At 45.9% G+C, this 62,816-nt stretch overlaps 3 protein-coding genes and 2 pseudogenes across 5 annotated transcripts; 3 read left to right on the top strand and 2 right to left on the bottom strand.

Moving 5' to 3' along the window:
- Positions 1-13,089: 13,089 nt before the first annotated feature.
- LOC308437229 (small ribosomal subunit protein eS7-like) lies at positions 13,090-13,848 on the top strand (annotated as a pseudogene). Its single transcript has 2 exons — positions 13,090-13,247; positions 13,360-13,848. The product of its transcript is annotated as a small ribosomal subunit protein eS7-like (transcript).
- Positions 13,849-17,179: 3,331 nt separating this feature from the next.
- On the bottom strand, positions 17,180-17,991 carry LOC308437243 (tropomyosin-like; annotated as a pseudogene). The gene has a single exon. The product of its transcript is annotated as a tropomyosin-like (transcript).
- A 6,534-nt stretch (positions 17,992-24,525) lies between these two features.
- LOC308437193 (NHP2-like protein 1) lies at positions 24,526-24,912 on the bottom strand (the record flags this gene model as incomplete). The annotated part of the gene is made up of 1 exon (XM_080938251.1): positions 24,526-24,912. One exon carries the CDS (start codon positions 24,910-24,912, stop codon positions 24,526-24,528), a length of 387 nt encoding a protein of 128 aa, XP_080794377.1.
- A 3,001-nt stretch (positions 24,913-27,913) lies between these two features.
- Positions 27,914-43,434, top strand: DNAJC12 (DnaJ heat shock protein family (Hsp40) member C12). The gene is made up of 5 exons (XM_080938171.1): positions 27,914-28,100; positions 32,280-32,358; positions 33,741-33,880; positions 40,410-40,614; positions 41,515-43,434. The coding sequence occupies exons 1-5, from the start codon at positions 28,023-28,025 to the stop codon at positions 41,607-41,609; spliced, it is 597 nt and encodes a 198-aa protein (XP_080794297.1). The 5' UTR covers positions 27,914-28,022; the 3' UTR covers positions 41,610-43,434.
- A 134-nt stretch (positions 43,435-43,568) lies between these two features.
- Positions 43,569-47,895, top strand: LOC308437102 (uncharacterized protein). The gene is made up of 2 exons (XM_080938170.1): positions 43,569-44,932; positions 46,029-47,895. Exons 1-2 carry the CDS (start codon positions 43,951-43,953, stop codon positions 47,744-47,746), a joined length of 2,700 nt encoding a protein of 899 aa, XP_080794296.1. The 5' UTR covers positions 43,569-43,950; the 3' UTR covers positions 47,747-47,895.
- Positions 47,896-62,816: the final 14,921 nt, after the last annotated feature.

Genomic DNA, 62,816 nt, shown 5'->3' with positions numbered 1-62,816 from the left:
GAATTCAGGTCAGGGCCAGACAAAAGGGAGCACATCTGCCTAGATGGTAGGACTGAAACTCCAGCTCAGACACAGTTCCTTCTGGTGAACAGCTTTAGAACTAGCATTCAATGATGGAAGTGGGCTTCCATCTATGCTCCAATCTCAGCCCCTCTCCTAAGTGATTTTCACCTTATCTCTTAGAGGCGAGGAGATGTTACAGCAGCCTCCCCGTTAAGGGATAGGTTAAGGTTTGGTCTGTTGCTATGTATTGTAATGCTTAATTCTGTGTCCAGAGGTTGAGTTGCCTATGAGTGAATTCTCAAGGTTAACTGCTTCTGTTGCGCAAACTTGTTCCTTAATTTAAAACTATTGGGTGAATAAAAATGGCTATAGCCAATTACTGGAGGGATTAGAGGTGGGCAAGTTTTGAGTTAGCAAGGGGGGTTGCAGAGGCGGGGGAGGGGAGGAGAAGGGGGAAGAAAGGAGAGGAAAGGGGGAGGGGGAAGAGGGGAGGGGAGGAGAGGAGAGGGGAGGGGAGAGGAAGGAGAAAGCCTTTTCAGGAGGAGATGACCCATGAGCAGATGACCAGGAGAAAAATTAAGTATTTGGGGTACCCCATTGCCATTGGAAAGTAGCCAAGCCAGCTATTAGGAAAGTAGGTCAGTAGATTACTGCCCTCCAGTAATCATCAAAGTCAAATAAAATGACAATAGTCAGAGTTGCACTCCTTTGTAAGCTAGCCAGGGATAAGTTGAAATTGGATAAACTACAGGGAAAGAACCACCTCTGGCATCAGTTAGAAAGACGTAACACTCTAGGCAACCCAAAACAAAGGCGTTCATCCAGTAGGCCTATCAACTGACTTTGGGAATATCAAGACTGAGTCACCTTTCCTTTCTTTCTATTTATTTGTACATACATGCATCTGTACTGCATGTGTGTGGACACCCATGGTCTGTCTGTGTGTGCGTCTTTGCCTCATGTGTGCGGATGCTCATGGAGACCAGAGCAGATCCGAATGTGAAATTGCAAGCTTTTGTGAGCTGCTTGAGGACAGGATCCTGGGAACTGGATTCTCCTCTAAGGAGCACCTAGCACTTTTAGCTGCTGAGCCTCTTCTTCCAGTAGCTCCTCTTTCTTCGGCTCTGCCCCTTTCAGACCCTGCCCAGAGGATGAGCATGCTTTCCCTAGTAATTTGAGATTTTGGCTTTTTCATCCTCTCTTAGGGTTACCTCCCATTTGCTATGCCGTAACCCAGAAAGGGACAACGTGGTGGATTGAATATGCTTGGCCCATGGGAAGTGGCACTATTAGGAGGCGTGGCCTTGTTGGAGGAAGTGCGTCACTGTGGGGGTGGGCTCTGAGGTCCTATGTTCATGCTCAGACCAGGACAGAAGAGACCCTCTTCCTGGATGCTTGGGAAAGAGATTCGTGGTTGCCTTAGGGTCAAAAGGTAGAAATCTCAGCTTCTTCTCTAGCACCATGTCTGCCTGTATGCTGCCATGCTTTTCGCCAAGACGATAATAGACTGAACCTCTGAAACTGTAAGCCAGCCCCAGCTAAATGTTTGCCTTTATAAGAGTTGCCTTGGTCGTGGTGTCTATCATGGTTTAAATAGGCTTGACTCAGGGAGCAGCGCTACTGGGAGGTGTAGTCTCATTGGAGAAAGTGTGGGTGAGGGCTTTAATACCCTTGTCCTAGATGCCTGGAAGCAGTATTCTGCTAGCAGCCTTCATAACAAGAACTCTCAGCTCCTCCTGCACCATTCCTGTCTGGATGCCGCCATGCTCCCACCTTGACTATCATGGACTGAACCTCCGATTCTGTAAGCTAGCCCCAATTAAATGTTGTTGTTATAAGAGTTGTCTTGGTCATGGCGTCTGCCAATCTAAGACAGATGGCTTTCTCTCACCTTTACCTTATCCCACCTCCAGGCAGCCGAGATGTGCAGTTTTCCTTCCTTGTGCTTTTTCTTTCATCTGTTTATCTTGTTTTTCTTCCCAGACAGGGTTTCTCTGTGCCCTGGAGTTTAGTTTGTAGTCCAGACTGGCCTTGAACTCCAGAGATCCACTCACCACAGGAGTGCCCGGATTAAAGACCTGCACCACTACTGCCCAGCTTTTTTCTTTTAAACCCTTTAAATTGTTCTTAAGCTTCCCTCCAAACCTGTCCTTAAATTCTTTTAATAGTGAGACAAAGAGCTGGGTGGGCGGGGATGACAAGCATTCAGAAGCAGAGGCAGGCAGATTTCTGAGTTCTAGGCCAGCCTGGTCTACAGATTGAGTTTCAGGTCAGCCAGAGCTATACAGAGAAACCTTGTCTCAGAAAACAGAAAGCGGGGGTGGAGTAGGGACTAAGAATCTCAGTTTCCCCAGGAACAGAATTTTGAAGCTTGTCCTGGCCTTGCTTCCAGTCTCATTTGCTGCTCCCTGACCTCACCAGTGTGTAAGAAGCAACAGACAGATATCCCTCTGCTCCGGAGCCACTCCTGATCTGTGAGGTACTGAAATTCCCAGAAACTGTAAATCAGAACACATCCTTGCTCCTCAAGTTGCTTCTGTCAGATATTCTGTCTGTGACCCCCTCCCCCCCCAAAAGTAACTAAACAAAGCCCCTGCTCCTAAATGGCTTGTGACTACCAGGAGACAGCCTTCCTTGATAGGCTACACTGGCAAGCCACTTGTACTTTTACATCCTGCATCTACGGTTCATCCAACTGCAAACCAAAAGCAAGAGGGTGAGGTGGAAAGATGGCCTAGCAGGTAAGAGCATTTACCACGCAATCATGAAGATCAGAGTTAAGATCCCAGTACCCACGGAATAAGCCAGCTATCCTGGGCATGCTGGGTAGGCAAGGAGGGTGTGGGGGGTAAGAGGATGGCTAGGACTTGCTGACTGCCAGCCAACCTGGAAAAAAATGTGAGGTTCAGGGAAAGACCTTATATGAAGGAATAGGCAGAAAGTAGTAGGCAGCCGCGTATACATGGATACACAAATAAATAAATGCTATTCTATTTTAGACAAGAGACTTGAGCTTCAGAAAATTGGTGTCTCCCGTCTTGGAACCCCTTCCCTGTGGACATCAAGGGCTGATTGAATCTTGTAGGACTGTGTCAGTAAAACTGGAAAGGTGCCCTGAAGAACTTCCGATTTGCTTTTCCTTGTTTAGCGACCAGGTCTTTCCCCCCACTCCACCCCCCAGGTTAGCCTCAAACTCTACACAATCAAGGATGACTTTGAATTCCTCCTGTTTTTACCTTCCTGCCTGGGGTTATACGAATGAGTCACCATCCTGAGCTAGAAGCATTGCTGGGGACTGAACCCAGGTCATGGTGCATTGCATGCACCATGCCAACTGAGCCACATCCTTAGCCAGCTAGGCTGACTCTGAAGCCACGTTACATTGCTTCAGAGAGGCCCACACTGCAGAGAACCACAGGGGGACTCAGTAGTAGCTCAGAGCAGGTGCCTGGGGTCTCAGCCCTCCAGTCACAGCAGGTGGATCCGGGCAAGAATATGTAAACTAAGGACAAGACCTGAGCCCCAAGCTGGGTAAGATCTCAGGTGATTAAAATAACTTCACTACCACCACGGTGAATAATGCTTGCCCCCCCCCCCCCCCCGCCCAGAAATTCCTTGTCCCAAGAGGGCATTTGGACAAAAGCCACTATTCTCTTTGGGACTTAAAGTTCCTCTTTGCTTAAAAAAAAAGGGGGGGGTGGGTATTTTCCTGACCGGAAACACCCATGGCCTCCAGGCTCTTCATTAGCATATGACTGGTGCCTATTAACTGTCAATGGTAGCCTGCAGGCTTTCAGCCCTCGAGCCCCAGCCCAGCCCACAAGTCCCCGGTACCGGCTGGTTTTGTGTCAGCCTGACATTGCTAGAGTTATCAGAGAGGAAGGAGCCTTTGTTGAGGAAATGCCTCTGTTAGATCCAGTTGTAAAGCATTTTCCCAATTAGCAGACCATAGGGAAGTGGGTGGTGCTATCCCTGCCCATTAGTCCTGAATTCTATAGGAAGGCAGGCTGAGCAAGCCCGTAGGCAGCATCCTTCCTGGTTTATGGATCACCAGCTCCTGCTTCCAGGATCCTGCCCTGTTTACCTTCCCGTCCCGACTTCCTTCAAGGAGGAAGAGTGATGTAGAAGTGTAAGCCAAAATTAACCCTTTCCTCTCCAGCTTGGTTTTTGGTCGTGGTATTTCATTACATCCATAGGAACCCCAACTAAGGCGCCCCCTTTCTCCGGTTCCCATTTGATCCTGGAAATCTTTCTCCTGTCGCTTCTCCTTGCTTTCCCTAGAGACAGCCTTAGCAGTTTGGAACAAACTTTTCCCTCTTCACCCACAGAGCGGCTATTTTGTTCTCAGTGCCCATTTTCATTCAGATCTGTTTAAGCCTTGCCAAAATTCCTCACTCATATAAATCGAGATAATGAATCTCCCCTCCCCCCCCTTTTTTTTTCCTGAGCCACTATGTTTCTGGTAATTTGCTAAGCAAAATAGAAACCTAATAGAGATGGTTTGTAGTAAGGAAATAAATGTTTTTCATATGACTTAATAATACACGTTCCAGCTACTATATTGAATAAACCACACACCCTTTAAAAGGAATTAGGTTCAATGTTTACCTACATTTTCTTTTTAAATCTAGTTTCAATCTGTTTGCTTTTTGAGACAAGGTCTCATTTTGTAGCTCTGCCTGTCTTGGAGCTCACGATATAGACCAGGCTGTTCTCCAGCTTCCAGAGATCCACTGGTTTCTGCCTCCAAAGTGCTGGGGCCAAAGGCTTCTACCACCACACCTGATTAAACTGTCTTTTTTTTTTTTTAATTTTGGTTTCCAAGGCAATTTTTCAGTTATATATTTCTAGTTAAAGTTTAAAAAAAAAATTCTGCAAGTGTATATGCCCATTTGTGCAGATTACAAGGAACCCAGAAAGTAAGTGCCCTCGAGTTACAGGTAGTCATGAGCTGCCTGATCCTGAGCAAAGGCAGCAAGCACACTTAACCACTGAGCCATCTTGCCAGCCTCTCTAGTTATATTGACGGATATGAGATTTATATATGTACTTCAGATACGATACTAGGTTCTCTCCCTGAATGACCTTTTGTTAGTAACTGTCACTTAAGAGAACTTGTTTGTATATTCGGAATTTATGTTGTGCGTAATACATATGTGTGTATGCAGACACCAACTAGTACACGGGAACGACCGAGACTGATGTCTTATCATCCTCAATTTTCAATCCAGAGCGAACCAATGCTTGGCCCACGGGTAGTGGCGCTGATAGGAGGTGTGGCCTTGTTGGAGGAAGTGTGTCACTGTGTAGGCAGGCTTTGAAGGTTCCTGGTGCTCAAGCTTGACCAACCCACCCTCCTGCTGGCTGCCGGCAGAAGAGAGAGTCTCCTTTTGACTGCACTCAAAAGGATTCAAGAGGTAGAATCCTCAGTTCCTTCTCCAGCACCATGTCTGCCTGCACACTGCCATGCTTCCTGCCATGATGATGGACTAAACCTCTCAACTGTAAGCCACCTCCAATGAAATGTTTTCCTTTGTAGGACTTGCTATGGTCATGGTGCCTCTTCATGGCAATGGAAACCCTAAGACTAAGTTGGTATTAGGGATTGGGGTATTGCTGCGATAGACCTACCATGTTTTTGTTCGGAGGAATGTAAATTTGGGAACCTTGGATTTATAAACCAATGGAATACTTTAAGAAGGGCTCAGTGGACCACCTTAGTAGGCATATGGAAGACATTGGTGCTGTGGTGATTTGAATGGTGTGGGCTTGGCTCAAAAAGTTTCGAAAGAAAATCTTAGAGATTTATTTATTTATTTTTAGGTGAACACACTGTCGCTCTCTTTAGACACACCAGAAGAAGACATCAGATCCCATTACAGATGGTTGTGAGCCACCATGTGGTTGCTGAAAATTGAACTCAGGACCTCTGAAAGATCAGTTAGTGCTCTTAACCCTCTGAGCCAATTCTTCATCCCCAGAAGGGAATTCTAATATGTGACCTAGAGATTGTTCTTGTGATAATTTGGTGAAGAGTGTGGCTGCTTTTTGCCCTTTCCTGGGGCGACCGCCTGAGGCTAAGGTGAAGAAATTCTCATTGGTTGTATTGAGAAAGGAAGTCCCCAAAAAGCCCAGCATAGACTTTGCCCTCTGGTTTATTCTCAGGAAGAGCATTTTGATTAAGTGTAGTATACAAGTTTGGATTTTTTTAAAACCCTATATATTTTTAAAAGATTTATTTATCCATTTTATGTATGTAAGCACACTGTCACTGTCTTCAGACACACCAGAAGAGGGCATCAGATCCCATCACAGATGGTTGTGAGCCACCATGCAGTTGCTGGGAATTGAACTCAGGACCTCTGGAAGAACAGTCGGTGCTCTTAATCGCTGAGCCATCTCTCCAGCCCTCAAACCATTTTTAATAATGCTTTATAAATGTTTTAACATCTTTTCTAGGTCACTGCCCACCAGAGGTAGTGGGGAAAAAAGTTACTAAAATATGGGGGGAGGGCTAGAGAGATGGCTCAAAAGTTATGAGCACTGACTGCCCTTCCAGAGGTCCTGAGTTCAATTCCCAGCAACCACATGGTGGCTCACAACCATCTGTGGTGAGATCTGATGCCCTCTTCTAACAGCTACAGTGTACTCATATAAATAAAATAAATCTTTTTAAAAAAGGGGGGGGGGACTGGAGAGATGGTTCAGAGGTTAAGAACCCCGACTGACTGCTCTTCCAGAGGTCCTGAGTTCAAATCCCAGCAACCACATGGTGGCACACAACCATTTTTAATGAGATCCGATGCCCTCTTCTGTCATGTCTGAAGACAGCTACAATGTATAATAAATAAATAAATCTTTAAAAAAAAATGATTCGGGATAAGTGAACCTGTTCAGAAATTGTTCTTTGGAGCAGATCTCATCTGCATTGTCAGAACATCATCGATTTAGCTCAAAGGATTCAGCAGCAGCAGCAGCTCGTTTCTACTTGAAAATACTTCACCAGTACACTAGCAGTTCTGTTCAGTAGTGCCGAAATAGCAAACACGAATCACCAGAGGTTTTTCAGTGCGTCTCTTTCTGTGAAGTCACGACAAATAGAACTTAACAACACGATGTAAGGCGAACCAATACATGGGCGTCGTTAGCAAAGCCTTCATCACTCGTCCTTTCACACGTTTGCTTCAGCAAGACATCTTTTCACCTGTGTCTGCTTCAGGAAAACACTCCTTCCCGTGTTTGCTCCGGAAAAAACACCATCTGACACAAAGCCTCACTTCCCAAAGAAACCAGAAGTTTCTCCTCCAGTAGTAAGCTTAGAAAGGAAAAATATAAAATGTGTGGCTCAGGTATTAAGAGGGCACCAGAAAGTGGAATGGAACTAAATCCTGTGTCCCTGGATAGTAAATATAACTAAGGGAGTGGTGACCTTGGGGCAAAATCCCACCCAGCTAAGCTTATTGTTTATGCTTTTGCAATTTGCACAAGGGATAGTTGTATCACGTTAGACGTCATTGTGGCCTGGCTATTGTTTTCATTTGGACTTTTAATCTGGAATGAACTACAATCCAGAAATCTAGTGCACACCTGGGATCCAGATCCTGAGGCTGGAAGACACAGGCTCTTGATCTGCATCTTGAGGCATAGTGACCAATAAACAGCTTAGGCCCACGCATGGTGGTACACACCTTTGATCCCAGAACGCAGGAGACAGAGACACACAGATCTCGGAGTTCAAGGTCAGTTTACAGAGTAAATTCCAGGACAGCCATGCTTAGGCAGTGAAGGATGTAATACAATAAGGGGCCCATGTTCCAGGCCAAGCAAGCAGCACCTTTGGCCATATGGCTTTGGCTTTAGAGTCAGAAGTAGAAGGGTTTACTGAACAATTGATGTTGGTTAGCTGGAGCTAAGAAGTTAGTGGTAGCTAAGAAGAGACCAGCATAACTATGGTGAAATCTTCTGCCAAAAGAAGCTGTGTTCCAGAGATAGCCAAGGTTGTACCTCATGCTGCAGCTGGACCTGGTAATGTGTAAGAGTCATCCATGTGGTACTGATGTTGAAGCATGAAGGGGTCATGAAGAACAGCTGAGGCTTGGCACTGTGAAAGGCCAGGGAAAGCCACTGGTGAAGGTGTAGCCTCAGTTGTAGTTGATGGCCCAGGACTGCAGGGGTCACACAAAGAAGTTGAGGATGAGCATTATGAAGAAGCCCATGAGAGGCTGTGTAAAAAAGTATTCTGTAGAAGTCTAGCATGCTGGGGTCTCCCATTACCAAGCTAGAAAGACAACCAAGTGAGCTCATAGGCTCATTTTAAAGCACACTGGAACTCCGAGTGGATGAGCTTTATCTTATTCTATCTCTGGGTATTCTGGAACCAAGATCCAGGCATGAAGGCTAGAGCATGGGTTTTTCTATTAGCATTTGACTTGCCTGGACTACTTGCCTAGTTCTTAGGCCTAGTCTCCTTAACTGCCAATTTAAAGTCTGTCATGCAATCAGCTTAGCCTTCTCAGCTGTTGGTAAAGCCAAGTTGCAGTGGAAGACCCCAGCATATTGGAGATGCCAGTACCGTGGGACGACCAGCAAGAAACAGCAGCAGTGGAGTGGACCGGCCTAAGCTTAGACTGCTACAGAGAGCAGAGCTGGAGAAGTAACGCCAGCCCATTAGAGGAGCCCAGAAGATCATGTGTGGATCCCAGACATTGAAACTGTAACATTGAAGTTGCCTTGGAGATCCCAGGATGAGAGACGCCACATCTGTGGGCTACCTGCGTAGGAAAGCTACTGACAGGGAGTGGAATCAGCTCAAGAGAAATTTTGTTAAAGTCAACAAAGCTGGAAGGAGATGGACATCAGACATGGAGGTGCTGAGCTTGGAGTTTTCTCAGCTGCATTTCTGGCTTACTTTGGTCCAGTACTTCCTCACTATGATGTTTTGAAATGGTAATGTATATCCTGTGATGTTGGAAGTATGTGATATGCTTTTCAATTTTGATTTTATAGGGGATTACAGGTAAGAGATTGCATGAACCTCAAAAGAGACTTTTAAACATTATTGAGACTGTGATGGATAGACTATGGGGACTTGTGACATTAGATTGAATGTATTTTGCATTAAGCTATGTTTAGGTATGATCCCCATAGAATCTTGTTTGAACACGTCCTATGGGGGACCAGGAAGTGGAATGCTGTGGTCTGAACATGCTTGACCCAAGGGAAGTGGCACTATTTGGAGGTATGGCCTAGTGGAAGGAAGTGTGTCACTGTGGTGGTCACTCTAAGGTCTCCTCCTATGCTCAGGCTCCACCCAGTGCAAAAGAGAGCCTCCACCTGTGGATGCCTTAGGATCAAGATGACTCTTGACTCCTCCAACACCATTTCTGTCTGGATGCTGTCACACTTCCCACCATGATGACAATGGACTGAACTTCTGAAACTGTAAGACAGTACCAATGTTTTCCTTTATATAAAAGCTACCTTGGTCATGGTGTCTCTTCACAGCAATAAAATCCAAACTAAGACAGAATTTGGTACCAGGAGTTCCACCGTGAGGTTGAGACATTGAAGTAATGGTAGTATCACGAGCGTCCACACTCGTTCCAGAATGTTCCACCACCATCAATAGTGCTAGGGATTAAAGCTAGGCACCACCACCGCTCAGCCTTAAGAAATATTTGTGTGGTGGTTTGACTAGGTTTGGCCCCCAGTGATTCATGTGTCTGAATGCTTGGCCATAGGGAGTGTTACTATTAGGAGGTGTAACCTTGTTGGAAGAAGTGTGTCACTGTGTAGCTGGGCTTTAATGTCTCCTATGCTTAGGCTCCACCCAGTGCAGAAGATAGTGTCCTTCTGACTGATCAAGATGTAGAACTCTGGGCTCCTCCAGCACCATGTTTGCCTCCATGTTGCCATGTTCTACCTTGATGATAATAGACTGGACCTCTGAAACTGTAAGCCAGCCCTAATTAAATGTTTGCCTTTATAGGAGTTGCCTTGGTCATGGTGTCTCTTCACAGCAATGAACTAAGACAGTCTTTTTTTTTTTTTTTTCTTAAGGATTTTTCAAAATATTTAATTTATGAGTATCTGCATGTACACCTGCATGTCAGAAGAGGGTATCAGATCCCATTACAGATGGTTGTGAGCCACCATGTGGTTGCTGGGAATTGAACTCAGGACCTCTGGAAGAACAGCCAGTGCTCTTAACCACTGAGCCATCGCTCCAGCTAAGACAGTCTTAAAGTTTTGAATTATTTCAAAATTGATATTTAATGAACACATAGTAATATTCTTATGAAACATGATCTCACTGATGTATGACTCTCACGGTGTCTATGTCACCCAAGAGGAAAAAAAAGCAATGATGTTTAGTTAAATGTTTTGAGTTCTTCATATCTTGGATATTAAATATCTGCAGAGTCTGCCTAGTGGCACATGATGGTAATCGTAGGACAGGGAGTTAGAGACCAGCCTAGGTACCCTAGCAAATTCAAGGCCATCTGGACTATTGAGATACCACATACCTCCTGGGCTTGACTTATCTGGTATCCCTAATCCTTAGCAGAGAGCCTGGCCCTTCGGTAGATGGACAACAAACCCTCTGATGATGGTCTACCTGCGTACTCCTTACACATGGCCTATGTAGAGGCAGCAATATTTTTAATAAACCCTGGCACGGGGCCATTTATATTCTCTGATGAAAGACACATGCACAGCCTTTATGTTTTAATATGCCTTAGCACAATAGCCGGGCAACTGCCTAACTCTTGAGTTATTACTTCTAATTTCTACGTTCCATCTTGGCTGCTCTTAATTCCAATTAGGCAGCCCTCTGGGCCACGTTTTCTTGGCCGGGAGCCCAGGGCGCTCCTTCCTACCCTAGCTCCCCTACCCCATGGCGGTTTTTGTCTCTGTCCTCTACACTCCCAAGGCATGGGTACCTTTCTCCTTCCCTCCTGCTTCCTCAAGGTCCCAAGGCCAGGAACCCTAAATCCTACTCCCACTCTCCTCCCTCTCTCCTTCTCCCTCCCTTCTCTCCCCCTTCCTCTTCCCTCCCCCTCCCTCCCCCTTCCTCTCTTCTTCCCAGCTATTGGCTGTGGGCATCTTTATTTCCCAATCAGAATTAACTGGGGGCAGGTTTCCAGCAGTTGTGCCCCCCTCCCCCCCCACACACACACTGACTCAGGGAATAGCATTAGAATACAAGCAGCTACAGTGGTACTCATCAGTCACAGAAAGATCCTGAACAAGGGCGACTGATAGAGAAGTGTGTGTGTCAAAACTTAAAACAACTTGAGCAAACAAAACATCGGAAGGCTCAGCTGCTGGCTTGGCTTTGCCTGGGATGGGTATACAGATCCAGCACACCTTTATCAAAATTTGGACTTTCAGTTTTTCTACTCACCAGTGTAGCCTTAGGACAAAGGGAAGAGGGCATAGGGGGGCTCCTGCCCTATCCTCGTTCGTTTGTCCATCCATCCATCCATCCATCCATCCATCCATCCATCCATCCATCCATCCATTCATTCCCTTTCAGACCAAAGAAAGCTGGATGTGGGAGACAGCTTCACAGAGCTTGAGCCAATCATAAGGAAACCCAGGCCCTGCTCAGGGGCCGTGCACATCACACCTCCCTTCACCAAGCACCCCCAAACCCGGGGTGTAGACTCTTATAAGCTACGGGAGGTGAAGAACTGTTTGATTCACGGGCAGAGCTCTGGTCCCTGAAAGCCAGCACTGTGACTGGAAGTCGGGAAGGGAGTAAAGCTTCTATGTAAAAGTCGGATCTCCGAGTGTGTTCTAAATAACTGCACAGGAGTTTCTGCAGCCTCTGTGGGTCACTGAAGGGGTCACTGTAAAGTCTAAAGGACGGACTCTTCGTATATGACCTAGCGTGTAGTGAATCCCAGCTTCGGTTTCTCAGTGAAACCTGTTTCAGAAGACCTAGAGGTTCTAGAGATGCGGACCAGGGGTCTCTACTGCAAGCGACTCAGTCTGTTTCAGTGAAGGCAAAGGGGTTGGGATGTCCATCTGTTATTTCCCTGGCAAACGCTCATTGCATTAAAAGAATCACCATACCCTGTTTTATCTGCCCAAGTCCTCAAGGAATTGACGTGACATTAGGTCACAAGTGATGCTTTAAGTGTGTAACTGTGGAGGTATCAGTTTTCTTCATTGTCTTCTATCTTAAATCTCTTGCTTCTCCTCCTTCCTAGACTCCCCCCCCCCCGCCCCCTTCCTTCTCATCCAATGATAGGCTTCACCTTATCCTGGACTTGCCTTGATGCATAATGACATCATCCTACAGAGACAGGGTCTCACTATGTAGCCCCAGCAGGCTTGAAACATCAAATCTTAGACATCAAGAACAGGACAACTGATGAACCATGAGCACGTGATGGGCCCCCAGACCTTAGCACATCCGACTCCATGATGGAAGTCCTACTTGGATCATGAAAGTCAGCATGTACACAGCACCACCAGCCAAACAAAAATAAGGACAAAACACATCAGCATCCATAGTTCTGGGCAAGTCTCTAGGAACTAACCTTGCTTTTTGGCTTCTGTAGTTCCTTTCTGGCTAAGTGTTCTTGTTAACTGAGGTATGCCAACCACCCAGGATATGATTATTGTACTTAAAAGCTCACCCTAAGAAAGGCTCAGGAATACACTGGGATCCTGAACACACAGTGTAGTTACCAGCTGGCTAATTAAGTCTCTCTATTAGTTTAAACCCACGTATGAGGAGTCTTCTCCGGTGGCTACCCCACAAGAAGGTGGCAAGAGAGAAAATCATGGAAAAGGGCTAGAGAGATGGTTCAGCAGTGAAAAGCACTGGCTGTTCTCCAAGAATACCTGGGTTCAATTCCCAGCACCTACCAAGCTTAAAACTGTCCTGTTCCAGAAAATATGAGACTTTCATACAGACACACATGCAGGCAAAACAGTATTGAATACAGAATAAAATAAAAATAAATAATTTTCAAAAGATCACAGAAGAAATTAAAAGAGACCAAGAGTTTTTAATATTATTAATTATATTAGTTATATGATTATAATTATTAATAAAACAAGAGGCTCTTTCCAAGCCGGCACTCCGTAAGGACGAAGCCATGTTCAGCTCGAGCGCCAAGATTGTGAAGCCCAATGGCGAGAAGCCGGACGAGTTGGAGTCTGGCATCTCTCAGGCGCTGCTCGAGCTGGAGATGAACTCTGACCTCAAGGCGCAGTTGCGGGAACTTGTGCCGTGTGAAGCCAGAAGGAAAAGAAAAAATAGGTCCTAGCTTTGAAATGTACAGGACACAGAATCCATAGCTCTCCAAGTGCCTCGCTCTGGGATCTGTTTCTGATTTTGATATCACTGCGGCCAAGGAAATTGAAGTTGGTGGTGGTCGAAAGGCTATCATAATTTTTGTGCCGGTTCCTTAGCTGAAATCTTTCCAGAAAATCCAAGTCCGGCTAGTTCGTGAATTGGAGAAAAAGTTCAGTGGGAAGCATGTGGTCTTCATTGCTCAGAGGAGGATTCTGCCCAAGCCAACCCGGAAAAGCCGTACGAAAAATAAGCAGAAGCGCCCCAGAAGCCGCACCCTGACAGCAGTGCACGACGCCATCCTTGAGGACTTGGTGTTCCCAAGTGAAATTGTGGGTAAGAGGATCCGTGTGAAACTGGATGGCAGCCGGCTCATAAAAGTTCATTTAGACAAAGCACAGCAGAACAACGTGGAGCACAAGGTCGAAACTTTTTCTGGTGTGTACAAGAAGCTCACAGGCAAGGATGTTAATTTTGAATTCCCAGAGTTTCAGTTGTAAAGAAAATGACTAAATAAAATGTCATTCATAATAAAAAAAAATAATAAATAAAAAAAAAAAAATAAAACAAGAGGTGAAAAGTTACAACAGATTCCGATGGAATCCGGAACAGAGGTTCTCAACTTGCAGGATCCTTTCACAGGGGTCACCTGAGACCATCAGAAAACACAGATATTTTTCATAACAGTAGCAAGACTGCAGCTATGAAGTAGCAATGAAAATAATTTTTTTGGCTGGGGAGAAGAGTCACCACACCACAAGAAACTGCATTAAAGGGTTGCAGCATTAGGGTAGTTGAGAACCACTGATCTAGAGGATCGTTAGGGATCATCTGAAAATTTATATATTCCCAAACCCTGGAAAAGAGCTGGACAGAGCTTATAACAGTCACACTTGAGAAGTGGGGGCAAGATCAAAAGTTCTAGGTCATCATAGGCTACACAGCCAGTTTGAGGCCAACCTTGTCTACGTGATGAATTCCATGCTGGGGATATATAGTGAGAGTTTATCGCAATTAAAAATAAATTATGTGCTTGTGACAGCTGGGCTGTGATGGCACATGACTTTAATCCCAGCGCTGGAGAAGCAGAGGCAGGTGGATCTCTGCCCCAGCTCTCCTAGAACTCACACTGCTGACCAGGCTGCTGGCCTCGAACTCACAGAGATCAGCCTGTCTCCACCTCCTGAGTGCTGGGATTACAGGGGTGGCCCACTACTACCCAACTAATTTATTTTATAATTAATTCATTCATTCATTTGGTTTTTCCAGATGAGGTTTTTCTGTGTAGCCCTGATCTGAAATTTGCTCTGTAGAGTGGGCTGGCTTTGAATTTAAGAGATCCTTCTGCCTCTGTCTCCTGAGTGCTGGGATTAAAGGGGTGCATTGCCAACTGCCTGACTGGCTCCCCAGATTTTATAAACTGAGATGATATTGTGTAAAGAATGCTGAGGGTCAGATGACTGGCTCAGAATGGAAATGCACTTGCTATGCGCGCTGCCTTAGTTAAGGTTTCTATTGCTGCAATGGAAGAAACACCAGTATCAAAGAGCAAGTTGGGGAGGGAAGGTTTTATTCAGCTTACACTGTAGTCCATCATTGATGGGAGCCAGGACAGGAACTCAGGGCAGGAACCTGGAGGCAGGAGCTGATGCAGAGACCATGGAGGGGTGCTTCTTACGGGCTTGCTCTGTCTGCTTTCTTATAGAACCCAGGAGCACCTGCCCAAGGGTGGCCTCACCAACAGTGGGCTAAGCCTACCCAAAGCAATCACTAGTTAAGAAAATGCGAATTGTGTTAGCAGCCTTCCCTGTGCTGCTGCTCTCTAATGCCAGCGCCGTCTCTCCCTTGCTGAGCTTCAGCCGAAGGAGAAGCAAGGAGGTGCGCATACCATGGCTCCTACAAAGACTGCCCGCAAATCCACCTGTGGTAAAGCACCCAGGAAACAACTGGCTACAAAAGCCTCTTGAAAGACTGCGCCCTCTACTGGAGGGGTGAAGAAACCTCGTTAAATCAGATGCTATCAGAAGTCACTGAACTTCTGATTCTCTGATTCTCGAGCTCCCCTTTCAGCGTCTGGTGTGAGAAATTGCTCAGGACTTTAAAACAGATCTGTGCTTCCAGAGCGCAGCTATTGGTGCTTTGCCCGAGGCAAGTGAGTCCTGTCTGGTTGGCATTTTTGAAGATACCAACCTGTGTGCTATCCACGCCAAACATGTAACAATTACTCGAAAAGATATCCAGCTAGCACGCCGCATACACAGAGAATGTGTTTAAGAGTCCATTATGAGTGGAAATGTTTCATTCTCAAAATTTTTTTTTTTTACTCTTCTTTCCGTTATCAGTAGTTCTGAATGTTAGATTTTTTTTCTCCCATGGGGTCAAAGGTACCTAAGTATATGATTGTGAGTGGGAACATAGGGGACAGAATCAGGTACTGGCAGTTTCTTCACATTCATTTGTGTGTGAATTTTTAATAATAAATGCAAGATGTAAAGCATTAATGCAAGCAAAATGTTTCTGTGAACACATTTCAAGAGTTCGACTTTATAGCCTTGTTAACATATTCTGGATAACGCCAGAATTTGGATTTTTTAAAAAATTAAGTAAATTTCTTTCTTTTTTTAAAAGATTTATTTATTTCATGTATGTGAGCACACTGTAGCTGTCTTCAGACACACCAGAAGAGGGCATCAGATCCCATGATCTGATGTGAGCCACCATGTGGTTGCTGGGAATTGAACTCAGGACCTCTGGTAGAGCAGTCAGTGCTCTTAACCACTGAGCCATCTCTCCAGCCCCCAAAAATTAAGTAAATTTCTTATCGATGGCAACTAAATGGTGTTTGTAGCATTTTTATCATCTGGTAGATTCCATCCACTAACTAGACTTTTCTAGCTGAGTTGTCCTACGTGCATGCACTTTAAAAAAAAAAAAAAGATTTATATATTTATTATGTATGAGTACACTGTAGCTGTCTTCAGACACACCAGAAGAGGGCATCAGATCCCATTACAGATGGTTGTGAGCCACCATGTGGTTGCTGGGATTTGAACTCAGGACCTCTGGAAGAGCAGTCAATGCTCTTAACCTCTGAGCCAGCTCTCTAGCCCAAGCAATGTCTGTCTCCTGTGCTGTTCCTGTAAATTTGCTATTAAAATACATTAAGCTGTTAAAAAAAAGAAAGAAAGAAAGAAAGGAAGGAAGGAAGAAAGGAAGAAAGGAAGAAAGAAAAGAAAAAAGATGCTTCCATGGGCTTGCCTAGAGCCCTGTCTAATGGAGGCATTTCTAAATAGGACACCCTCCTCTCTGATGTCTCTAGCTTTCTAGTTGATATAGAATTGGCCAGGATGCAAGCCTAATAGATGAGTTTGGGCCCTGGAACCCATGAAACAAAAGGAAAGAAGTGATTTCTGCCAATGGTCTCTGACCTCCATATATGCAATGTGGCACACACTCACGCACGTGCACATTTGGAAGCACACACAGTTAAAGAGAAAAGAAAGGAAGAGAAAAGGAGACACTTAAATTACAGAGAGTCCCCAGCTACACTGGGTTATAGCATGAGACCCTGTCTTGGAGACGTGGCTCGATGATTCAGAACACCACTTGCTCTTCGAGAAGACTTAGGTTTAGGGGCTCAGTCCCCAGCACAGAGTGGTTCACATACTCTGTAACTCTAATTCCAGGGCATCCTGTGCCCTCTTCTTGGACGCCAGGCATGCTCACAGCACAGAGACACACATACAGACAAAGTACACGTGCACATTATCTTTGTCAGGGATTCTTTGCTTCTTTTTGCCAGTAACATTAGTTTACTGGCCTGAGGAGGCAACTATGTAGTCTGGTAGGCAGCAGGGCCAGCCCTTACAGGTTGTTGAGTTCCAGAAGGGTCTGGTCCAAGGTCTGGTGACTCTCCACATTCTCTTCCTTGGCACTAGCCAAAGTCTCTTCCAGGTCGTCGATGGTCTTCTCCAACTTCGCCACAGATCTTTCAGCAAACTCTGCTCGGGTCTAAGCCTCCTTCAGCTTCTCCAGAAGTTTGATCTCTTCTTCGTATTTGTCCTCTTTGGTGAAATACTCCTCCTCTGAGGCTATCAGCGACTTGAGGGCCTGGTCCATGGTTCGAAGTTCCTCCTCCAGCTGCCTGGCTCAGCCCCCAGCCACCTCAGCTCTCTCTTCAGAGCGTTCCAGCTCTCCTTCCAGGATCACCAGCTTCCTGGCCACCTCCTCATATTTGCGGTCTGAGTCCTCAGCGATGTGCTTGGCTTCCTTCAGCCGCATTTCCTGCAGCTCCATCTTTCCTCATCCTTCCTCATCCTTCATGGCCTGGTTTTCAATGACCTTCATTCCTCGCTCCTGTGCCCGATCCAACCCTTCCTCTACAAGCTGATTGCGGCGGTTCAGAGAAGCCGCATCGGCTTTAGCATCCGTGACCTTCTCGGCTTGCTCCAGTTTCTCCTGGGCATCCTTCACAGACTCAGAATACTTTTCCACCTCATCCTCGATCCCCTTCAGCTTCTTCTAGAGGGCCTGTTGCTCTTCCTCCAGCTGCTTGCACCGGTCTTCAGCTTGTTTCTTGTCGGCTTCGGCCTGTTCCGCACGGTGGATGGCATTCTCCTTGTTCAGTTTCAGCATCTGCATCTTTGTCTTGATGGCGTCCATAGCTGCAGTGGGGAGTGGGCTGGTGGGAGAGCGGTGAAGAAAAGGTAGATTGGGCTACCCAAGAGCTATGGCTGTACTGGGGACAGGTTAGGAGGACCAAGAGGGACTGTTAGTCAGGGTTTCTATTCCTGCACAAAACATCATGACCAAGAAGCAAGTTGGGGAGGAAAGGGTTTATTCAGTTTACACTTCCACATTGCTGTTCATCACCAGAGGAAGTCAGGACTGGAACTCAAGCAGGTCAGGAAGCAGGAGCTGATGCAGAGGCCATGGAGGGATGTTACTTACTGGCTTGCTTCCCCTGGCTTGCTCAGCTTGCTTTCTTATAGAACCCAGGTCTATCAGCCCAGGGATGGCACCACCCACAGTGGGCTGGGCCCTTCCCCCTTGATCACTAGTTGAGAAAATGCCTTACAGCTGGATCTCATGGAGACATTTCCTCAAGGGAGGCTCCTTTCTCTGTGATAACTCCAGCTATGTCAAGTTGACACACAAAACCAGCCAGTACACACATTAAAACAAACAAAAACACCTAAAAAACATAACAAAAGCAAAAACTCTGAGTGTTGCTGTGGAGATGGCTAAGTGGGCTGACAAGCCAGAGACGTGTATTTTTTTTTCTTTTTTTTAAAAATATTTATTTCTTTTATGCATATGACACACACCAGAAGAGGGCATCAGATCTCATTACAGATGGTTGTGAGCCACCATGTGGTTGCTGGGATTTGAACTCAGGACCTCTGGAAGAGCAGTCAGTGCCCCTAACTGCTGAGCCATCTCTCCAGTCCCTGAGACCTGTGTTCTAACCCTAGAACCCACATAGTGGAAGAAGGGAACCGGCTGCTGCAAGCTGTCCTGTCCACAAGCACCTGCAGGACTCACACATGCTCACAGACAAACAACTCATAAAGACACCTCTGCTCTTGAGTCTGTTATCAGAGGCTGGGAGTGATGTTGTGCCTTTAATTCTAGCAGTCCAGAGGTAGAGTCTGGCAGATCTCTGAATTTGAAGCCATCCTGGTCTACCAGGACAGCCAGAGCTATAAAGAGGAAACTCATATCTATCTATCTATCTATCTACCTATCTATCTATCTATCTATCAATCAATCTATCTATCTGAAGTCTGTTATCGGACTTAGCTGCAAGCACCTTTGCTGGCTGATCCAACTTGCCAGCCCTTTTCTTTTCTTCTTTTTTCCTTTTAGACTTACAATGTAGCCCAGGCTTTCCCTGACCTTATGGCAACCCCTCTTGCCTCAGCTCCTCTTATGGGCAAGCACAAAGATGCCTTGTTAACAAATCTTTTCTCTGAGAAAGAGTCAAATGGCCCGGCAGAGGTACATGGTGAGACTGTCTCCCTCTCCCCCTCCCTTTCCCTCTCTCTCTCCTTTTCCCTCTCCAGCTTTCTCTATCTAAGATGGAAAAGGAGAGGGATGGCAGTAGGAATCAGGCCTCTCAGACCTCGGAACTTGCCAATTCCTTTGGTTTTAGTCCCTCTAGTGGTAATTCTGGTGTACTGTTGGTGAGCGCTTCAAAGCAAAAAAAAAAAAAACAAAAAACAAAAAACAAAAACAAAAACAAATCTGTAGTTCAGTGGTAGAAGGTGTTGGTTACATGCCTCAATCTCAGCACTAGGGAGGTAGAGGCAGGAGGATTAGAACCTCAAAGTCATCTGCGATTACAAAGTGAATTCAAAGCGAACCTGGGCTATGTCTGTCTCAAAGCAACAACACTCCCCACAAATATCCCCTAGACAGAACAAAACAAAAATCAATCCTCAAATCAACATTCCCAAGTTTAGTGCTGTCATTTGACACCCCTGAGTTATCTGGGGTCTGAAGAACGCATTCTTCCCTTCCCCTTTGTCTATACGGAGGGCTGAACCAAGGGTGTGCAACACAGTATATCACCCCAGAAGCTTGGAATTTTATGTAAAAATCTCCCAATTTAAAAATATTGTCAATAGCTGTGTGGTGTTGGCACACACTCTTAATATCAACACTCAGGAGGCAGAGACACTCAGATGTTTGTGAGTTCAAGGCCACCCTGGTCTACAGAGCAAGTTCCAGGACAGCTGGGGCTACACAGAGAGACCCTGTTTCTTACCTGCTTCCCCAAACAGTTGCCAACAAATTCACAATTGTTTGCACTCATGGTTTGGTATATCTTATTTGACACATGGGTAAGAGATTCAGTTTCTTTTTATATTCCTTGTTTTTGATATGGTTTTACTATCTAGTCCTAGCTGTCCTTAAACCCAGAGATCCACCCACATCTGCCTCAGAACTGGGGTTAAAGGCATGCACCACCATTTGGTGATCAAGTCCTTTTATACCTCCATATTGTCTAAAGACTTTTGCTGAACCAGAAATGCGAACATGAATACTGTTCTCTATTTCAAGTTCATTATCTTATGCCAAGCACTTACCTGGCAAGCTTGAGCCCATATGGACTTGTATGCACATACACCTGGAGGCCAGGAATGGATGTCTGATACCCTGGAATTGGAATTAAGAGATAGTGAGAAGATGTTATGTTGGGGCTGGGAATTGAACCCAGGTCTTCTGGAAAAGTGGCAGACAGTGCTTTTAACCTCTGAGCCAGCTTTCCAGTCCTTGAATCTGTGTGTGTGTGTGCATGTGTGTGCTGCACATGTGGGTGCATGTGCGCATGTGAGTGTGCGTGTGTGTGTGTGTGTGTATGTATGGTAGATATGTAGGGTAGGAATTAGTTACAGGCTGAGATAGTTGTACTAGGACTGCTCGTTTTTGAGCACACAGTGAGTCCAGATAGTAAGGAGTCCACAAGCACTCTTTGTGCTCCAGTGGTCCAATCAGAGAGCTGCTCTTTTATTTGGGGAAAGGCCATGAGTGCTTTGTGACTAGCTCATGACCCATCATGGACCCATCCTTACTACCTAATGGGCAACTTAACACCTGTCTCAAACGCAATGGATTCTGGGTTTGCCCAAAGAGTAAGAGGCCCACACCTTGGAAATCTTCATTAATATTTCCCAACAGAGTGATATCACTGCAGGTGAGACCTGCTGCTTGTGGAACCACTGAGGGGAGCCGTAACCATGCCAGGCTCCACCTGAGACTCCTTTCTATTTTGTCTGGAGGAGAGCCCATTGCATTTCAGTTTGCCAACAATTACACAGCCTTGAAGTGATTCCAAATGCCAATGCCAAATGCCAAAGGGCAGGTAGTAAGTAGTAGGTCAGTATGAGGTGCTCTGTTAGCAAGGCATGGGCTTCATTTCCACTCTGGGGGAAAAAGAAGGAATAAACCAAGATATACTTAAACACTCCCAGAGTTTGTCGAAACGGGAACAACAATGGAGTATGTTCTCCCTGAGCACCCACTATCTTGGGGATGTTTGGTTACCCTTCATCGGACTCCGTGTTTTTCAATTTTTCTTTTGGTGTGTGTGTGCATTGGTGTTTCGCCTACATGGATATCTTGTGTGAGGGTGTCAGGTCACCTGGAACTGGAGTTACAGACAGCTGTGACCTGCCATGTGAGTGCTGGGAATCGAACGTGGGTCCTCTGGGAGAGCAGCCAGCCCTTTTAACCACTGAACCATCTCTCCAGTCCCATGGACTACGTGTTAAGTCTCAACTTGGCAATTTGTATCCTGGCACCTGCATCCAACATCCTTTTCTGGCCTCCTTAGATACCTGCATGCACATGGTGAGCATATATATATATATATCCTTCTCTCTCTCTCTCTCTCTCCCTCTCTCTCTCTCCCTCCCTTTCTCTCTCTCTCTCTCTCTCACACACATACACAAATCAGGGGTTTGGGCATCCTATGATAGTACTATAAATTTAATCAAAACCCAGTTGTAGCTCTTTCCTCTTTTCCTTCTTTGCCTCTTCTCTCTCCATTTCTCCCCCTCTTCACGTGTTCATAGCCGGCCTCTACTTCTCTACTTCTCTTCTCTCCTCTCCTCTCCCTCCCTCCCTCTCTCCCCCTGCCTTTTTCTGTCTCTACTGCACGCTCAACTCCCCTCCCCATGCCCTAAATAAATTCTATTCTATAGTAAAAACCAAACAAACAAAAAGCAGTTGTAGTGTAGCCAAACTTCTACACCTAGAAGTGTATTTTCAAATCTGAGAATCAGTCTTCTGGTCCAGTGTCCTTCAGAAATGGAGGAAGCAGAAGTTTTAAGGGGTCAGTAAAGCTGTGGATTTAATCTCTGGTATCACATAAACGACAGCGGTTTATTTAATAGTAGGGATTACACCTGCCAACCCAGCACTCAGGAAGAGGCAAGATTAGACATTCAGGTCCTTCTTGACTATGTGTGAAGGCTGGTTTAGGATATGTGGGACTATGCCTGAAAAGGGAGAGGGGCAATGGGGAGATGGACCAGCATTTCAAAGCACTAGCTACTCTTACAGAGGACCCAGCTTTCATTCCCAGCACCCACATCACGGCTCATAACCATTAACTCCAGTTCCAGGGAATCCTATACCCTTTTCTGGCCTCTGTGGGCACTGCACGCAGATGGTGCAGAGACATACAGGCAAAAACATTTATACGCATAAAATATAAATAAGTCTTTAAAAAGTTGTAGAAGCTAGGTGATGGTGGCCCATGACTTTAATCTCAGCACGAATCTGCTTGCTTCCTACTGGATCTCAGGCTGGAATGGATCAGTAAGATTCTGAGGACTCAGTGGTGGGGGACCAAGTCGAATTCAGACATCTATCACAGAGCGTTGGACGTGGCTCAGCTTGTCACTCACACACACACACACACACACACACACACACACACGCACGCACGCACGCACGCACGCACGCACGCGCGCGCGCGCGCTGAAGTTTGGAAGAATGTTAAAGAGAAGGCGGAGTTGACATCATTTGCACGGAATTTTGGGGCACGCATGGAGGAGACAGGTGGGAGAAAGGTGGATATGAGTGGGCTGTGGACTGGCTAATGTTCGCTCTCAGAACTCCTGGGGATTGTAGCCTCCTGTTTCTAGGTTCAAGGATAAATTTCACGTGAACACCACTTTTTGCCGCGTGTAGTGGCCCACGTCTATGATCCAAGCACTTGAAATGCTGAGACAGGAGGATGGCCTGAAGCTAGAGAGTAGCCCGGGTTAGCCGACTGACGCCGGCCTAGGATGCAGACTACAGACACAAAAAGCTGCAGCAGTTAAGCAGGTACCGGAGTCTTGGAAGCCGGAAGTTATGGCAGTCCCTGTCATTCTTTTATGCAGTAGCGCTATGCCTTATGGGAATTGTAGTCCCAGAGTGAGCCACATTTCTGGGTTGGAGGAATCTGCCCGGTTTTGGACGCCACCTAGAGGTTGGCTGAGAATTTCTGCATCTTAAAATCCAAGAGCTTTTAATTCGTTTGAAAACTTTTATGTGAGTTTTATTTATATTTTGAGATACTGTGGCAAGTGATTTGTTGTTTTGAGGCGGGATCTTCTAGCTCCCGGACGGCCTGGAACTCGATGCAGTCCTCCTGCCTCAGCTTCACAAAATCAAGAATTGTAAGTATGAGCCACAACACCCAGCTTTAGCGTTAGAGTTTATTATTTGTATGTAAAAAGATCTACTTTGGGGCTGGAGTGATGGCTCAGTGGTTAAGAGCACTGACTGCTCTTCTAGAGATCCTGAGTTCAATTCCCAGCAACCACATGGTGGCTCACCACCATCTGTAATGGGATCTGATGCCCTCTTCTGGTATGTCTGAAAAGAGTGACGCTGTACTCCTATGCATAAAATGAATAAATATTTTTTTGTCACTTAAAACGAAATATGAACATATATTTATTAGGATGCTCAACAATGAACATGTCCCACTTTCTTCACGTGAGGGAGAACACACCTGACCCATGTTGTAGGAGGAGCAGGATAAAGGCTCCAGACACAGGTGTCAGAACTGCTCCACAAGAAATCCCCATTCACCGAGGAGAGGGTGTTAACATTGTCTCTGCTGTAAGTTCCAGCCAGATCACCATGACTTCCCCAGAATCTCTTTGAGCTGTTACTGCCTTGGATACAGAAGAATATGTTACACGCAACAAAAACACACAGGACATTAATAAATGGCACCCAGACATAGGCCTAACATCAAATTTCTTCAAATGATAGTGGGGGGTGGAGGACTACTGCTACCCAAAGTTCCTCAGTGGTGGTAACATTTATGGAGACCTTGTATCAAAGGTACAAGGGACCAATGTCACTGTCATCCTATGCTGCACAGTGGAAGAAGTCTGCAGATGAAAGTACAGACTGTCCCCGGCTTAAGTTTCTCCTGGTTCTTTCCACTGTTAATGGTGACATTCTACCTGTCACCTGCCTTAGCTATCATTTCATTTCATTTTTTTTTTAAAGGCTAAAAAATGGTAGAAGAGGATGAGGTGATGGTTAAAAAAAAAACCCTGTTAAGACAAAAATAAAATAAAAATACAAAAACCAGCTGTAATACAATATAATAGAAACTGGCTGAAATAGAACATGCTAACAGACAATATGATACACAAACAGGGTAGGAGTGGGCAGTTAAGGGTAGAGGTCACAGCCTACACCAGGAGCCTTTCAATAGACTGCTGAATGGACCGGATCTGCTGCTTCAGTTGAGAGCCTTCTTTGATGGTAACAGAACAGGCGATGACCGGCCTGGAGACTCCACAAGCCCGTCCTAAAGCCTGCTTGGAGCGCACAAATACATAGGGCACCTTCTTGTCCTCACACAGCACAGGGAGGTGCAGGATGATCTCTAAGGGCTCGGCGTCTGCTGCCATCACAATGAATCCAGAGATGCCTCTGTTGAGGGTTTTGGTGGCTTCACTGGCTCCTTTCCGAAGCTGCTTGTAGTTGCACGGCTGTTGAACAAGGTCCAGCAGCTTCTTGGTGAGGTAGGCATCTGCGAGGGGATAGGCCTTCGGATTCACATCAGCCTCTGTCATGGCTGCGGTGCGCCGGCCTTGCCGAGGCTCAATCACAGCCCACCTCAGACAGACTCGAATTAATATTTTTTTAAAAAGTAAAATAAAGGGGATGAGGGAAGTAAAATAAAAATAAAGTGAAACATATTAAAAAAAAAAACCAAAAAACTACCCTTCAGGGGCACTTGCTAACATACCTGAATTTGATCTTTGGGACCCAGAAGAAGAAGGAGAACGATAAGGAGAAGGAGATGGAGATGGAGGAGGAGAAGGAGGGGGAGAAGAGGAGGGGGAGAGGGGAAGAAGACGAATAACAGAACTTTCACAGGTGGTTCTCTGACCTCCACATTTGCATAGAGCCAGATAAATGATAAAACATAATAAAAAGAATCTATACCCCCAGAAAAAAGTAAGTGCACATGCACATAGCTCTGTAAAAGAGGTGCACAGGGAAGCCAGAGAGTTTTGTGTGTCTTCCTGTATGGATATCCACCATTTATTTCTGACATAGGGTCTCACTTTTTAGCTTGTGCTGGCCTGGTACTCCTTATTTAGATCAGCCTGGCCTTGAACACAGAGACCTACCTGTCTTCTGCTTCCCCGGTGTTAGTGTTAAACTACGGGCCACCTAGCTTCTCGTGGTTTGAGATAGTTTCTCAATGAGAAACTTGGAGTGCACCACTTTGGCTAGGCTGGCCAGTCATCAAGCTCCAAAGATATGCCTGTCCTACACTTCAGTACTGAGGTTGGAGACAGTTAACGCCATGGGCAATGTTGTCACAGATTCTAGAATCACCAGAGAGATATGTCTCTGGGAATGGGGGGTTATCTTAATTATATTAATTGAGGTGGGGAAAACCTATCTGCCTGCTTGTTGTGGGTGCCAACATTTCCCTTGGGTGGACCCCGGGCTGAATAAATGGAGAAGTGCCATTTGTAGGCTGGAGAGATGGCTCAGAGGCTAGGTACACTGACTGCTCTTCCAGAGGACCCAGGTTCGATTCCCAGCACCCATATGGTGGATCACAAATGTCTGTAACTCTAAGATCTGACATGCTCACACAGACATGCAAGCAAAACACGAATGCACGTAAAAATTGAGTGAATTTAAAAGGTTTATTTAAAAGAAAAGAATTTGACAGAGATCCACCTGCCTCTGCCCTTTGAAAGCATGTACCACTATGTCATATATATAATTTATAAAAATTACCTATTATGTGTAGTATAGCATGTATTTATAAGTGTTGCTATAAAAATAAAAAAAGAACCTGCCGTCCTGCAGTCTTACTCTGCGGGAGCCGCTCCAGTGTCCTGAATTCAAATCCCAGCAACCACATGGTGGCTCACAGCCATCTGTAATGGGATCTGATGCCCTCTTCTGGTGTGTCTGAAGATAGTGACATGAAATAAATAAATAAATAAATTTATTTCATACATGAAATAAATAAATCTTAAATAAAAGAAACCAAACAATCTAGTTCACCTTGATCTGAACCATCCTCCTCTGCGGACTACTCCATCTTGAATCTCTCACTTCTCCTTCTCGCGTGAGCTCTTGTCCCCGCCCACTCTCTACTGTCCAATCATGTATCGCTCTGACATCAACCTACATATATATTAACTCTCCTGTACCTTAGGCTGTTCTCAAACCTGGGATAAGATCAGATTATAGGTATGTACCATCATTATACTTGGCTGCTTAATCTGTCTATATTAATTAGTATCGGTTTTAATTGTGTGTAGGTGTGCATGTCTGCATGTGGGCATGTGCACATGAATTCAGGTGTCCTAGGAAGTTGGAGGTGTGGAATCTCCTAGAGCTGGAGTTAAGGAGGTGTCGGGCACTGGAAACTGAACTAAGGCAGCAAGTGCTCCTGACCGCTAGCCACTGATTTCAGAATCTATGACCTCTTCTTAGTCTCCTCTCTCTCCTCTCTCTCTCTCTCTCTCTCTCTCTCTCTCTCTCTCTCTCTCTCTCTCTTCTCTCTCCCCCTCTCCCTCTCCCTCTCCATCTCTCTCTCTCTCTCTCTTTCCCTCTCCCCCTCTCCATCTCTCTCTCTCTCTCTCTCTCTCTCTCTCTCTCTCTCTCTCTCTCTCTCTCTCTCTCTCTCTCCCCCTCTCCCTCTCCCTCCCTCCCTCCCTCTCCCCCTTCTATGGCTGATGGCAGTCAAGTGCTGGCCACTGGATTACATCCACAGCCACCAAAGATTACGAGCTATTTTAGACACTTGGAAAAAGTACCCACTCTTTCTGTTGGACACATCTTAAAAACTTGCTTCGAATTTTCTTCTGTCTCTTAAAAAAATAGGAAAACAAACAAACAAACAAACAAACCAGGACAAAACCATCCAGGCAACAGAGCAACAATAAATAGGGAGTTCGTAAAAACTGACCTCCAATCAGCTGATAGGAAAAAAAATCACCACGTCAAGACTCAAACTACAGTGGTGCACATAGGAACTCATAGAGACTGTGGCAGCACACATAGGACCCTACACATGTTCAAGCCAGATGGAGGCGGGTAGCACAAAACGAACTCAATTTTTTAAATTTTTTTTTTACCTTTTTGCTTCACATTGCATTAACATTTTTACTATGTGTTATGGTTTTCCAGTTAGTGTTTTTATTTTTATAGATTTTGTTTGTGTGTAGCTCTTCCTTGATTTTTCTCTATATTCTTTTATTTTAGTTCCCCCATCCCCCTCTGTTTTCTAAAGAGAGAAGATTTAAAAAAGGGCTAGAAGTTGGGTGGATGAGGAAGAGGGGAGGATGTAGGAGCGGTTGGGATCGGGGAAGCCACAATCACAATATATATTGCATGAAAAAAAATTTCAATGAAAGCAAAAGGGAAAGAGCAAAGCAAAACAAAAGACAACGTCACCGACAAACAACAGAAGCACCACCAACAGAAAACAAGGCAACAGAAAACAAAACAACCCCCAAACTACAGATCCCAGCAGCTCTCGCCTGGGCGAACAGCCAATGAGCGACTGTGTTTGCAAAGGGCTGGGTTGACGTCTGGGTGCTCGCTGGTTTGGAAAGTCCTGTTGAAATGTAAAGAGCTTTGTGGTTGTTCCGGAGCTCACCGTGTCCGCGGCTTCGGAGAGGACTGACGGATTCATCCGCTGTAGATGGACGCGATCCTGAACTACAGGCCGGAGGGCAGCGAGGACTACTACGCCTTACTGGGATGCGACGAGCTCTCCTCGGTAAGCAGGATCGCAGGTTCTCATCAGGTCGCCTTTGACATTAGCCGCATCTCCTGGAACCTCGGACCATTTTAAAGGAGTCTCTGCTCGGAGAAAGTGAAGGATTAAAATAAAATGCTTGCTGGTTCATTTGAGGAAAGGACTCCGAACTTCAGAGTATTAGCTGGGAGGGCGAACACATACAGTTTTTATTTCTTAATAGGTGGGTTGCTACCGACTTGGGGGTCGCATCTCAGATATCCTGCATATCAAGTATTTACACAACAATTCATAAAAGCAGCAAAATTACAGCCATGAACTAACGGAGATAGTTATATGGTTGGGAGTCACCAGAACGTGAGGAATTGTACTGAAGGGTCGCAGCATTAGGAAGGTCGAGAGAAAAAGAGTAAAGGCTGCGATTTAGAATTCAGGAGACGGAGCCACCTGTCTGCATTCTCCTTGTTCAGAAAAAAAATCTCATGGATCTTATAGTACCATTATAACTTCAAATGGTATTAAAATCCATAATAACTTCAAATCACTTAAATCAAGTTAGATGTCGTATCTGACGGGAGATTTTTCTTTCAAAGAAATTAATGCTTTCCTTAGACATCATATAATTGAGACGAATGTGTTATTCTTTTTTTTTTTAAGATTTATTTATTTTATGTATGTGAGTACACTGTAGCTGTCTTCAGACACACCAGAAGAGGGCATCAGATCTCATTACAGATGGTTGTGAACCACCATGTAGTTGCTGGGAATTGAACTCAGGACCTCTGGGAGAGCAGTCAAGTTCTCTTAACTGTTGAGCCATCTCTCCAGCCCGTGTTATTCTTTTAAAGACTTATTTTTGTTTTATGTGCATACGTGAGTGGCTACATGTATGTATGTATGTATGTATGTATGTATGTATGTATGTATGTATGTATATATGTATGTTTGGGTTCTATTTGGCTGCATAGGGATACTTATTCTGTCCTATAGCCTGCGTTACTTTTTTTTTGTTTTGTTTTGTATTTGTTTTTTTTTTTGTTTGTTTGTTTTTGTTTTTTTTGAGACAGAATCTCAGTATGTAGCCCTGGCTGACCTAGAACTCACCATCTCACTATGTAGATCAGGTTGGCCATTAATTCCCAAGCACATCATGCCTCTGTCTCACAGGTGATGGGATTCCATGCCCAGCCACAAGACCATTTTAAAAGACATCTATAGTTATTATTATTTAAAGAAACATCCTATCATATGTACGTTTTAATTTAAAATATATGTTTTATTCATTGAACCTTTGTATGTTGGAATGAACCAGATCTTTGGCACCAAACCAAACCAAAAGAAACCAAACCAAACCAAACCAAACCAAACCAAACCAAACCAAACCAAACCAAACCTTCCAAAACTGTGCTTACTGCGGTCCCTTTTGCATGCAGCAGCTCCTTAGTTCTTACTCTGAATAAAACCTGGCCTTTAAAGGCCTCACTGAGGCTGTGGGAGTCTGTTTCTCTAGATAAGCCATATATTGTGGAGCTAAATTCTTCTCGTTGCAGATTTTCTTCTTAGACAAGATTTTAGAATTAGAATTCTGGGTCAAAGACTAGAAATAGAGGCTTTTTACATATATATATATGATATATAATATACATATATTTAATATATTTAACATATAAATATGTACAATATATTTAATATATTTTACACATATATGCACACATATATGCATTATATATTTCACAGACATATAATTATATATTTCATATATAATGTATATTTTATACACATTCTATATGCCTGCAAATATATATTATACGTATACTTTAATTCACTGTTAGAAATGAGCACCTGCTTAACTGAGATTCAGGGGAGCATCGGTGTTCGTGCCTTTGAACCTCCCTTCACCTTCTGGAGGGTTTGGTTTATTTGACTGTGAGTAAAATTAAACATGATTTCTGTTTACCACCGGCATTGTAGGCAGCTGTGCAGACAGATTACTAGATATTAGATCAGGAAGGGAGGGCTTAGTGGATCTTGACGTAAGGGCTTTGGCTGTCCACAGACTGTGTTCAGCACTGGGCATGCGGGATGCAGATGTCAGGAGAGAGATAGGCTATGCTGAAAACAAACTAACCACCTTTGGTGCTTTATTCAGGGTCAGCCCTGCAGAAGGTCTGTGTCTAATCCCATGACGGTAAAATAGTATTGAAATTTAAATTAAAAAAAAATTATTAATTTGGCAGGACTCAAGCAATAAAAAGCAGGAAGTAGCAGTGACATGTTAGCACTGTTGGGGAGTTAGAGTTTGGTGCCATAGACTGATACCATAATGTTGACAAATATTGTCACGTGTCTGAGTGTATATATGTATGCATGAATGCTGCATCCTGCAGGGGTCAGAGGGCAGTTGTGGGAATTGGTTCTTTCCTCTGCCATATGGGTCTAGGGCATTGATTTCAGTTCATTGAGCTTGGTACCAACTGCCTTTATCCACTGAGCTAGCTCACCGACCCCAGAATGCTTGCTTTCCTCCTCCCCCCTCTCTCTGATTCCTTCTTTCTTTCCTCCTCCTCCTCCTCCTTTTATTTATTTACTTAGTTGAGACAGGGTCTTTCTAAATAGCCCCGGCTGTCTCGGACCTCATTAGGTAGCCTGCCTCTGCCTTCCTAGTGCTGAGCTCAAAGGCACGCGCCACCACGCTTGGCCCCACAATGTTTTCTAGTGTGAGGTGAATCAAAAACAAAACCCAGAACAGCCACCACAACAAAATCCCAACCATCTTTGACAGATAGGTATAATTTTATGCATTTGCATCATTTAACATTCCCAGACCATAGACATAAATATGGGCAAAATATATCTCAAAGGAGTAAAAAGGATAAAAAAAAATCTGTATTTTCTATTCTGTATTATTAGGAATTTTATTCAAAGAGGGTCTGGGGGTACCTATAAAATGTTAACATTTACAAATGCTTACTTAGGGGCACAGAGGAGTTGGCTCAGTGGTTAAGAGCTCTGGTTGTTCTTGTAGAGAGTGACAGTTTGGTTCCCAGCACCGACACTGTGCCTCATCAGCATGTGTAACTCCGGTGTCTGGGAATCCAGTGCCCTCTTCTAACCTCCCCGTGCAACAGGCACACACATCGTGCCCAGACCATGCCTGCAAACATCCACACACATACATAAGGACACATCTTTAAAAATGTTCATTCGCTGGGCTTGGTGGCACGTGCCTTTAATCCCAGCACTCACAGGCGGAGGCAGGCTGATCGCTGTGAGTCTGAAGCCAGTTTGGTCTACATAATGAATCCCAGGCCAGCCAGGGCTACACGGTGTGACCCAGTCACATATGCACACAAATACGTATTATGCTTTTTTTTTAAAAAAAGATTTATTTATTTATTTTATGTGGGTACATTGTTGCTCACATAAAGAGCAAGAAGAAGGTATCGGATCCTGTTACCGATGGTTGTGAGCCACCATGTGGTTGCTGGGATTTGAACTCAGGACCTTTGGTAGAGCAGTCAGTGCTCTTAACCACTGAGCCACCTCTCCAGCCACAAATACATATTATGCTTTTGGCCTGAACTCCTTATTTAGCCAAGGATGACCTTGAACCTCTGGTCCTCCCCTTTCTGCCTCAGAGCACTGGAATTGTTGGCATGGTTACCATGCACTTGAAGATATATGGTTTCTCATGAAGTACATCTGTGCACAGGTGTGTGTAAAGCCCAGTTGGTATTTCCTTCACTTGCCCTTCACCTTATTTTTTGAGACCGTCTCAGCTCACCAAATTTAACTAACTGGTTGGCCAGTGAGCTCCACATTCTCATGTCCGCACCCCCTCCTCTGGGATCGCAGGGTTGGGGCTCCCGGCCTGGCTTTTACATGTGTGCGAGGCATTGAACGCGAGTCCTCTTCAGGCTTACACGTGACTACTGTAGTGGTTCTCATCCTGCAGGTTCAAGACTCCCTTGGGGGTCGAATGACCCTTCACAGGGGTCACCTAAGATCTTCAGAAAACGTATTTACACTATGATTAACAACAGTAGAAAAATTATAGTTATAAAATAGCAGAAAGATAATTCATTATTGGGGTCAGCACAACATGAGGAACCGTATTAGGCAGGCAGCATTAGGAGGGTTGAGAACCAATGGACTAAGCCATTTCCTCTGTCTATCCTCTTTATTTGAAATTTGTTTTAGGTTGAGCAAATCTTGGCGGAATTTAAGGTCAGAGCTCTGGAATGTCACCCTGACAAGCATCCGGAAAACTCCAAAGCCGGTAAGAATCTATTGAAGGCTGTATGAACAACATACAGGCCTGTTGTATGACAAAACTTTTCCTGGGACAAGCTACACTGCTACACACACATCTATTCACCCTCAGAAAAGGAGCCTAGGGAACACCCATGTACTCACACACCCAAGTCCAACTTGGTAAACTATGAGTTTTGTCAGGGTAACTTATGGGAGTATAGGTGAGGGGTTAGTTATAGAAGCAAAAAAGACTCAAAGACAGTTGTATCGCCAAAGCCCATCCCTCTCCCATCCTCCCTTCCCCCTCCCCTTGCTTCCATGAAGATGCTCCCACTCCCAACCACCCACTTCCACCTACTCCCACCTCAGTATCTTGAGCATTCCCCTACTCTGGGAAAATGAGCCTTCACTGGACCAAAGGACATTGATGCCAGACAGTGCCATCCTCTGCTACTTATGCAACTGGAGCCATGGGTCTCTCCATGTGTGCTCACTGGTTAGTGTTTTAGTCCCTGGGAATTGTGGAGGGTTCGGTTGGTTGATAATGTTGTTCTTCACATAGAGTAAATCATTATTATTATTTTTTCTTAAGAATTACTTACTTTTGTATGGGAATACACTGGCACTGTCTTCAGACACACCAGAAGAGGGCATCAAATCTCTTTGTACAGATGGTTGTGGGTCACCATGTGGTTGCTGGGAATTGAACTCAGGACCTCTGGAGGAACAGTCAGTGCTCTTAACCACTGAGCCATCTCTCCAGACCATGTGCAAGTGCTCTTAACTGCTGAACCAGGCCATCAAGGACTGGTTTTGCTATTGGAAGGCTGCAGGGGAGAGGACTGTGAGAGGTCTTTTCTAGTAACAGCATATCTTTGTGTGTGCATTATGATGTACTGTCTCAACTGGTAGTTCATTTTTACCAGCCAATGAAGTATTAACATAACAATATATTAATTTGTAACCGACAGTTGTCTTTGTAAGAATTCTCTATTTTCTTTTTATTTATTGTTCCCCCCCATCTCTCTCTCTCTCTCTCTCTCTCTCTCTCTCTCTCTCTCTCTCTCTCTCTCTCACACACACACACACACACACACACGTGCCCCAGGGCATGTGTAGAACTCAGAGGGCAGCTTGCAGGAGCCAGGCATCACCTTTCATTATGTGTGTTCAGGAGATCAAACTCAGGGCGCAAAGGCAAAGACCCTTACTCTCCAATTTCTCTCACCAGTTCTGACATGCCTTTATGATATAACCTTACAAACAAGGACACTAAAACCTGACTAGAGAGACCAGCCCAAAGTCTCACAGTATATGGGCAAGTCAAGATTCTGACAAGATCCGTTGGATGGTTTTGCAGTTTAACTCACCGAGAGAGCAGTGTTCATCTCTCGTCTTGTTTTCCAGTGGAGACTTTTCAGAGACTGCAGAAGGCAAAGGAGGTTCTGTGCAACGCAGAGAGTCGAGCCCGCTATGACCATTGGCGGAGGAGCCAGATGTCAATGCCTTTCGAGCAGTGGGAAGCGTTGGCCGACTCGGTGAAAACTGTGAGTTTCTCTCTGGAGATGCTGGGGTTTTGGAGGCTAGGCTGCTCAGGGCTGAGACTCACCATGTAGCCTGAAGAATCAGTAAGCCGCAGGAGGGAAAGGACCAAGGAATTAGTAAGTCATTGCTTTCACAACCCTGTGAGGAGAAAGTCAGCAAAGAGACCAGCAGAGCGCATGTTTAGAAGGAGCCACGGTGCTTGGTTTAGCATATTACACTTTCTGCTGCCATGTTTACCTTATTCTAAGATTCCTCAGAACTGTGCTCATCAGACTGCTCATGTACCTGAATTTTGGACTGCTGAAAATTCTTTATATCTATATATCTATCCCCATCATCTCTACATCTATTAGGTTTCTCACAACAAGGTCTGGCTGTCCAGAAACTAGCTCCGTAGACCAGGCTGGCCCCCACAGAGATCCACCTGCATTTGCCTCCCGAGTGCTGGGATTAAAGGCGTAGTCACGACCGACCAGCTTAAGACGCAATTTTGTTTGTGTACATGTCTGCGTTTTTGTCTCTGTGTATGTTCCCAAGAAGAGCACGCTGGATCTGTGGCGCTGGGGTTGCAGGTGGTTGTGAGCTGCCATGTGGGTACTGGGAACCAAACCCGGTCCTCTGCAAGAGCATGAAGCACCCTATCTCTGAGTCATCTCTTCAGCCCTGCCTTTATGTTTTCTTGTTATTTGAGCTTATTTACTTAATAAGGCTTGGGCATCCGTAACGAGACAGGACACAGTTATTCCTGTCGTGTAGGGTGGTAAAGGGTTACATTACTTCTAAATGCCATTAAAAACTTACATACCGGGGCTGCCTGGTTGAGATCACTGGCTGCTCTTCTAGAGGACCCAAGTTTACTTTGCAGTACTCACCTGGCAGCTAGTAACTGTGTATAAATCCATTTCCAGGGGCTTTGACACCCTCTTATGGCATCTGTGGGCATCAGGTACTTGGTGCTATTCTAAAGATGGGAGTTTGGTTCCTAAAACCCATGCTGGGTGGCTCACAACTGCCTAGAGCTGCAGTTCAGGGGGTCTAATGCCGTCTTCTGTCTTATTTGGGCACACACACATGTGACATTCTTCCCACGGGCAAACATACCTACACATAAATAAAAATCTCTCTTTTTTTTTTTTCAAGTCAGGATTTCTTTGTGTAATAGTCCTGGCTGCACTAGACTAGCTTTGTAGATCAGGATGGCCTCATACTCATAGAGATCCTCCTGCCTCTGCCTACCAAGTGCTGGGATTGAAGGTGTGCTCTACCATGTCCGGCCTATAAAAATAGTTCCTTAAAAAATAGTACATAGCTTTACAGAGTCAGAAATGATATTCTTTTCCCTTTCTTTCTTTCTTTCTTTCTCTCTCTCTCTCTCTCTCTCTCTCTCTCTCTCTCTCTCTCTTTCTTTCTGCATGTGAATTCGTATGTACATCCACAGTGTGTGGGTCCATAAGGTGTGTCTGTATGTGTGTGTGTGTGTTTTTTTTGTTTTTTTTTTGCATGAGCTCATGTGTGTAGAGGTCAGAGGTTGACACTGAGTGTCTTCCTTTATTGCTCTTTGGCTTATATATTGAGGCAGGATCTCTTCCTTGAGCCCAGAGCTTGGCTGTTTGGGTAGTCTAGGTGGCCAGCTTGCTCTGGGGAATCATCTTTCTCTGCCAGCTGAGTGCTGGGGTTACAGACAGGTCATCATAGCACCCCAATACTTATTATGGTGCTAGGGATTTGAACTCAGATCCTCAAGCAAGCACTTTCTCCACTGAGGCATAACTCCAGTCTTTGCCTTTCCAAAATTCCTTGACACTGGCTTAGTGAACATTGTTCTACAAAGACAATGCAAATGTATCTCCAGACTCCTAAATATGATACATTGTAACTACTGCTGAATTAGTTATCGTGGTTTCCAGTGCCTTCTGATTGATAGCTTTTTGCTTTCTGGTGACCTACTCAATGGTCATTTAATTTTTAAAAAATATTTATTTATTTATTACATATACAGTATTCTGCTTGAATGTATGCCAAAGAGGGCATCAGATCCCATTACAGATAGTTATGAGCCACCATGTGGTTGCTGGGAATTGAACTCAGAACCTCTGGAAGAGCAGTCAGTGCTCTTAACCCCTGAGCCATCTCTCCAGCCCCAGTCATTTATTTTTATTAACCACTAATACCAAGTTAGCTACAGATTTTTCAAAAATTCCTGCCCAAGTCTCCGCTTCTATCTGTATTACCATTGCATTTTATTTACTGTCACTTTCCTGACTCCAACCACAGCACTTCCATTTTGGGTTTAGCCCAACTATGCACTATCTGAGCCCTTACAATAATGGTCATTTAGCCTTACCGCGTCATTTATCTTGTCACCAAAGCCGAAGCAGTACGAAATTTGGTTCCAGATTGATTTTCATTAGGGATACAAAAATTCTGAGCTGTATAATATCTGATCTTTAATCAGCAGTGGGGTGGTGGAGAGATGGCTCAGTGGTTAAGAGCACTCTTGCCTGAGACTGGCATTTGGTCCCCAGGTTAGAAATTTTATAATCACTCAGTTCTGCTCTGAGGGATTGAGCCAAACCCCCCTCTTCTGGACACTGGGTATCTGCGTATCTGTACATTTCTTTAGACACATCTGCATACACATAATTAAAAGAAATCTTAAGTCAGTAGTGATTTCTGTTTTTTTCAAGTCTTTTATGTCTGGGAATCATTAACAGTTATGATTCAGCATCCGTCAGATGGGTGACCGGCCTTCTGTGGTCACGGTTGTTAGGGTTTGGGATTAGCTGTATCGCATAAACCATTCTGAAAATAAAAGGTACAAGTTTAGGATCTGAAAAGAAAACTTTCCTGTTCATTTGGTTTGCGCATTCACGTAGTGTGAAATCATTGTACAACATTTTTCTCTCACACCACCAATCTTGTGGCTCTGACTCTTTTTTTTTTTTTTTTAAAGATTTATTTATTATTATTTATATAAGTACACTGTAGCTGTCTTCTGACCCTTCTACCTCCACCTTTGCAGGGCCCTACCAACAGAGCTATGTCTTTGAGCCGCCTCACCCCAACTTTTGTTGAGACATGGACTCATATAACACAACCATGACCTTAAAAATTGTTTTTAGATTTATTTATTTTATTGTTTGATGTCTACACGTGTTTTACCTGCATGTATGTGTGTACTAGGTATGTACCTGGTACTTACATATGGGACCAGAAGAGAGTGTCGGGCCCCCTGGAACTGGAGGTACGGATGGTTGGGAGCTACCACGTGGGTGTTGGAATTCAACCCATGTCCTCAGCAAGAGCAACAATTGATCTTCACTGCGGAGGCAACACTCGAACCCCATAATCTGGTCTTGAACTTGCTGTGTCGTTCAAGATGGCCTTGAACTTCTTGTAGTAAAAATTAATTGGGGGAATTTCTGCCCCACCTTTGATCATTCAGTCCCTGAATACAAGACCTTTGTATTCATAAGAAGCCATACTGTGTTAGAGATAGATGGACACCAGCCCTCTGTGCTGTTTTGTCTGTGTCTCTGTTAATAACTCTGTTGAATAACTGAGTTCTACCTGGGCTGCTCTTACTCTTACCAGCCCTCATGGCCATGTTCTCAAGACTCCTACCCCATGGTGTCTCCTTGATTCACCTCTCTGCTCTTCTCTCCTTGTGGCCTGAGAACTGAAGCCCCGCCCACCTCTCTTCTGCCCAGCTATAGGCTGTCAGCATCTTTATTCAACCAATAGTTAAAAATTAAGGAGCAAGGTTTCATAGCATCACTTGGTGTATGTGAGGATATCCTTGTCCCTGGGGGCAACCAGACTTTGGGGCTGGTATTTAGCATTACAATACATAGCAACAGAGCAAACCTCAACATTTGATTCTCCTGCCTCCACCTCTAAGTATCGGGATTACAGGCCTGCACCAAGAGGCTTAACAAAGACCTTTTTTAGTGCAGAGAATCCAGGCTTTCTCTCTAGTCCCAAAGTACAGGCCAGGAAGGCTAGAAGTCTGCTGGAAAATGGGTCTGGTTAAATCACAGTCAAAACTATCAGAAAACAGCCTCATAAAATTGTCCCATTACTGTCAATTTTTATAACTTACATACATTAAAAAAAATAACTTAGCTGTTTGATAAGAATCAGCTGTATTGGGGAGGGAGTTGGGGAGTCATCCCGTTACCCCACATAAACCTATTTGCCTATTGATTGTTTCTGAGTTCCTGGACAGGGATGTATCTTTGAGAGGAGTCCAGCTGGCCGCAGGCTATCTGCAGAAGCTCCCTACTATGCCCAGGTGGCCACTCTTTTTCTAGCCAGATGGGAAAGAGTGAGAACTTCAATACATGCTTTTGAAAAGACAGTCTGCCCTGTTTGGATATTATCCCAGAGCAAGCAGGTCAGAGATCAACCACCCAGGCAAGTAAAAATGTACCCATGGTGAGTCAGGATAAAAATAACTAATTTGGGGGGCTGGAGAAATGGCTCAGCGGTTAAGAGCACTGTCTGCTCTTCCAGAGAACCCAGGTTCAATTCCTAGCAACCACATGTTGTCTTATAATTGTCTGACTCCAGTTCCAGGGCATCCGAACTCTCCTTGGGCACCAGACACACATAGTGGTATACAGACTAAACACACAGAGACAGTACCCATGCGCATAAAATAATAATTTGGAAAAAGAAAAGCCAATTTTTGCTTGTTACCTAGCTGAGCTGTGGCTCATGTGAGCCAGTTGTTTTGGTTTCCCCTTTCCAATGTTCAGTGGCATGTAGATGAAAGAAAAACATTTGCTAGTGTTGGCTGAGATTTAGAACGTAAGATAATTATTTCCCAAGGGGGGGTGTTAAGGAAAGCTGGTAAGCAAGTTTGTTGTGGAAAATACCAGGAGCCCAACTTCACAGACACGAGCATTCATGGTCTTTGCCCTGTGGTATTTGCTGACTCTGCCTCATGCTTGTCCATGTGTTTCTCTCCTCTTCCCCTCTTAGTTCCTGTCTCCAGCCCAACACTGAATATTTCTACTGATGATCATTTTTTTAAAAAATTTTTTAGAGGCAGGGCCTCATGTCTATACTAGTCTGGCTTCAAATTCAATATGTATTCAAGGATAAATGACCTTGAACTTAAAAAAAAATTATTTTATGCATGTGAGCACACTGTCACTGTCTTCAGACACACCAGAAGAGGACATCAGATCCCATTACAGATGGTTGTGAGCCTCCATGTGGTTGCCGGGATTTGAACTCAGGAGCTCTGGAAGAACAGTCAGTGCTCTTAACCACTGAGCCATCTCTCCATCCCCTATGTACAGGTTTCTTGGTGGCCTTTTGATGTTTGCTTGCTTTTCTTTTCCCCAGTACCGAGGACTGAACCCAGGGCCTTGTTGCCTGGCTCTGCATTCTTCCACGGAGCCACACCCTAGCTCAAATAATTACCTGGGTTTTATTTTCAGTTTTTTGATTAAAAAATCTTTTATATTTGTTTAATTTATTGGTGTGCATGTCTCTCTCTCTGTGTGTGTATGTGTGTGTATGTGTGTGCATATGTGTACTGTGTGTGTGGTGGGTATGTGTTTGTAAGTGTGTGTGTGTACATGTCTATGTATGTGTGTATGTGTGTGTGGGATGTGTTTGTATGTGGTGTGTATGTATGTGTATCTATGTGTATGCTTGTGTGTGGTATATGTATGTGTGTGGGTTATGTTTGTATGTGTGTTTGTGTGTATGTGTCTATTTGTGTATGGGTGTACATGTGTGTCTGCTGTGGCAGAGGACAACCTGCAGGAGTCAGTTATTTTCTTCTACTTGTGTGTCCTAAGTCTTGAACTCAGGTTGTCAGACTTAGCAACAAGCTCCTTTACCCAATAATCCATTTCGCTGGCCCTAAATTGTGACTTTTATAGTTTCCAGTTTCAGTTCTCTAAGCTCAGATTTTTTTTTTTTTTTTTTTTTGAGACAACAGTTTCTCTATAGCCCTAGCTAGGCTGGACTATGTAGACCAGGGTAGCCATGAAATCAGAAAATCAGAGATTCATCTGCTCCTGCCTCCTGAGTGTCTTTGAGTGCTACCGGGCCTAGCTTTTTTTTTTTTTTTTTAACTCTTGAATTTCTCCTTTCGTGGTTCATGACAGAACCCGAGATCTCTCAGCTAGGCAAGCTCTCTGCAACTGAACCATCCCCAGCTCTTCAGGAGGAAGATGATCTTCCTCTCTTTTCCCTGTTTCTATTCCCTACATCTACATAATGACAGAGTATCATAAAAACCATCCCCATACAACTAGACAAAAGCTCAGCAGCTCCAGACTAACCTGGACTATACGACAGGGATGTGTGGTGGGGAACTGGGGCTGGTGAGATGCCTCAGTGGGTAAAGATGCCAGTGAGACCTGATTCCTTAAGTTTGATCCCTGAACTCTCTTGGTGGAAGCAGAATGGGCTCCCGAAAGATGTCTCCCCCAGCACCCCAGATGGACCCCTCAATAAATAACCACATATAAGAAACAAATGATGTTTATATGTCTCGTCTTAATGTAGTCAATGCATTGGGCTGTCAGAGGTAAGAAAGACTTGATGCTGGAAGGAAGTGACCAGACTTACGCCAACATCGTCCAAAACAAGGAACGCAGCGAGCAAGGAGAAACCAAGAAAGGGGACCCGGACTCAACCCCAGAGAAAATGATGCCAAAGGTTTCTGTGTCCCCAGAGGAGGGCCTCTCGCCACAAACCCCAGACTCTCCAGGTAAGTTATGTCACCTAGCTCTTCACAAGAGACAACTGGAGATGTCAAAGACCGTGGGGTTGTATTATAGCTGTCCTAAACTTGTCCCAGTAGGTACCGTCAAGTCGACATGAGAGTTGGTTTAGCATCTTGAAAAAAGAGTATATTTTAGACAGGTCTCACTACCTATGTAAAGCAGACTTACTTGGAGCTCTGAGATCTGCCTGTCTCTGCCTCCCAAGTCCTGGGATAAAAGGTGTGTGCGGGCCAGCTGGCTTAGATAACTTCTTAAAGAAGGGACAGGAAGTACGAGGGCGGTAAGGAATGAACCTGGGAGGAGCTAAGGAGAGGAGTGGAGGGGGGAGTATGCTCTAGATATTCTGTACGGACATTCTTAAAGATTTAGTAAAAGTATTATAAAAAATTGCCCAGTTTGAAAGAGGATAATTATTAAGCATGAGAAGCTCTCATACACATGAATTGTAATTTCTGTTCATAAGAATTCCACAGTATTGCTAATGTAAGTGCTGTTTCTATAAAATATGAATAATTTGCAGGGTGTGGTGGCCCATGACTTTAATCTCAGTACTCAAGGAGTGTGAGGCAGGCAGATCTCTTTGAGTTCCAGGCTAGCCCAGTTTACATAGTGAGTTCCAGGCTAGCCCAGTTTACATAGTGAGTTCCAGGCTAGCCCAGTTTACATAGTGAGTTCCAGGCTAGCCCAGTTTACATAGTGAGTTCCAGGCTAGCCCAATTTACATAGTGAGTTCCAGGTCAGTCAGGACTACATGAAAAAAAGAATTCATCCTGGAGACTCACTCCCATGGTTGTAGTAGAGTCTTCTCCCCAAGCTGTTTTATTATGGTAGTTTGACTCTTCTACCTCTGATTTGAAGTGTTTCTCTTCTTCCCTCTTCTAAAGGTCTCTCAGACTCCAACTGTGGCCACCTTTGTTTCCGCTGGTCTGGTGACGCTCCCTCAGAACTCCTGAGGAAGTTCAGGAACTATGAAATCTGAGGTGTTGTTGCTCTGTGAGGGAGGGAGGGAGGGGCCTGTCTGTGCTGCCGACACGAATCTCTGTTCATATCTTTAAAACACCGAGTTTGCCAAGCCCTCCAACCTCGACCCCATTCTTACAGTGTGCTTTGTGTTACTTCGTGCTGGGGATCGAACTCAGGACCTCCTGCTCACTCTGTGTCATTGATTCTTACCTCCCACCCCTCAACATGTTGTTTAGGTGAGAAAAATTGTAAGTTGTAGTCTATTTCAATATTTGAGTCAACCAAGTCTCTTAGATACAGTTGTTTCTAAGGGTACACTCAGATGCCATGTAGTTTATATTCTGTGTTTTTCCTGTTAATGTTATTTGGAGATTATCTGTTAAAAATCATTCTCTGTTGGTGTCCTGTGATCCCTAGATGGGCTAGACACACAAAAATGTCTTCTGGATTTTGGTTTAAAATGAAATGTTGGGCTGGAGAGATGGCTCAGTGGTTAAAAGCACCAACTGTTCTTTCAGAGGTCTTGAGTTCAAATTCCAGCAACCACATGGTGGTTCACAACCATCTGTAATGGGATCTGATGCCCTCTTCTGGTGTGTGTCTGAAGACAACTACAGTGTACTTATATATAATAAATAAATAAATCTTAAAAAACCCAACAAAATGTAGACTTACTTGTATGAATTTCATAGAGTGAAATAAATAATTTCCCCAAAGTTTATATATGCATTTAGTATTCATTCACTCATTCATTTATGTGGTTTTTTTTTTTTTTTTTGGGATGGAGTCTACATGCAGCCACATAGCACAGGCTAGTCACAAGCCCCTCTATATAGTTATCCTCAAACTCTAGCACAGGTTGGCCCTAAGCCTCTCTATGATGCTCTTCTCGAACTCTTAATCCTCCTGCCTCTTTCTTTGTTTCCTATGGACTGGAAAGATGGCTCAGCAGGAAAGAGTACTTGCTGACAGCTTGAGTTCTAGCCCCAGGGTCACATGGTGGAAAGACCAACTCCTAAAGGTTGTCCTCTGACCTCCAAACGTCGGCATGGCACGAACACACCCACTCCCAAAATAAACAGATAGCTAGATGCATGTAGTTTGGCGAATACGTTTCCTAGATAGATGTGGTGACACACACCTGTAATCCCAGCTGTTGGGACATAGAAGCAATGGACCAGAGGTACAAGGCCAGCTGTGGTTTTATAACCACTGGTCAGCACAGGCCACAGGTGACCCCAATTCGAAGAAGCCAAACTAAAGCCAAAAGAAAGCCGCAAAGTGCTTTCTTTTATGAAATGCCAGGGCAGACAGGATCATTCTGCTCTAGCTGCCGTAACGAAACGCCTCTGGTGGCTCAAGTGTGCCTTGTAGTTTGCGAAGCTCAAAGTCCAATTCATGGTGAAGAAAACCCACCAGTTTCTGCTGAACAGCAGTAACGCCATTTTGCAAGGCCTGCCAGGCACGCATACAAGAGAAACTAAGAGTTCCGGGCAAGGTCAGTTTGAGATAAACTAGTCACAACTAAGACAAACAGGATATCTGTGGTCAGCCATCTGGCAAAAAAAATAGGGAACTAAGACAGCCTGACCTCAAGATAATACACTCAGTGGAAAATTCCGAGAACAGGGTGGGTTGGCCCCTGTTTGAACCTGTCCTCATTTAAATGCACCAATGAGAACCCTGTAACCATGCTTCCCGCTTCTGTAACCACGCTTACCGCTCTCTAGCCCTATAAAAACCCACCGCCCCGACCTGTGGGCGCGCCAGTCCTCCGAGTGACTAGGACGCCCCAGGTACCTGTGTATCTGAATAAAACCTCTTGCTGCTTGCATCCGAAACTTGGTCTCGTTGATCCTTGGGAGGGTCTCCTCTGAGTGATAGACTTCCACGCTCGGGGGTCTTTCATTTGGGGGCTCGTCCGGGATCGGAGACCCCTACCCAGGGACCACCGACCCACGTCGGGAGGTAAGCCGGCCGGCCAGAGTTTTGTCCGTTTTGTTACATTGTGTTTGTCCTGTAATTTGCGCTTGCGTCCGAATTAGTTGGCCATTCTGTTCTGGCGGACCCGAGGAGGAGCCGACGGGCTCAGACTCCCGACCGCAGCCCTGGGAGACGTCTCAGAGGCATCTGGGGTCCGTTTTGTGACCCGCCCGACTCAGACCCGTGTAGGGTTATTTGGAGCGGCCCCTCTATCTGAGGGGTACGTTGTTTTGGAGAAAGGGGGGAAACCCTCTCCGCCGACTCCGTCTGAACTTTTGCTTTCGGTTCTACGCCGAAGCCGCGCCGCGAAAATTTGTGTTTTAAGTCTTGTCTTGTGTGTAGTGTTATTACTTGTGTTTGAGACTTCGTCCACCATGGGACAAACTGTCATAACACCGTTGAGTCTCACTTTACAGCATTGGAAGGAGGTCCGGACCGCCGCCCAAAACCTTTCCGTGGAAGTCCACAAGGGAAAGTGGACCGCCCTCTGCCAGGGACATTGGCCTCAGTATAATGTGGGGTGGCCGCGGGACGGGACCTTCGATCTTTCCATCATCGCCAAACTAAAAGCATTGATTTTTCACCCAGGTCCCCATGGCCACCCTGATCAGGTCGCCTACATCGCTACCTGGGAAAAACTGGCATGTGACCCCCCGCCATGGGTCAAGCCATTTGTCCCCCCAAAACCTCCCCTTCCGTCGGCTCCCGCTCTACCTTCTCCTCTACAGCCCACACGGGTGGAAACCCCTCCCCTGTCTGCCTTGTACCCTGCCCTTACTGACCCTCCTAAGCCAAAACCTCAGCCTCGGGTTCTCCCTCCGGACGAGACGCCCCTCGTCGATCTCCTTACAGAGGAAGAACCTCCCCCTTATCAAGGGCCCTCGGCTCCTCACACTCCCCCTGCCGAGCCCGATTCAACCAACGAGGCAGGCCACCCTCAGGCGCCGTCACCAGTAGCTGGCCGCTTGAGAAACAGGCGGGAGCCGATACCCCAGGCTGAGGCCCCTTCCTCCTCCGGAGCCTTCCCACTTCGCCTGGGAGGAAACGGCCGAATGCAGTATTGGCCGTTCTCGGCTTCTGATCTTTATAACTGGAAAAATAATAACCCTTCCTTTTCTGAGGATCCCTCCAGGCTTTCTGCCTTAATTGAGTCTGTCCTAGCAACCCACCAGCCCACTTGGGATGACTGCCAACAACTCCTGCAGACCCTGTTGACCTCCGAGGAGCGCCAGCGAGTCCTCCTGGAGGCGCGGAAAGAAGTCCGGGGAACAGACGGCCGCGTTACTACCCTCCCCAATGAAATTGATGCCGCCTTTCCCCTGGGTCGCCCCAATTGGGACTTTGAAACCCAAGAAGGTAGGAATCACCTAGCCCTCTACCGCCAGTTGCTCATAGCGGGTCTCCAGCGGGCTTCGAGACGCCCTACCAATTTGGCACAAGTGAAACAAGTATTGCAGGGGCCTGAGGAGACCCCCTCGGCATTTTTAGAGAGACTTAAGGAAGCTTATCGGAGGTACACTCCCTACGACCCAGAAGACCCAGGACAGGAGACTAGCCTGCTGATGTCTTTCATTTGGCAGTCAGCACCGGACATCAGACGCAAGCTAGAGCGTTTAGAGGGTCTAAGAGAGAGTACTCTCCGAGATCTACTGAAAGAGGCAGAGAAGATTTTTAATAAGAGAGAGACTCCAGAGGAGAGGGAAGAAAGGATCAAAAAGGAAGTAGATGAGAGAGAGAGAGAGAGAGACCGTAAGAGACATAGAGAGATGAGTAGGTTGTTGGCCACCGTAGTGTCAGGACAGAGACAGGACAGACAGGTGAGGGAGCGAAGGGGGCCCCCAGTGGACCGGGACCAGTGTGCCTACTGCAAGGAAAAAGGCCACTGGCTAAGAGATTGCCCAAAGCGGCCTCGCGGGCCTCGCAGGCCCAAACCACCGATCTCCCTCTTGACTCTTGAAGATTAGGAAAGTCAGGGTCAGGAGCCCCCCCCTGAACCCCGGATAACTCTTGATGTGGGGGGGCAACCCGTCACCTTCCTGGTGGACACCGGGGCTCAGCATTCTGTTCTTACCCAAGACCCGGGACCATTGAGTGACAAATCTGCCTGGGTCCAGGGGGCCACCGGAGGGAAAAGATACTGGTGGACTACCAACCGTAAAGTCCACCTGGCCACGGGAAAGGTGAGTCATTCCTTCCTCCATTGTCCTGACCAAAGATGCCAGGAAACTGACTCTGGGACAGCCCCTGACTATACGGGCACCACATGCCGTAGAAGCCTTGATCAAACAACCACCGGATCGATGGCTTTCTAATGCCCGGATGACTCACTATCAGGCCCTGCTCCTAGATGCAGAACGGGTCCAATTCGGGCCCGTGGTAGCCCTAAACCCCGCAACCCTGCTTCCGTTACCAGAGGCTACCGAAAAACATGACTGTCTTGAGATCCTTGCAGAAGCCCATGGGACCAGGCCTGATCTCACGGACCAGCCTCTGCCCGATGCCGACTTCACCTGGTACACGGATGGAAGCAGTTATATCAAGGATGGAGAGCGCAAAGCTGGGGCAGCAGTGACCTCCGAGGTCGACGTGATTTGGGCAGAGGCTCTGCCTGCAGGGACCTCCGCTCAACGCGCTGAGTTGATCGCCCTCACCCAGGCCCTTCGGATGGCAGAAGGTAAGAAACTCAACGTCTATACCGATAGCCGGTATGCCTTTGCTACTGCCCATATTCATGGAGAAATCTACCGAAGAAGAGGACTATTAACCTCAGAGGGAAAAGAGATTAAAAATAAGACTGAGATCTTAGCTTTGCTCAAAGCCTTGTTCCTCCCGCTAAAACTCAGTATCATGCATTGTTCTGGGCACCAAAAGGGGGAGACGCCCCAAGCCCGGGGCAATCGCCGGGCTGATGAGGCAGCCAGGCAAGCAGCCCTGGAAACTCCTGCAGCCATCCTTCCGGTGATGCAGTCTAACAGACCATTAAAATACTCAAGAGAGGATCAAAAACTCCTAACTCAGATGGGGGCATCCTATGACTCCGCTACCAAAAACTGGATTTGGAAGGGTAAGACTGTCATGCCGATGGCATACACCCGCGAAGTGCTGGACTGTTTACATAAATTGACCCATCTCAGTCCGCGAAAGATAAAGATCCTGCTAGATCGAGAGGAGCACGACAAGTACTTGCTGGAGAGAGACTCCATCCTACAGGACGTCACAGACAAATGTAAGGCTTGTGCCCAAGTCAATGCAGGGAAAACACCACTCAGCAAAGGAGTGCGGGTCAGAGGGCACCGCCCAGGGACACACTGGGAAATAGACTTTACCGAGGTTAGACCAGGCCTATATGGATACAAGTATTTACTGGTCTTTGTGGACACCTTCTCTGGATGGGTCGAGGCTTTCCCGACCAAGCTTGAGACAGCCAAAGTGGTGACCAAGAAGCTGCTTGAAGAAATCTTCCCCAGATATGGGATGCCACAGGTACTGGGGACTGATAACGGGCCTGCCTTCGTCTCCCAGGTAAGTCAGTTGGTGGCCAAATTGCTGGGGATTGATTGGAAACTTCATTGTGCCTATAGACCCCAGAGTTCAGGGCAGGTAGAGAGAATGAATAGAACCATTAAGGAGACTTTAACCAAATTGACGCTTGCAACTGGCTCTAGAGATTGGGTGCTCCTACTGCCCCTAGCTTTATACCGAGCCCGGAACACTCCAGGAGCCCACGGGCTCACTCCCTTTGAAATAATGTACGGGGCACCACCCCCGTTCACAAACTTCTTTAACTCCGACATTTCAAGTTCCACTAATAGTCCCTCTCTCCAAGCTCACTTACAGGCTCTCCAGATTGTACAGCACGAAGTCTGGAGACCTCTAGCGGCGGCCTACAGGGAGCAGCTGGACCAACCAGTGGTACCCCACCAATTCCAGATCGGAGACTCCGTTTGGGTACGCAGACATCAAACTAAGAATCTAGAACCACGCTGGAAGGGCCCTTACACCGTACTGCTGACCACCCCAACAGCCCTAAAGGTAGACGGGATTGCAGCCTGGGTCCACGCCTCCCACGCCAAGCCGGCACATCTAGACACGGAAACCAGCCCTGGGACATGGAGAGCCCAGCGCACTCAAAATCCCCTAAAGATAAGACTCACCCGTGGGCCCTCTTAGCCCTTATCCTTGTTTGGAAGGCAGAAACCGTAGGGGCGAGTAGCCCGCACCAGATATACAACATTACTTGGATTATTACCAATTTAGACACCGGGGGCATGCTTACTCTGGCCTCGGGGAACCATGCCCTTAACTCCTGGTGGCCCAACCTTCAATTCGATCTCTGCATATTGGCCACCGGGAGTTGGGAAAGCACCCAAAAGGTTAAGGGAGATTCATACCCAGAGTGCAGGCACTCCGACTGGTATGCCTGCCCAGGACATAAACGTAGAACTTGGAAATGTGGGGGGCCAGAAAGCTTCTACTGTGGGTCCTGGGGCTGTGAAACCTATACTCGAGGGTATTGGAGCACCCAAGGGGGGGATCTGGTCAAGTTCACGGCTCCAGACAAAGGAGACTCCAAGATCAATCTGACTTTCACGGAATCAGGTAAAAAGCACACCGGATGGTCAGTGGGGGCCCGCTGGGGAATCAGGCTCTATACTCCTGGGAAAACAAACCCAGGTATCCTGATCGCCCTCCAGCAAGTGGTTCGACCCATCCAAAACTCCCGGCCGATCGGGCCAAACTCTGTACTCTCGGATCAGAAACCCCCATCCCGACCTGTACTACCTCCGGCGGCGCCACTACCCCGGGGAACCCCAAAGACCCTTCTTAACTCAACAGAGGGCCCGGTTAGTACACAGACTCTTAGCCATCATCACTCCCCCCTTACCAGCTTTCCAGGAACTGGGGACAGACTGCTTAACCTAGTCCAAGGTGCCTTCTTAGCCCTCAATTTAACCGATCCAACTAAGACCCGGGAATGCTGGCTATGCTTGGTCTCAAGACCCCCCTACTATGAGGGAGTGGCTATACAAGGGAACTATACTAACTGTTCCAGTACTTCCTCGGCCTGTTCAGATACCCCGCAGCACAAGCTCACACTATCTGAGGTAACTGGACAAGGACTTTGTATAGGTAGTGTCCCTGATACCCATCGGGCTATTTGCAACTCCTCCACTCCCATAAGCAAAGGAGATTATTATCTGGCCGCACCCAGCGGAACTTATTGGGCATGCAATACAGGTCTAACCCCCTGTGTGTCCGCTAATGTGCTTGATGAAAACTCCGACTTCTGTGTGTTAATAGAACTATGGCCAAGGGTCACTTACCACCTCCCAGAATTCCTCTACGAACACTTTGAGGGACTGGTCAGGCTAAAGAGAGAACCGGTCTCTCTCTCCTTGGCCCTGTTACTAGGAGGGCTGACAGTCGGAGGCATAGCAGCGGGAGTTGGAACTGGGGCTACAGCTCTAGCAGCCACCAACCAGTTTAAGCAGTTGCAACTTGCTATGCACACCGACATTAAAGCCTTAGAAGAATCTGTCAGTGCACTTGAAAAGTCTCTCACATCCCTCTCTGAGGTGGTCCTGCAAAATAGAAGAGGTCTAGACATTTTGTTCCTACAAGAAGGGGGATTATGTGCAGCCCTAAAAGAAGAATGCTGTTTCTATGCTGACCATACTGGGATTGTGAGGGACAGCATGGCAAAACTTAGGGAAAGATTAAAGCAAAGGCAGAAGTACTTTGAATCTGAACAAAGTTGGTTTGAAGGCATTTTTAACAGGTCCCCTTGGTTCACAACCCTTATTTCCTCTATAATGGGACCACTGATCATATTGCTACTAATCCTCCTTTTTGGACCTTGCATCCTTAACAGATTGGTGCAGTTTATGAGAGACAGGCTCTCGGTAATACAGGCCCTGGTCCTAACCCAGCAATACCACAAACTCCAACAATATGATTTAGATACTATAGAATCCACCCCTTGAATAAAAGATTTTATTCAGTATACAGACAGAGGGGGGAATGAAGAAAACCCACCAGTTTCTGCTGAACAGCAGTAACGCCATTTTGCAAGGCCTGCCAGGCACGCATACAAGAGAAACTAAGAGTTCCGGGCAAGGTCAGTTTGAGATAAACTAGTCACAACTAAGACAAACAGGATATCTGTGGTCAGCCATCTGGCAAAAAAAATAGGGAACTAAGACAGCCTGACCTCAAGATAATACACTCAGTGGAAAATTCCGAGAACAGGGTGGGTTGGCCCCTGTTTGAACCTGTCCTCATTTAAATGCACCAATGAGAACCCTGTAACCATGCTTCCCGCTTCTGTAACCACGCTTACCGCTCTCTAGCCCTATAAAAACCCACCGCCCCGACCTGTGGGCGCGCCAGTCCTCCGAGTGACTAGGACGCCCCAGGTACCTGTGTATCTGAATAAAACCTCTTGCTGCTTGCATCCGAAACTTGGTCTCGTTGATCCTTGGGAGGGTCTCCTCTGAGTGATAGACTTCCACGCTCGGGGGTCTTTCAATGGGATTATCAGCGCATTTCTGAGGCCACCTGGTCTTGCAGGTGGCCTCTTTCTTGGCTGCACATCATATGACTCCTTGTCCCTGTTTACTGGAGTTCCTGGTATCTGCCTCTTCATAGGAAGACACCAGCAACTCCAGATCAGGGTCCATTTTCTTGGCTCCACTTTAACTTCTATCTTAAAAAAACAAAACAAAACAACAACAACAAAAAATAAACAAAAAAAACAAAACAAAACAAAACAAAAAAAAAAACTCAGTCCCAGTGAACATTGTACAAAATACCTAACCACCATACCCTAAAACTCAAAAGCAATGAAAAACAAAAATCTGAAATTTAGGGATGTAATGACCCCTTGACTAAGTGGTATTTGAATAGGATCTTGGAACAGAAAACATCACTGATCAGTAAATCTGAATAAAGTATGGAGTTGAATTGCAAAACAGAAACAAACAAACAAACAAAAACTTACCTCCAGGGCTTTGAACTCCAACTTGTCAATTTTAGGAGGCCATAGTTTACTTCATAAAACTAATGAAAGAAATTAAAACAGAATGTGTGTGTGTGTGTGTATGTGTGAGAGAGAGAGAGAGAGAGAGAGAATAATCTTGTGCTGATCCTTTTAATTTTATCTGAGTTTTTTCTGTTTTGACATCCATAAGGTGGCTTAGAAAATAATTTCTATCAATATTTTGTAATTTCAGTAAAGCGATGCATTGTCAACATTTTTGAAATATTTTATCAAAAAAAAGAAGAAAGAAAAGAAAAAGAAAAACACACAAAATAATGAATGTGATGGCCTCTTAGACAGCTGCTTTCCTCAGCACAGCCAAGGGCTCAGCGCCGGCTGGGTAAACACCGTTGCCTGTTGTCCTTACATGACATCAAAGGGGAAACCCTCCCATTCCCACGAGTAGCACTATTTTTATCTCATCCCCCCGATTATTGACATGATCTTGTTTTTGTTGACCCACTGTGTTGCTTAAGAACTCGCGGCACTTGATAGATCAGACTTGAAAGAAGCATCGAGTACATTTGAACAATTACTCCGAGGGACCTGGGACACATAGGGTACCATCGAGTCAGGACCAAACTGGAAGTCTAAAAATGAAGTGTATGCTTATTCCCTTGAATGGAGACCAGATGGAAAATGGGTCAGCATTTCTTCTCTACCTTCGTACTGTACTGCCCAGTGTCCCGCACAACCACGATCAGATGGCGTACAGTTTCGCAATTTGGAAGTCTCTGTTTGTGTTCTGTGACTCAACTAATACCAAAGCACACTGACCGGGGAAAGATGATTTTTTTTTAAGCGACTCCAAGCCTTCCAATTTCTGAAATGGAATCTAACCTGTTTTAATTTAGAAACAGGAGCTTTTTCTACTTCTAGGTCCTGACCAACTTGTCTACTTAGTTTTTAAAAGGTCTCATGATTAAAGGCTGATGTTACCTGGCGTTGGTGTGCACTCAGGTGGGTCTCTGAGTTCCAGGCCAGCCTGGTCTACAGAGTGAGTTCTAGGACAGCCAGGGCTACACAGAGGAACCTTGTCTTGAAAGACACAGAAACAGAGCAGAAGATGATGTGTTTATGACTGTTGAGCTAGCTGTGCTGGCTCTGTCGAGGAGCTGGGGTAAAGACAGGCACAAATCTCTCTGTCTCTTTCTATCTGTCTCTTTTTCTCCCTCAATACTCAGAGGTCCATGTTAAAACGTACTTTTTCTTCTTTCCCATTATATAGGTATACCTGGGGCAGCATGTGTACACTAAGAGGGTGTCGGGTCTCCTGTAACTGGGGTTACAGATGGTTGTGAGCCACCATGTGGGTGCTAGGAACTGATCCTAGGTCTTTTGCAAGAGCAGCAAATGCTCTTCGCTGCTGAGCCACCTCTCCAGCTCCAGGGCACATATTTTTGAGAGCATCATAATGTGATAAATGTTGTACTAGCAGGATCTCAAAATGCTTAAATGTCTTTTGCTTAAAATGTTAATTCTCTCAAGAGGAGTTGAAGGCTGATGAGAGAGATCCCTGGTAAAGGTATCCCTGCTAAATTGTGAGCCCGAGTTTTATCTCTCGGACCCACAGGCACCAGGTACTTAGCTCCTCCACGCCCAAGCCTACGGAGTAAAATGATAAGAAAGTAGCTGTTTGTTGGTGTTAAAAGCCATTCTTTTCTGGACAGATCACATCAGGCCAGCACAGACCCACAAGAAGAGGTTTTATTGGGGGGGGAAGCAAGGAAGAGGAGAAAGAGGAGAAAAGCTTTGGTCTCTGTCTTTTATTCAGGCTGTGACATAGATGCCAGATAATCACATGCACAGGTGAGGCATATGCTAGGAGTGTGTGATGGTTTCCACGGCAACAACATATGCAAGAGGGTCCTTGTCGCCTAGGGTGACATCATTGCTGGATTTGTAAATTCGATTCTAGTGGCTACCGTAGTGAAGACAGCTAATTTGTCTAATGGGGAATATTGAATTAGTTTATGTAGTGTGGTTAGAACATGACAAGTATGAACCAAGCATTAGCTATTATCATCTATCATGTCATGGGTTGACTAATTAAATTGTCCCATCTCTCAAGTCCTTTCCGTCATTCTTTCTTAGAGGCATTTCTTTTCTTTCTTTTTTACTTCCTTCCTTCCTTTTCAAGGACTTTATTTATTTTATATATGCAGGTACACTGCCAAGGGCATCAGATCCCATTACAGATGGTTGTGAGCCACCATGTGGTTGCTGGGATTTGAACTCGGGACCTGAGGAAGCACAGTCAGTGCCCTTAACCACTGAGCCATCTCTCCAGCCCATGCCGTGCCTCTTGACTGTTGGATTACAAGCATGCAGGGACCAGGTGAACCATAAGTTGTTTCACCTGTGCTTTATTGATTCTTTTTTTTTGGCGGCTTATCTTTCATTCACTTTTTTTTGAGGCAGGGTTTCCCCATAGCACATGGCTGGCCTTGAACTGTGGTCTTCCAGTCTCTTTTCAATGTTGGTATTATGCCCTGGGTATTTCTCATCTTTTACAAACACGTTCTTGCAATCACAAGTCAGCACTGCCGTGAGCTGTTTCATATAATGCTTCTTGTATGTGAGGTACCCAGCCAGCTCTGGATTTATTGCGTTGATGAGCATGTGTGAGCATTTGGAATTTGGTTACTATATCTTTAAAAAAAAAAAAAAAGATTTATGTCAGTCTCTGCAAAGGCCAGAAGATGCCATCAGACCTCCTGGAGCTAGTTACGGCCTTTGTGAGAAATCTCGGGTGGGTTCTGGTAACTGAACTTGCTAAGCACTCTTAAGGACTGAGCTCTGTCCACCTCTGCCTTCTAAGGACTGGACTAAAGGTCCGAGCTAGCACACTTGGCTATTACCATGTTAAGTACAGTAAACGCGGCTGGCTAGTTTTCATAGCTCTTAGGGCCGCAGGGTTGAAAAACACCAGAAAAGAGTATTTGCTCATTGGGATTCTTGCCTCCCCCACCCCCCTACTCTAAGCTAGACTTGGTTGCGTCAGAAGCACTGTCCTCACAGAACAGTTTAGCAATCACCTCCCTCACCCCTCATCGGAAGCAGTGCCCAAGATATGAAGCAATAGTAAAACCAGAGTTCATATTTCTTCTGGAGCTATCCATAGGGAGAGGATGACGGGACCTTTCACCGTGCTGTGGTGGTCTCTTCCCTCTGTCTGTCCTGAAAGGTCGAAATAGAATTCTGACACCTTGCATTCTTTTTAAAGTAAAAGCTACTCCGTAGAGCTGCCGTGGGACACGAAGAGAGCATTCACTATTTCTTCTAAATCTGGAGTTTCCAGTGCCCCTTGGACGAGTTCCTGCCAGAAACGGCTTCTTGATGAGAACATCAGAAACACCGGAAAAAAAAAAAAAAAAAAAAAAAAAAAAAAAAAAAAAAAAAAAGGAGCGGTGGGGGGAGGAGGGAGTGCGGTTTCATAAAGAGTGTGAGATAAGAAAGTTGCTTTCTTGCTTATGAATTTTCATATCTTGCCCTTGCCCGGATCTTATGAGTTACAGGATCGGTCGCAGCAGCAAGCGTCGATGGCTAATGTGGTTATTTATTGAGAGGGATTTTTAATTTCCTGGAAGGCAAATGTCCTCCCTGCCCACCCCCACACATCGCAGGCCGGCGATGCAGGACCGTCTGGGGGGTCGGCGTCCGGAGCTATTATAAAGCTGACGGATTATTGGAAAAAGGACGAGCTGCAGTTCCCTTCCATTTCCGGTTCCATGGAGGCATCAGCTGGCCTGGCTTTGGTTCTTATCACTTCTGGGCTCTGGAGTCCTCTTACTCTCTCTCCTAGGGGTGGGGACAGTTTGTATCCAGCCACTCGCCCCACCCTTTCCTTTCCCAGGGACTTTCTGGTTTCTCCTAATGTTTTGGGATTGTAGAGAACTGAAGATTTCTCTCTCTCTCCCCAACCTCCAAGTGCTGGGGTTACAGGTGTGGGTCGTGCTGAGTTTACTGCTCTTCTTTCCTCCTTCCCTTAAAAAAGTATGTCTATCTGCCTATCATCCATCCACCCACCCATCCACCCATCCATCCATCCATCCATCCATCCATCCATCCACCCACCCACCCACCCACCCACCCACCCACCCATCCACCCACCCACCCACCCACCCATCCATCCATCCATCCATCCATCCATCCATCCATCCATCCATCCATCTACCTAACTTTCTTGGATTTCTGAGAGAGGGTTTCTCTGTGTCCCTGGCTGCCCTGGAACAGGATCTGTAGACCAGGCTGGCCTCATATTCCGAGGTCCATCTCACTCTTCCTCCCCAGTGCTGGGATTAAAGTCCTGTGCCATCACCAACCTGCTCAAGACAATATTTATTTGCCCGCATGTGCATCACAGAGTCCAGAAGAAGGCACTGGATTCTCTGAAACTGGAGTTGCAGATGGGAGCATACCCCAGACTTCCTGAATCTGAGTCTGAGGGACAAGCTCCAGGCTCTGTCTTCCCAGCTTCCCCAGGGATTCTGGTGCTCACTTCAGTTTGACTGGAACTGCTACCTAGATTGATCCCCAAGATGTGGTCAAAGAGTCTCTTGAAAACTGGATCTAAATTGTAATATATACTTGAAAGACCCTAAAGTTTCTTCTCTATGCATATTATTAGTAAATCTTGAGAAACAATGTGCTAGAAAATACAATACAATGATAGCAACCATACGTGACTATTAACTCATTAAAGTTTATTCACATTATTAGTGATGTTTTTATAGTCATTTTTGTTGCTGCTGTTTTGAGACAGGCTCTTTCTGGGAGCCTTGTCTGGTTTTGAACTCACTATGTAAGCCAGGCTGGTCTCAAACTCATAGAGTTTGATCTGTCTCTGCTTCTTTTTTTTTTTTCTTAATTTTGTACACACACACACACACACACACACACACACACATTCAGATCTCATTACAGATGGTTGTGAGATACCATGTGGTTGCTGGGATTTGAACTCTGGACCTTTGGAAGAGCAGTCAGTGCTCCTAACCACTGAGCCATCTCTCTAGCCCTTGTCTCTGCCTCTTCAGTGCTGGGATTAAAGATTAAAGGTGTCTACTGTTGTGCCTGTTTCTTGAACCCCGAAAGACCATTAAGGAGCTGATTCTGATGTAATCACACTAGAGTCTTTATTCAAGCTCTGGCTTGGGACACACTGTCCTTGTCGTTGTCACTAATGTAGCAGGACGGGAGGGTGAAGCCCAGAGCCCAGTCTCACACAAGCATTTATAGAGGCAAGCAAATAAGCAAGGGAGTATCCAGCGTGGCACACATCTGACTGGGGGGCTCTTATGGAATTTGATGCCCTTTAAAAATGGTTGGCTGATGCTGGGAGCCGAACCATTAACTTTCATAGGTAAATATCTTTAGGTACAACTGTAACTTCTGCTTTCCTCCTGACTGGTGGTTGTTAGGGAGTGACCTGGAGACCAGTGCTAGGTGCAGGCTTGTTAGTTAACTGGAGTTCAACCTTAGATCAGGTTCTGTAAGATGAAGCCTGAACCCAAGATGGAGTTAGTCTGGTCTCTCGTGCTCCACCATGTCCGGCTTCTGTGGTCATTCGAGACTAGTGTTACTTTATCAGACCGTCCAGATTGTCCTTCACGTCTGTTAAGGCAGAATGTTCTACTGAACGGCACGTTTCTGACACTCACGCCAACATGGGTCGCCACGTTCAGCTTTTATCCGAAGGCAGGATCTTCCTGTGTAAGTGTAAGCTGTAACTTAAGGGTGTAAGTTTTATCTGCTCCTGTTCTAGCTCCCAAATACTTGACACAGAGACCTGGTGTCTTTATTAACAAGCTGCAAGCCTAAACTGGGCAGATTCTGAGCTATTCTAACCCCACTAGGGTGTCAGTACCGAGGTAAATGCCCCATTACTGTCCCTTGTCATCTGCTCTTGCCCTGGCTTGCTCTGTCCACATGTGTCCTCAAGGCTGCTCTCTCACCGTGACCTCGTGGTGAATCTCCCCAAGTGTTTTCTTCACACCTTCCTCTCCTTGTAGCCCTTCCTCTCCTCTTTCTCCCCGTAAGTCTCCTGGCTGGGATGGGAAGTCCAACTCTCCTGCCTCCTCTTCATTGACCAATCAGAGATGATGGAAAACATTTTACATTGAGACCAGAGGTGCTTGACCAAGCCTTCGGAGGGATGGTAGACAGATGTCAGGGCACAGAAATCAGCATCAGAAAACACAGTGCATAAGACCAACTCCCAACATTTATTTTAGATTTTAAATGTTTTTTTTTTTATTTATTCTTTGAGGATTTCCTTCATGCCTAAAGTGGATTTTGATAATAAACGCTGCTCTTAGGCTCTTGTCTCATGTTCCCCCTCTGAATTTCTTGTCCTCTGAAAAACTTTATATTGGTTCTTTGAGAATTTTACATCGCGCACCCCAATCCCACTTATCTTCCTGTCCCTTCATATCTGCCCTCAACCCGCCCTGACCCCCCAAAAAAGAAAAAAAGAAAGAAAGAAAGAAAAAAAAAAAAAAAAAAAAAAACGAACAAAACAAAACAAAAAAATCACCATGGAAGCTTTGGCGCGTACACCCTTTTGTCCAAACACTGTTACTTACAAATGTTCACTGCACTGAGTCATTGGTCTGGTTCGAGGCCTCCGGCTTCTGCTACTCTATCAATCCTGGATCCTCACTGGGACTCCTCTCAGATGGGTCCTGCTGTTGCCCTGTGACCTGGAGATTCTATAGTTTTGCATCTGCAAGACTGGTCCCTTAATAAGCTACAGCAATTCATAGATGGGGTAGATGTTGGGGTGGCCCAGCTTTAAGACCTGGATGTGGGCCAGGATGACCCGAGTTACTCATCTGTTCAGTTGTCTCACACCCACACCAGCAGGGGGAGCTCTGCAGCACCGTCGCAGGTAGCTGCAGCCGGCAAGGGGCAGGACCAGCTTTCATGCCTTCCAGACCTGCTCATCCTCGCCTTTGTCACTAGGGCCAGCTCTACTCTGGTGTGCAGGTGAGGCGCACGGCCCACTCTCCTGAGTGCTGTAGCCGGCGAGGGATGGAGCCAGCTTTCCCGAATGCCATAGCCTGTGAGGGGCAGGGCCGCTCTGCACAGCCCATGGATATCGAAGTGGTCCCAGGCAACAGGCCAGACCAGGGGTGTCTTTGGTGGTAACACGAGCCATGGTCATTGACACAGACCCCTGCTGCTTCATGGCCACGGGCCAAGACATGACCCTCAGAACGCATCACAGGCCGGGACTGCAGGCTGGGACATCACCACACCAGGCTCTTCCTCTCCACTCAGACATCTCCAGTTCTGCCTCTCTTTATTAAAGCTCAAACCAGTCTGCTTCTTTTCCTCCCCCCCCCCCATCTTCCCAGCATATACTCGCACACTGTAGTGGCTGCAGGTGGGCCACGTGGTGGGGTGGGAGGGGTTTTGGATGCTTTCTCCACGACCCCAAGTGGCATGGCAGTGTGGCTAGGGTTGAACTCAGAGATTCAGGCATGCTTGGTACCTTAGTGAGAGTTTCTATTGCTACACCATGACCATGGCAGCTTTTATAAAGAAAAAAATATATATAATTGGGGCTGGCTTACAGGTTCAGAGGTGTAGCCCATTATAGTCAAGGCAAGAAGCTTGGTGGTGTGCAGAGAGACATGGTGCTGGAGTTCTGCACACAGATTGACAGGCAGCAGTTCTGGGGCTAAAGGTGTGTGTCACCATGCCCATCAAGATAATTTAGTTTTTAAAGATTATTTTATGTGTAAAATTATTTTGAGTGTTTTGCCTGCATGTATGTGTGTGTGTGCTGTGTGTGCCTGGCGTGCCTCTGGAGGCCAAAAGAGGGATTGGATCTTCTGGGATTGGAGCTACAGATGGTTGTGAGCCACTCTGTGAGTGTTGGGACTGGAACCCAGGTTCTTTGTAGGAGTAATGAGTTCTCTCAACCACTGAGCCAAAACTCCGGCACCAAGATGATTTTTAAAAAAATATCCAAACGTTTATTTTATTATTGAATGCAGTGCTGGTGACCAGAAGGGGGCACCAGAGTGCCGGGAACTGGAGTTACAGATGGGAGCTGTCATGCTTATGTTGTGAGCTGAACCCTGGGTTCTCTGGAAGAGCAGCCAGTGGTCTTCAGGCTGAGTCATCTCTCCAGCCTCAGCCAAGAACCCCCCCAAAAAAATTAGTTTCTATGCTTCTCTGAGACTAATTTTGTATTCTACCTTGAAATATTCCAAAATAGGTTCTACCTGGATTAAAGATAGGTGGAGATGATAAAGAAATAAGAGATTCCTCCTCACTACAAAATATTCACATAGAGCCCGCCCCCCAATAGAAATTCAGGTCGTCTCTCCTCCAATAGCCACAAGATGGCGCCATTGCGTTACCAGTAGCAGACGGCTCTGCCCAGAAAGCCGTCTGTCTGGTCTGTGAAATTGCAGAAAGTCCAGATCTGGTTGCTGAGCTGCCTTTCCATCTCTGCAGTGGGGCCCACTGAGGATCTTGTCCACGGCAAGCCTTTCATGAATGCTTTATTCTAGGGTCGTGAAGAACCTGAAGCAATCTCTAGTGATTCTGCAGATTGCTTGGGTCCATGTTCACGTCGGGAGAGGAAAGAACACTTCTGTTCAGAGAGGGAGTAGATGATTAACAGTCCGAGCCAGGTGCTATCTGTGGGCATCTAGATACACGTCTTAGTGTGTGAAACAGTGGAGGGGGAGACTATTTCTGCAGCGGATGAACCTCTAAACAATTATCACTACACCCTTCCCTTCCCCACAGTAAAAACATGTCTGGTTTTCTGAGAGTTAATCTGGCTTTGTAGCCCTGGTTGGCTTCAAACTCACTGAAACCTTTTGGCCCTGTTTTTTTTTTTTTTTTTTTTTTTTTTTTTTAAAGAGCTGGCTTCATGACCGGGGATGTGTTTTTCAGATTACTGTGCTGACTGCTGGAGAGATGGCTCAGCGATTAAGAGCACTTCCAGAGGTCCTGAGTTCAATTCCCAGCAACCACATAGTGGCTCACAACCATCTGGAATGAGATCTGGTGCCCTCTTCTGGCCTTAGGCACACATGCAAGGAGAGCATTGAATATGTACTAAATAAATCATTTAAATAAATAAAGAGTCTACCCTGGTGAGGAAGGATGACAACTCACAGAGATGTCCTTCTTCCATCAAGACCACACCTCCTAAACTTCGGCAAAAAGCACCACCAACTGGGAGTTAAGTGTTCGAAGACCCGAGCCTGTGAGGACATCGCTCATTCAAACCACCATAGGGGTTTCTTGCTAGAATGTTTAAAATTACATTTTCATGTATATTTGTGTGTGTGTGTGTATGTGTGTCCCCACACAAGTGCTAAATTCTGGGTGTGGAGGTCAGAGGATAACTTCCAGGAATCAGTTTCTCCTTTACTGTGTGGTCCAGTGAACAGAACTCAGACCTCAGGTTTTCTGACTTGGCGACAGTCACCTTTACCTGACGATCCATATTGCTGGCCCTTGTAGATAATTTCAACATTGTTTTCTGTCCAACTATCCATGCTTAAGATTGTCAATAATTTAAACTTTAATTTGACTGTGTATTAGGCCTTTCTTCCCCTCCCAGTGTCAGGATTGAACCCCGTGTACCATTGGCAGGCAGCCTTTTTCACACCACGCACCTCAATCTTGCTCATCTCCCTGTCCCTTTATATCTGCCCTTGCAAACCTCTCCCCAAATTAAAATAAGATAGAATTATAAAAAAAAAAGGAACCCAAAATCTCAATCTTGACAGAGAAGCTGCCTCGTGCCACAGTGTGTCCCACAGCACACCCTTTTGTTCACACGTGTGTACTTGCAAATGTTTACTGCAGTGAGTCATTGGTCTGGTTCGAGGCCTCGGTCTTCTGCTACCCTCTCAGCACTAGATCTTCACAGGGACTCCTCTCAGATATCCTGTTGTGGCCCCGTGTCATGGAGACCCTGCAGCTTTGGATCTGCAGGACTGGCCCCTTTACACACTCCAGCAGTTCAGAGAATGGGGTAGATGCTGGGGTGTGGCCAACACGAAGCCTTGGATCTAGGCCAGGGTGGTAGCGGAATAGGTCAGCTCTCCTGTGCCTGCGTCACTAGGGCAAGCTCTCTAGCACTGCCCTGCTTGCTCACCTAATGCTACAGCTGGTAGGGCCAGCTCTTCTGGGCTCATGCCTTTGGGCCTGTTCACCAGCACCCCCACCACACACACCAGAGTCAGCTCTGTTCTGCTGCTTGGGCGAGGTGCAGACCCTTCCCCACACGTGAGGGCTGCAGCCAGTGAGGTCTGAGGCCAGGTCTTCTATTCTTATGACCCTGGGGCCAGTTCTCCAGTCTGCTGCAGGCAGTAAGGAGGAAGAGGATGGGGAGGGCAGCTCTCCCTCACCCACACCATTCCACAACTGCTCACACCCATGGGGCTGGCTCCCCTTCCTGCCACCCCACATAGTCAGCTCAACTGTGCTGACTGTCATCTCTTCAGAATAGGGTGGGGCCAACTCAGCACCACGCCTCAGGCAGCAGTCCGGATCCCGGCCGACTGTTTGGCCTTTGGTAATAACACCGGCCTGAGATAGCAACACAGACCTCGGCTGCTATAGGACTACGGACCCAGACATGGCCTCCCGGCAGCAGCATGTGCCCGGATTGTCCTCATGGCTTCAGGTGGCAGGCAGGGCACTCAGATCAGCATGACCCCCCTACAGCAGCAGCACAGTCCTCAGATATGTACATGATCTCCGGTGTCAGTCCAGACCACGGACATCCACACAGACCCCAGCTTCAGCCCTCTCATGAACCCAGACATGTATAATTTAACTTTCTTGGCTCACCAGCTCCTGAGAAAAGACAGAGGCATTTTATTAATTACGAACGCCTGGCTTTAGATTAGGCGTGTTCCCAGTGAGCTCTTACACTTATTAACCCATCCGTTCTTACCTACGTTCTGCGACGTGGCTTCTTACCTCTCCTCACTTCCGTACGTCCCACTTCCTTCCAGCCAGGCTGGTGAAATCCAGGAGCTTTTTACTCTTTCCCAGAATTCCTATCTCTGCCGGAAGTCCGAGCTACCTTCTTCTGCCTCAGCTATAGGTCATCACTTTTTTTTTTTTTTTTTTTTTTTTTAAAACCAATCAGAGAATGTCTTAGGTGAGGAAAGACAGAGAAGCGTCTTGCAAGGAATTGAGGCTGAATATTCACATACATGTAGGTACCCCTCCTCCCAAAGTCTTCGTGCTATATGCGTCTCATGCCTGAAAGGTCTTTCGAGCAGAAGCAGGATACTGCCTTGCTTTAGTGACAGCATGCTCCACTCTGCAGGGAAGGTTCTAGATCTCGGACCTGTGTCACGCCATCCTTTTGTATTCCATTTCTGAGGCAGAGGCAGCCATTGCTACACCCAGGGTGGCATTCGGATGGGCAGAGGCTGTGGTCACAGATAATGTTGCTGGGGCATGTTGAATTGTTAATAAAATTAGAAAATGTCATGATTAACCGTATAAATGTCACAATTTCTTTGAGCTTCCCTCCCCCTGCTGCATTATTTTTGTTTGTTTTAAATCAAAACACTGGAATCAGCTTTCACGGTCAGCAACGGGGATTTGATTGAATAAATTCCGTTTTGTCTATCTGACTCAGTGAGCCGAGCTGCTTTTAACGAGCTCTTCAAATAGAAAGACGGGATGTCTTAACGAGGAAAGCCAAGTTCAAAACAATTGGTACGCTAGCTAAGCTGACACTTGTGTATGTTCTTGGGTGTGCGTAGAGATTCCACTGGGAGACAGGCACGGTAGTACCACGCACCTTAGTCTCAGCACTTCGGAGGTAGAGGTGGGTGGATCTCTGAGTTTGACCAGCCTGGTTTACAAAGTGATTCCCAGGACAGCCAGAACTATATAATGAGACTCCCTAGAATAAAACAACAACAACAACAACTTATAAAGCAAAACAAAACGTGACTATATTGTAGAGACCAGAGAGTGTTTACTCTTCTTACGGAGGACCCAGGTTCAGTTCCCAACACCCACATGGTGGCTAACAGCTATCTGGAACTGGAGTTCAAAAGAATCTGATGCCTTCTGGTCTCTGTGGATACTTGTATGCATGTGGTACACAGACATACACGCAGTATATGAAACTATAATATTTTAAAAATGAATATAAAATACACTGAAAGAGAAACTGAGAATTACATCTGGTGT

Source organism: Micromys minutus (genome assembly GCF_963924665.1).
Source record: "Micromys minutus genome assembly, chromosome: 25".
Lineage (NCBI taxonomy): Eukaryota > Metazoa > Chordata > Mammalia > Rodentia > Muridae > Micromys > Micromys minutus.
The sequence above is the reverse complement of the archived record's forward strand: the minus strand, read 5'-3'. Positions and strand labels throughout refer to the sequence as shown.

Coding starts and splice junctions, on each gene's coding strand:
- LOC308437102 (XM_080938170.1), top strand. CDS start 43,951: ATGGGACAAACTGTCATAACACCGTTGAGTCTCACTTTACAGCATTGG. Junction 44,933..46,028: donor GGACTTTGAAACCCAAGAAG/GTAGGAATCACC, acceptor AGATCCTTGCAG/AAGCCCATGGGACCAGGCCT.
- DNAJC12 (XM_080938171.1), top strand. CDS start 28,023: ATGGACGCGATCCTGAACTACAGGCCGGAGGGCAGCGAGGACTACTAC. Junction 28,101..32,279: donor GATGCGACGAGCTCTCCTCG/GTAAGCAGGATC, acceptor AATTTGTTTTAG/GTTGAGCAAATCTTGGCGGA. Junction 33,881..40,409: donor TGGCCGACTCGGTGAAAACT/GTGAGTTTCTCT, acceptor GTCTTAATGTAG/TCAATGCATTGGGCTGTCAG.